Genomic DNA, 72089 nt, shown 5'->3' on the forward strand with positions numbered 1-72089 from the left:
ATGGGAACCGTGGAATGAGATGGGATAAGGAAAAAGTGAAAATGGAAAGTGGATAGGAGAGAGCGTGGAGAGGGAGATACAATAGGGGAGAGAGAGAGAGAAGAAGAATTTAGGAAAGAGGGAGGCGAAATGTGAATGGAAGAGAGTACCCTTTTTTTTTATTTTTTTTATTTTTTTTTTCTATCTCTCCTACTATTTCTCCTTTCTTTCTTGCGCAAATCCCATCTTGGCCGATCCTTGCTTGCAGCCCACTTTCTAGTCAAATGTCTAATTTGAATATGAAATTCCTCCTTTGTCCTTGGTTGCTTCAGTGAAAATTATTCCCATCCTACCCTTGGTCACATGTGAACAGGTGTAGGCCTCATGTCGCTTTTCTCTCTCCTCTAATGGTGAAAAATGCAAAAAGAGGGTAAATGCTTGAGAGGATCTCAACCCTTGATCAAAATTATCTTCCTTGATGCCAAATATAACTCTCCAAAAATTTAGACTTGCCCGGGCTTGCATTTCGGCTCATTTCTGGGCCATTATTCTTTTATGGCCCGAAAACGATAATTGCTCGCATGATGGTCTAAACGAATGCGTACTTGAATTCCATCATGTCCATCTAGCATAAATTTTAGCTCTGAACATAGCCATACAAAAACATTGGGTAACTTTACGTGTAAATTTGGACATGCAGCCCCCGATAGCCCAGAATCACATAAAATGATCGAAAACCTGAAAAGTACAGGAAAGCACCGAAGTAACTCTGTCTAATGTGGTAAAATGCATACTTTATGCCCTAAGATTTCACACATAAATGTGCTCATTAGGTACACAGAAGTTCCAATCATAATTTCATAGAGATTATAACTTTTCAACAGAGGGATAAGTTGTGACTTCCAGAGAAGATAGTTGGAGTTATTCAGCTTGATGGACAGAAAAGTATTCAGAGATGGGAATCCAAGGGCAGCGGTGGGTGAGGCTCGAAGAAGCATGGAAGAAAGAGAGTCCCTGGAATCGTTTTCTGCTCTTGATGCCATGTTAAAGAAGACAAAGGAAGGTGTGGAAGAAAGAAAAGAAGAGAGACAATAGACAAGTAGTTTAACGTGGTTCAGTCAAGAGAGACCTATGTCCACGACTAAGAAGATCTTCATGTTACTTTCTTCTTTGTATGCACATCCTTAAATAAGGATGTTGAGGGATTCTTTACAAGATTAGAATTTCTATTTAAGGAAGTATCCATGTCAAACCTTGCTCCTGATTGGCTGGGATTTTGATTGAAGGACAGGAACCCCTGATCAGGCAACCAAGAACACTGTGGAGTATCACTTCGGTGATTTGGATTGATGAAGAAACCCTGTGTGGATCATCCTACATGCCTGTTAGTAGGTGGATCACTGACCCTTGTGGCTGTACAACTCATAGCATGATGTATGGCCTAGACTCCAGGTAATCTCTCTCCTCTCAACAAATGTGGGACCCACCTCTGGAAAAGTGTGTAAAAATTTCCAAATGGTATGTGGGGATAATGCCCTGACCAAGGGTCAAACCCCTGTGCAAGCCTCACTGAGATTCCGCTTTGCTGCAATCTCTGGGCGATGCAGACAAGGCCCAGAGAGTTCCAAGTGAGAACCGACTGAACACCGGGTCAACCCAGTGAGCTTAGGTTAACCCTAGGACTACCAGAGACAGATTGGAAACTTAACATGACAACTTCTGATTTATGTCTAGGATTTGATCCCGTGCTCGAGGTCTACAATCAGACTGTTGTTGGAACTGAATTTACAACCGAGTACCTAGAACCAAACCCAGGTGAGTGAAATATTATAATATATGTACATGTAACTGAGATGCTATGCCGGCTATATAATTTAAATCATAATTGCTGTGTTAATTAAATTTTGTTCAATTATTCAACATATTACACATTGATTGTCTGTTGATCAACACTATGAATTTTATCTGATGACTGTGATTGTTAGACTAGATGCCGTAGTCAGCTTGGAAATGAGGCCTGTGGTAGCCCGTAGAATGGGATGCGGTTGACACCACCCAACTCATTCGATGCCATATAGACATGGGGTTAGAGTTTCATCACCCGTGCTTCGCACCCTTGCCAATAGGGGTTAAGGTGTTGGATGCCTGTGAGGGTGACCATATGTGTATATGAGAAAAGAAAAGAAATGTGTTTGCATCGGAATGGTGATTATGGGCTATAAGCCAGAAAAGAAAGGAAATGAGAAATATGATGGACTGCCCTATAGGTTAATCATAGAGGGCTAGTCGGGCTGACCTTGGTGAACGAATGCGGGAGCTGACTGGTCCTCTCTGACAACTCAATGGGTGTATCGCGGGAAGGGGTTAGAAGCCTGCACCAGGGATACATGTATTAGGGATTGTAGTAGCACAGACCTGATTTAGTTGTATTGTTAGGTGGCTCATAAATAATCTGGACTTGTATATCATGTAGGATCATGTGAATTATGGTTGCACGTGCATGCATGATGATATGTTTTGCTCACGGGCTCAGTGGAGCTCACACTCTGTTATACAACGTTTTTCTTAGATGATTCTATAGGTGGATGCCGCTATGGCATGGAGGCTCATTACGAGGAGGAGAGCCCTGGTTGTTATGATGATATTGGTGTGGACCTCGACGGAGGTCATGCCGATGATGCATGCATTCTCGGTGGTCAATGATGAAGACCGTTGAGGAGTGCACCTGATGCTTTTTGTCTTGGGGACTCCTTTTTATTTTTGTTAGGAGTTTATCTCCGTTCTGCCTGTGGTTCTTTTGTAGGTTTTCTTACTTTTCTCTTTGGGGTTGAGTTATCTCACCCTGTACATATATGTGTGTATATCTTTATTTCTTTTAGCCTTTGTCAGCTTTGTTTCTGTTGTGGGTTGTATCTAGGTGGGAATGCTTCAGAACACAATATATATGTATATATCACTCTCATTCCCGTATTGCTACGCTTTCTCTTTATTTATAATTGTAGTTTATTCTGTAGCACTCTGATCTTACCTATAGTAATGTGATGAATGTGGACCCATGAATGTAAGCACTGCTTCTAGATCCATGGAATTTGGCGGATTGCCGTTACGCAATTCGGGTCACCTACCTAATCCTCCCAGGGGGTGGTTTGGGGTGTGATAGAGCTTGGTATCAGAGAGTGAGGCTCTTCTTACATTCACGGGGTGCAGATTAGGGATAATAAGATACTAACACTAAAACAAGTAATAACCAAAAGTTACAGGGGAGGTAGATGCAATTATATAAAAAATGCATAATTTCCATTAAATAAAAGATAACTGTGGCTGAGCCACTACAAAAGTTCAGACTGAAAGTACTACTCTCAGATAATTATATAAGTTAAAAAAAAAAAAACTACACATAAACCCACACAAAAGAAGCAAAAAAAAATACATAGGCATAAAAAGAAAAAGATAAGCTAGAACCCCGTAGCATAAACACCAGAGCTAGTCTGGAGAACTACTCCGGTGGGGGTCAATCGCTCGAAGAAGGCTATGTCTAGCTTGAGTCAACACGATAGAATCTGTCCCAGAAGTCCAAGCGCTGCTCAACAGACCCTACCCTGCTCTCCAAGGAAGTGAAGCCCCAATCCATCCTAGTCGCCATATCTGAAAGCTGGGTATCAAGGCTCTAGAAATGTGACATCATCTGTGCCCACTCGGAAGGCCCTGGAACCTAAGAACTGGTGGCACCCATCACCTCATAGGCAGGTAAGTCAGTGAACTGAGTGCCAACACCCTCAAAGTCGCCCTGACCCACACCCTGCTCCTCTCCATGCACACCCTGGATGTCTCCCTCAATGTCACTTAGCTCCTCATCCTGTTCATCTCCACCATGCATCTCACCCCTCTCCTCTCCCTACTACTAATCACCAGGCATCACCATCTCCTCATCCTCCTGAGGATCACCCCCTGGCACCTTCATCTTCAGAATCAAAGTCTTATCAATAGGCCTGGATCTGTCCTGCTCCATGTACTCTCCTGCCAAAGGAACCTCGAAATGCTGGAAGACTAAGGTGAGGAACTTCCCATATGGAAGGTTCCCATCAGCTGGGTTCTGAGCATGGTACAACATAACCTGAAGTAAAAGCTATGGGAGGTTTATGGTCGGACCCCCTCTGCCAGCTCCCAGTAAACAGTATGTGATGTACGCCCTCATCATAGAAATACTACCCCTATTGCCGCCCTTAGGGTAGATGTTGTAGGTTACACACCTACTAATCACTCGGGCATTGGGCTTATAGGAAGCCTCAAATTTGGGAGTGTCCTGTGAACCTGTCAGTGCGCTGAAAACCCCTCTCCTAGTCTCCAAAGAGAACATCTCCGAGATGTCCATCCTGGGCTTGTAGTAAACCCTCTCCCCAGTATTGGGTAAACTCAAAATCTCTGCCAGTGAAGCAGTGGTCAAACGGATATCCACTCCCTTCACCCTACTCAACAATCCAAACTCTTGTGCCCCAGATGGCACCAAGTTGTAGTAAAAGTACTGAACCAAGTTGGGATAACAAGGCTTGGTAGGTGTCAACATAGAAGCCCAACCTAGGGCATTAAACCTAACAAGGAGACTGTATTGGTGAAAGTCCTCCACCTGAACCACCTGGCCATTTACAATTTTTAGAGACCTAAAATTCTTCCAAACCCTAGCATGCTCATGCCGAGAAAAATGGAATCGATCGAACTCAGGTTCCTCCGAAGAGGAGTCATCCCTAGGTGAAAATATAGGTACCGTAGATGAAGATGATGATGAACGATCACTTTCAACTCGGAGTCTCTTCTGTGCCATAGATTTTCTAGCCGTGCGGTGACTTGTAGACATTTTTCTACAAAAAGAGAGGAAAAGAGATAGTTAGGGCAAGAAATTTTAGCAAAACCCTAGCCAAAGTAAGAAGAAAGCAAAAGGAAGAGTTAAAATAGGGAAGCAACCAAAAATCCTTACCTAAGCACGTGTAGATTCGCAAGGAACTCGAGGAAAGGCGAGGATTTGGTGTAGGAATAGTCACACTACCCTCCAAAGACTTTTCCTAGGTGTTTAGAAGAGTTTAGAAGAAGATAGGAGTGAAATGGGCCCCTCTCGGACTCATATACCTGCGCCCCGATTCTCTGGGGGATGGCATTGGACGATGCAGGCAATGCCTAGAGACATCACCCAGTGAATGTATTTTGCTGCTTTTTGTGTTTCAACACATGGGGACTTGGATTTCACCTATATTAGCTTTGTTAAACATAAAAACAAAGATTTTTACTAATGTTTTTGAAAAAAAAAATAATAATAATAATAAGTAAATAAATAATTAATTAAATTAAATAATTAAACAAATACAAAGTTCATAAAAATAAGGGAATACGACTTTTACTTGGGAATCTTGGTAGGGCATATAGGAAATTGAAAATTCTTTGTTACGTGTTTAATATAAGTACCTAAATTATGTAAATATATATATATTTATGGCAATTGGTGTGTGTAGTACCTAATTAGTATGTGCTTGATATTGTGATGTACAAACTGACTGGAGTGTTGCCATGCAAAACCGGACATAGATACGTAGGTATGTTGTAATACATATTTACTACGTGTAGGGAGCATAGATATTACCCCATCCAAAATCCAAGTCAGCCAAGAATAGGATCTTATAGGCTATCTAGTCAATCAAAACACTTAGACGCTAGGGTACCTCAAGCCAACCCAAGTATATTTTATTGATATTTTTATTTTAGTCATTTAAGTTTCAGTAGACATGTACTTAATTCTTTTAATTAAGTATAACCTGATGCTTAGAACCATTTTCTATGACAGGACCTATTCCCTCAGCCAAGGTTGGAGACCCCAGCACCATGATCTATATTAGACAGCTATGAGAGAGACTAAGAAGGATACGATTAGTACTACCCTGAGCCGAGAACCGGTTGGACTTTTATCTAGCCATTGTTGCCATTAGTGGAATGGAAGAGCGAGACTATTTTATGTCCTTAGCTGAAGAAGTAAGAGCTGACATAGAGTACTTGCTTGCGATGGAGTTTGTGACAGGGAGGAAGCTGGAATTACTTGCCTGTTAGACTAGGTAATAAATTAGAAGCCTTCTATTTAAAATTTTGAAATCTCTCATATAGTGTCATGTATAGCATACCATTACATAAAACATTTAAGAAGAGAAACCAAAGATGAAATGAAAGAAAACACTTCATAATGAATAAAGATAACATATCTAACAATCCACCTTACTGGTGCGGCTCATGAAATTCACTGGAACTACGGACTAGGTTTGTACCTATACTAGCTAGCCAATAATTGTTGACCTCGATGAGCGAAATTGGAATATTGAACATGCTCCTCTTTTCAGAGAAGCCACAATGGTCAACACCAGAAGAAGTTCCCGTGGTGATCATAAAGGGAAGCAACCTCATGTTATACCAGAGGTTGAACTGCCTAATGGGACTGAGGCTCAAAATTCGAAAACATCGGCAGCTTCGTCAGAGGCACCAATGGCTGCACGAGCCACTGCTGCAGCACCTCAGCCAAATATGGCAGCCGGCGACGTGACTGCATTCATGACCACAATGATGCGGACCATGCAACAACAACAAGAATTGCTTGGTCAGATGTCTACACAGTTTGCAACCATGATGCATGAACGTGCAGCACCACCACCACCACCCAACCAGCCCGTACTATTTCCACCACCTGTGCCTCAACACTTAGCGGAGAACTCTACCGCTAAGGTTATGGAGAGATTCAAGAAACTCCAACCGCCTGCGTTTTCCAAAATAACTTCTGAGGCAATGCAATCGGAACGGTGGATTAGTGCCCTAGAGAAGGCATTTGAAGTACTTGAGTGCACGGAAGCACAAAAGCTAATATGTGCGGGTTATCAGTTGGAAAATAAAGTCGAAGCTTGGTGGAAAGCTACTAAATCTAATTTGGAAGCTACTCACCCGAACCCCACATGGGAGCAATTTAAAGAAGTTTTCTTCAAGAACTACTTCCTAGGGAGTTTCAGGCATAGGAAAGAAGCTGAATTCATTGCACTGGTGCAAGGAACCAAGTCAGTACTAGATTACCAACAGCGATTTGAAGACTTGTTTCATTTTGCTCCAAAGCACCTGAAAGGGGAAGTTAGTAAGGCAAAGAAATTTGAAAAAGGACTCAAGACTGAGATCGGATCAGTATTGTCAATCATGAACATCCGGGATTATGTTCAGATGGTCGACAAGGCGAAGATGGAAGATAGATTTAAGGAGAACAAGAAAGAGAAAGTTGTGACGTCATCTGTAGGCAAGAGGCCAAACAATTTCCAGACCTATGCCTGGCCAAATAAAGCTTACCGCAGAACCAATTCAAATTCCGTCTCGACTCCGTATCGTAGGCCAAACGTGGGTCAGAACCCTTTCTGCCCCACATTCAATCGACCTATCAACTAGCTATGAATCAAGTGATAGCAGTAGCTTCGCCAGCCTGACCAGCCACAAGTCAAGTGAGCCAAGCCTTAACACCTGCTGTTCCACCCTATAAATGCTATGTGTGCAATAAAGAAGGACACATGGCTAGAGATTGCAACTCGCGTGGGTACGACAGTAACTTGCCAAATCAGTCCTACGCTAGACCTTTCCAGCCACGGGACAATCGATTGCGAGGAAAGGTGTTTGCGATGACGAATGAGGAAGCTAAGGCGAACCCCGATGTATTGACAGGTAAGTTTACTGAGCACTACTAAATTATAGGGAATGACTGGCTTACTTCATGTAACCTAAATTACCTACAAACCCTAGGTACCCTGAATGTCTCAACCATACCTGCACAAGTGTTATTCGACTCGGGCGCAACCCACTCTTTCTTTTCTACCACTTTTGCGAGTAGGATGAAAGATCAATCGAGAGACATCGGGCACGAGTTAGTAGTGAGCACACCGACGGGCAGTGTCATGAGTTTAAAGGAAGTATATGACCCCTGCCAGATTAAGATTTGTGGGAAGAATCTAACCGCACGATTGATAAAGATGGATATAAAGGATTTTGACGTGATACTAGGCATGGATTGGTTATCCGCCTATAGTGCAAATGTCTTGTGTGCGGAGAAGAAGATTGTATTTAAGATGAGTAATGGGACAATCCTCACTTATCAAAGTGAACCAAGAAGAAAACCCAAGAGAATAACTTTATCAGCCCTTCAGGCACGAAGATTGTTAGACGAAGGATGTCAAGGCTTTTTGGCCACTGTGATAGACACGAAGGCAAAGATAAAACCTTTGGAGAAACTTGAAGTCGTCAGAGAATTTCTTGATGTTTTTTCGAAAGATCTGACGCAGTTACCGCCTGACCGCGATATAGAGTTCACGATTGATCTAATTCCTGGTACAGCGCCAGTATCCAAGGTACCATACCGAATGGCACCAATCAAACTAAAGGAGTTGCAAGTTCAACTTCAAGACCTGCTGAAGAAGGGATTTATATGACCTAGCGTATCACCCTGGGGAGCACCCGTGTTGTTTGTTAAGAAGAAAGATGGTAGTATGCGGCTGTGTATCGACTACCGTGGGTTGAATAAGTTGACTATCAAGAATCGATATCCGTTACCCCGCATCGACAACCTATTTGATCAGTTACAAGGAGCAAGACTTTTCTCCAAAATCGATCTTAGGTTGGGATACCATTAATTAAAGATTAAGAGCAGTGATATTCATAAAATAGCATTCCAAACTCGATACAAACATTACGAATTCTTGGTTTTGTCGTTTGGATTAACCAACGCCCCGACATCATTCATGGACATGATGAATAGAGTGTTCCATGACGTGCTGGATAAGTTCGTCATTGTATTTATTGATGACATCCTGGTGTACTCCAAGAATGATGAGGAGCACGCTCGACACCTTACCTTCGTTTGCAGCGATTGTGAGAGCACCAACTTTTCGCCAAGTTCAGTAAATGTGAATTCTGGCTTCACCAAATTGGATTCCTGGGACACATCGTTACTGAAGATGGCATCAAAGTGGATCCAGGAAAGGTGAAAGCGGTTCTCGAGTGGGAAACTCCGAAGAGTGCCACTGAGATTCGAAGTTTCTTAGGATTGGCTGGTTACTACCAACGGTTTATTGAAAATTTCTCACGGATTTTGGCACCCATGACAAAACTTACAAAGAAGGGTGCCAAATTTGAATGGAATGAAGCGTGCGAGAAAAGTTTTCAGGAATTGAGAAACCGATTGGTGACAGCTCCAGTCTTGACCATTCCAGATGGCACCGAAGGAATGGTGGTATACACCGACGCATCCAGAACAGGATTCGGTGGTGTCCTGATGCAAAAAGGTAAAGTAGTCACCTACGCCTCTAGATAATTAAAAGACCACGAGAAGAACTACCCCACTCATGACATAGAGTTGGCGGTGGTAGGTTTTTGCGTTGAAGATATGACGGCATTACCTATATGGTGAAAAGAGTGAAATTTTTAGCGATCATAAAAGTCTGAAGTATTTCTTCACCCAGAAGGAGCTAAACATGAAACAGAGGCGGTGGTTAGAACTGGTAAAAGATTATGACTGTGAAATCCAGCACCACCCTGGTAAGGCCAACGTTGTAGCTGATGCGTTAAGCAAAAAATCTCAGACTGCATCTCTCGCTTCCTTAGTTGTAAGCAAACAGTTATATGAAGAAGCTCGGAAGCTTGATCTGGAACTCATGATCAATGGAACGGCAATGCAATTAGCAGCCATGGATCTACAGCCGTCAACACGAGATGAGATAATTACGAAGCAACCACTGGACCCCGAGCTGGCTAAGATCATATGGGAAGTACAACAAGGTGTCCATAAGGACCCAGATTTTTCTTTGGCCCATGATGGTGCATTGAAGTTTCGAGATAGATTGTGCGTGCCTGATGATTTTGACGTCCAAGACCGAATTCTTAAAGAGGTGCACAACTCACCCTATACAATCCACCCAGAAAGTACGAAGATGTACAAAGATTTGAAGAAGTATTACTGGTGGATGGGAATGAAAGAGACCATAGAGATATACGTGTCCAAGTGCCTCACCTGTCAACAGATAAAAGCAGAGAGACACCGACCGTATGAATTGTTGCAGCCACTACCTATACCTGAATGGAAGTGGGAAATGATCACTATGGATTTCGTGACAAATTTTCCCAACACCAGGAAGGGCATGAATGCGATTTGGGTGATCGTAGATGGACTGACAAAGGCATCTCACTTCATACCAATCAAGATAAGTTACCATATGGAGAAGCTTGCCCAATAATACATAGCGAATATAGTCCGCTTACACGGTGTGCCTGTCAGTAATGTGTCTGACAGAGATCCTCGATTTACCTCAAGGTTTTGGAGAAGTTTACAAAAGGCATTGGGAACTCAACTGAATCTTAGTACAGCTTTCCATCCGCAGATGGATGGACAGTCGGAAAGAACTATCCAATCACTAGAAGATATGCTCCGAGCCTGTGTTTTGGAAATGAATGATAGTTGGGATGCTTACATACTTCTGGTGGAATTTTCCTACAACAATAGGTATCACTCCACCATAGGCATGGCACCGTTCGAAGCTCTGTATGGACGGAAATGTCGAACTCCATTATATTGGGATGAAGTTGGCGAACGAAAGTATCTCAGGCCTGAGATGATACAGACAACCTGCGACAAGGTGGATGTCATAAGAGAGAAGATCAGGGCAACCCAGTCAAGACAGAAAAGTTATGCGGATAGTCAAAGGAAGGATATTGAATTTGAAGTCGGAGAAAAGGTGTTCCTTCGAGTATCTCCAACTAAAGGATAGCTACGTTTTAACAAGAAAGGCAAGTTGAGCCCAAGATTCATCGTCCTTATGAAATACTCAACAAAGTGGGACCCGTAGCATATCGATTGGGACTACCACCATCTTTGTCAGACGTCCATGATGTTTTCCATATGTCAATGCTGAGGAAATACATTAATAACCCGACACATGTACTATCAACTGAACCTGAATAGTTGGATGTGGAAATGACCTACGAAGAACAACCTACAGAGATATTGGACAAAAAGGAGCATAACCTCCACAACCACACTGTCGCCTTTGTAAAAGTTTGATGGGGAAAGAACCTGGTGGAAGAAGCTTAATGGGAACATGAAGAAGAAATGAAAAAGAAGTATCCTCAACTCTTTGAAATGCGAGGTAAGCAAATTTCGAGGACAAAATTTTTGTAAGGTGGGGAGAAATGTCAAACCCTGCTCCTGACTGGCTGGGATTTTGATTGAAGGACAGGAACCCCTGATTAGGAAACCAAGAACACTGTGGAGTATCACTCTGGTGATTTGGATTGATGAAGAAACCTTGTGTGGATCATCCTACATGCCTATCAGTAGGTGGATTACTGACCCTTGTGGCTGTACAGCTCACAGCATGATGTATGGCTTGGATTCCAGGTAATCTCTCTCCTCTCAAAAAATGTGGGACCCACCTCTAGAAAAGTGTGTAAAAATCTCCAAATGGTATGTGGGGATAATGCCCTAACCAAGGGTTAAACCCCTGTGCAAGCCCCACTGAGATTTAGCTTTGCTGCAATCTCTGGGCTATGGCACTGGGCGATGCAGACAAGGCCCAGAGAGTTCCAAGTGAGAACCAACTGAACATCGGGTCAAACCAGTGAGCTTAGGTTAACCCTAGGACTACCAGAGACAGATTGGAAACTTAACATGACAACTTCTGATTTATATTAGGATTTGATCCTGTGCTCGAGGTCTACAATTAGACTGTTGTTGGAACTGAATTTGTGACTGAGTACCTAGAACCAAACCCAGGTGAGTGAAATATTATCATATATGTACATGTAACTAAGATGCTATACCGGCTATATAATTTAAATCATAATTGCTGTGTTAATTAAATTTTGTTCAATTATTCAACATATTACACATTGATTGTCTGTTGATCAACACTATGAATTTTATCTAATGACTGTGATTGTTAGACTAGATGCCGTAGTCGGCTTGGAAATGAGGCCTGTGGTAGCCCATAGAATGGGATACGGTTGACACCACCTGGCTCATATGATGCCATATAGACATGGGGTTAGAGTTTCATCACCCGTGCTACGCACCCTTGCCAATAGGGGTTAAGGTGTTGGATGCCTGTGAGGGTGACCATATGTGCATATGAGAAAAGAAAAGAAATGTGTTTGCACCGGAATGGTGATTATGGGCTATAAGCCAGAAAAGAAAGGAAATGAGAAATGTGATGGATTTCCCTACAGGTTAATCACAGAGGGCTAGTCGGGCTGACCTTGGTGAATAAATGCGGGAGCTGACTGGTCCTCTCCGATAACTCAATGGGTGTATCGTGGGAAGGGGTTAGAAGCCTGCACCAGGGATACATGTATTGGGGATTGTAGTAGCACAGACCTGACTTAGTTGCATTGTTAGGTGGCTAATAAATAATCTAGACTTGCATATCATGTAGGATCATGTGAATTATGGTTGCACGTGCATGCATGATGATATGTTTTTCTCATGGGCTCAGTGGGGCTCACACTCTATTATACAATGTTTTTCTTAGATGATTCTGTAGGTGGATGCCGTTGTGGCATGGAGGCTCATTACGAGGAGGAGAGCCCTTGTTGTTATGATGATATTGGTGTGGACCCCGATGGAGGTCGTGCCGATGATGCATGCATTCTCGGTGGTCATTGATGAAGACCGTTGAGGAGTGCACCTGATGCTTTTTGTCTTGGGGACTCCTTTTTGTTTTTGTTAGGAGTTTATCCCTGTTCGGCCTGTGATTCTGTTGTAGGTTTTCTTACTTTTCTCTTTGGGGTTGAGTTATCTCACCCTGTACATATATGTATGTATATCTTTCTTTCTTTTAGCTTTTGTCAGCTTTGTTTTTGTTGTGGGTTGTATCTGGGTGGGAATGCTTCAGAACACAATATATATGTATATATCACTCTCATTCCCGTATTGCTACGCTTTCTCTTTATTTATAATTGTAGTTTATTCTGCAGCACTCTGATCTTACCTGTAGTAATGTGATGAATGTGGACCCATGAATGTAAGCACTGCTTCTAGATCCGTGGGATTTGGCGGATTGCCGTTACGTAATTTGGGTCACCTACTAATCCTCCCAGGGGGTGGTTTAGGGTGTGACAATCCATGCTGTTATTCCTTTGATTGATATCCTCGCTGTGGTTTATAGGATAATTGCCTTGATTGATATTCCAGCTTGGTTGATTGAATTCTTTCCCATCTTGAGGAGATATGGTGATCTTATTGACCATCTGGTTACTACCAGAAGATGGCGTGGAATCTACATCCCTTACACCCCAGAAAGTTTCCATTTTCTTTACCATACCAAAGGAAAGACTGGTTATGTGGCCATTGAAATAGACATGTCCAAAGCTTATGATCGGATTGAATGGAATCTCATAACTTCCTTGTTTAGATTCTTGGGGTTTGGGGAGAAATGGGGAAACGTCATTCTGTCTCTTATTTCTTCTGCCTCGTTTTCTATCATACTAGATGGAAGTCCATTCAATTTTTTTTCAGGCCACTAGGAGTATTCGTCAAGGTTCTCCTCTAAGCCCTTATTTATTTATTGTTGCTATGGAGGGTTTTTCCAGACTGTGTTTGGCTTAGAGAGAGTTGAACCTGTTTCAAGGTGTTAAGGTATCGAGATCAGCCCTTGAAATTTTGCATCTTTTATTTGTTGACGACATCTTTATTTTTCTGTCAGGCGACTCATGAGGACTTGATTACCATCAAGGTAATATTAGATCTTTTTTCTGACTTGTCAGGACAAGAAATAAATTTTTCCAAAAGTGGGATTCACTTTAGCCGGAATGTTCCTCCCACAGAAAGGATATCTCTGGCTTCTCTTATTGGCATCAAAGAAATGAAGAAAGACTCGATTTATCTAGGTACTAATTTGTTCCATTACAAGTCCAAAGTTAAGGAATTAATTGGAGTGACTCTACGAATCTAGAGGAAACTATCACTTTGGAAATCTAGCTTTTTATCTTATACAGGACATAATATCTTAATCTAGCCAATTTGGCTTCTACTCCTACATATTTGATGAATTGCTTTTTGTTTCCTGTGCAAGTTTGTCAAAGTATTGATTCCATTTGTCTCAAATTTTGGTTGGGGAACTCGGGAAAGAAAAAGAAAATTTCTTCTCTAATTGCTTGAAATAAAATGTGTGTTCCTAAATCCAGAGGAGGGTTAGGGTTCCGTAAGGCAGAACATCATAATAAAGCTCTGCTCATGAAATTAGGTTGGAGACTAATCACAAGTACTTCATCCATTTGGCCTCAAGTTTTGTTGCGTCAGAAATCCTGCTGGAGCGAGCTCTGCCTGCAAGATAAGAATTAACAGAGAGGACTGGGCATTGCCGGTGATCTCACTCCGAAGCTTAAGTTAGATCTCTGAGCAGCAGTCAATTCAAAGAGAATTCAGATAGCTTGATTTAGCGTTACCTCCCTTACTTAAGGTGGTTGAGAGGTAGAGTCGTGCCCAAATAGGTAAGCTGGAATCTTGGAGTGGAGTGAGACCTTTGCGGAGTGAATCGTGGGATAGTGCTTATCCATTACTTTCCCACGCGCCGGATTAGGCGCGATGTGGGCGAGAATCTCGGACCATGTTGGTCCGTGCCAAACTTAGCATTGTTTATGTAAGTTATGGAGGTCGTTCCTCATATGCCTGGCTGTGGCCAGGCTATTGTTGTTTATAGGCGAGAGCTCTGTGCCCTAGCAGCGTGGGCTGGGGTGTGACCTGGCGCCCAGCTCAGTACGTTGTTCACAACTTGGTCTTTCGTACGAGCCACAGAGCTCGCTAGCTCATGCTTGGCTTGGTGCTCTCTATCCTGGGCTCGCGACCTCGCTGGCTCGTTCTCATCGCACCTGGTCCTTTGTCCCATCACGAGCCCCCCACTCCCCTGGACGTTGGCGTCTCGGGTAGTTAAATCGATCAAATTCCTTGGCATCTATTCTCGCACGCATAAGCCTGGTATATTGATGGTTGGGCATGACTTGATGTTCCAGCCATTGGCGGACACGTGGCCAAAGCCATAAAGACACCTAAATTGGAGCACTCGTCATTTCAGCTTGGCGATGTTTGAGGTTCCACCCTTGTATGGCCGCATGTCCATAGGCATTATGAGGCCTAGGCTAGACCTACCGTCTCTCGATCCCTATTTTTCTGATTCGCCCAATATGGTTTGGCCACATGGTTTGTGCATTTATTACATCTCGGGCAGGTCCAACGTCGGCTGTTCTCGGCCCTACGATGGACTTGCCTCCTGACCATTGGATTTGAGGGCGTTTCTTCTTCTCCCTTTCATGTATAAATTGGGGCTTCGTCCCCACTGTAGCCTTTTATTGACACTCTGCGAATTTGAGTTTCTTGCTCTCTGCTTCCTCTTGTTGTTGCTTCCTGCCATTGCATTTTGCTCCGATGATTGCCATTTTCTTCAGCAACTCTCAAGCTTCTTCACTCAAACTCTGCCCTGCTCAAGCCACATTTTCCTTTGCATAACTTCTGCTACTTCGCTGCTAGTAAGTTCCTATCATAATGTCTTCTTCTTCATCTCCGGCCGAGCCCGATAGGGTTTTCAGCGAAGTTGCTGGAATTAGTGGGGGTTCTGACCCTGAGGTGATCTCTGAGAGGACCCAAGAGGAACGATCTGCACTCTTTAGGTCCAAAAAGTTTGCTACCCAGGCCGGCCGCTTGGCCCAGGCCTCCTCTGCCCAATCTAGTGGGGGTATGCGGGCCTCAGTTGAGGGCCTAGTTGAGCGCACCACTAACGGCGGTGGCGCTCCCGACGTGGAGGAGGAGGAAGAGGTCTTGGTGAGACCCACCTATGTGGCTGCCTTTGAGAGTACCATGACTGAGCATTCCCTGGCTGCTTTGAGGGCCGAGTATGGGTTCCCTCCAAAGGTAGAGACGTGGGTGCCAACTAAAGCGGAGAGAGTGAACACCCCTCAGCCAGGCACCGTGTGCCTATATAAGGTCGCGTTCCAGTGCGGCATCCGGTTCCCTATCCATTAGTTCATGATGGATGTGCTCCACCATTATACCATCGCCCCCGGCTAGTTGGGGGTGAACTCCTGGAAGCAGCTCTTCGGCTTCTACCTATTCTTCGCCCAGCTCGGCCATAAGGCTCCGTGGGCGCTTTTTATTTATTTTTTCCAATTGAAGAAGACCACCAACGAGTGGTTCTACGTGGCTCTGCGTGGCACTAAGGAGCCTTAAAAGTCGGTAGAGTTCATAAGCCATATGCCACAGTCTACGAAGAAGTGGAAGGATCACTTCTTCTTTGCGCGCATTAAGGGCGACCCCTTCAAAGCTGAATGGGAGTGGGTGCAGCTAAAGGACGCGAACAAGGTCCCCATGCTAAGCTCATATGACCAGCGGTCTCTTGAACTCATCGTGCAAGGCACGGCCGTTGACGTGCACGAGCTGATAGATGAGGCTCTGTTGGTTAGGCAAGGGCTAAGCTCAGCAGTCCCTTCCCCTGTAGATTTATTTTTTCCTTTTGCTGTATGATCGCGAGCTGCTTCTGACTTGTCTCTGTTTTCTTTTCAGTGGACTACGAGCTAGACTTGGACAAGTTTCGCGAGGAGGCAGAGGTCGAGAGGCAGCAGGTCTTGGAGAAGCAATCCAAGAGGCAGACCCGCTCTCTGCCAGGCGTCTCCATTAGGGATTCAAGGACCTCTGCCAATGGGAAGGAGAAGCAGGAGCTCCCCCCAAAGGGTAAGGAGAAGATGGAGAAGGAGGAGAAGGGCAAGGGCAAGGGCAAGGTGGAGAGAACCACCAAGTCCCTGCCACCAAAGATCCCCGACAAGAGGTCACACGATGAGGTAGTGGACCTTAATTCACCTCCGAAGAAGGCAGCGCTGGGGGTAGAGTCCTTGAGAAGGCCCCCCAGGACACCGAGAAAGCCCCTAGGACTCTACGAAGGGGGGAACCACCAAGGGCAAGAAGGGCTTACCCCCTCCAAAGGGGAAGAAGCGCCTCCAGTTCCAGTGGGAGGTCTACGAGGGCAAGTCAGCCTTTAACTTCCCCCAGGTGGCCAAGGAGTTGATGGACTACGGCCCCCCTCGGGAAGTGGCCGCCGTTTGTGCCCAATCCGACGACGAACTCATGGATTCATTCGCCTTGGACTTTGCTAGGGTGAGCCTCGAACTTGGCCCCTTCCCTTACCCTTTATGCTAGGCATTTCTGACGTCGCTTTGTTCCTTGTAGGTTACCCGTGGGGCGAGCAAGCTCTGACGGAGAGTGGCAAGCCTGGCTGTGACTTGCAAGGAGGAGAAGAGGAAGAGGAAGGTCGCAGAGGATCAAGTAATAAACACTACGACCCAAATCTCCACGCTGGAAACTGTGGCCAAGGATCATTAGGAGATGATCAAGTCTCTCACTGATCGGGTGGAGCAGCTGGAGAAGCAACTGGCGTAGGAGAAGAGAGAGACTGAGCTGGAGAAGAGAAAGACCAACTTCATCCAGGAGGACCTGGTCAACTTGCAAGCGCGACAGCCCAAGGTGATCGAGGAGGCTGTCAAGAAAGCCCTAGAGGCCTTCATGGTTTCGTAGGAGCTGAGGGATCACTTCAAGGAGCAAGCTCATAAGGGCTACAGGGGCGGCGTGAATGACACTGTGAAGCATGCCCTCCAGAAGACCCCGGGTTATGACTTCTCAGGCTTCAAGTACTACATCCCCCCTATTCCTGCGACTCCCGTGGTGCCAGCGGCCTCCGAAGGCCCTACTGTCGAGGGTGACCTTCCTACTCCAGTACCTCCTCTTGTGCCTGTCGCAACCCCTATTGGAGAGACCACTTCCTCTGATCCTCCCCCTGTGGACCAAACCTCGCACGATCCTCCTCTTGCAGACTCAACCTTGGCCATTGCGGCCTCTGCCACAGACCCACCAGCCAAGAATTGAAGATTTTATAGTTCTTTCTTCTTTTTTTTTTTGGCAATGTAAATAGCATCTCTTTATCAATGAAAGGAAATTTTCCCAAGTATTGAAGCTCATTTCTTTTTAATTAGCCTTGAGCACGCTCTTTCTTTTGTATTTGCTAAAGTCGCGATCTCGCTGCCTTATCAGTCTTTTGTGCTAATCTCACTAGTTAGTCTTTCGTGCTGACTTGCAGAGGTCAGTCTTTCATGCTAACTCAACGAGCTAGACTTTCATGCTGGCCTGTAGAGGTCAGTCTTTTATGCTAGCGCAACGAGCTAGACTTTCGTGCTGGCCTGTAGAGGTCAGTCTTTCGCTCTAGTTCAACGAGCTAGACTTTCATGCTAGCTCAACGAGCTAGACTTTCGTGCTGACCTATAGAGGCCAGTCTTTCATACTAGCTTAATGAGCTAGACTTTAAGAACGACCATTTTAGGTCAACATGAAACTGTGAGCACAAACCGTAGATAAAATTATGACCGCGATTTGATATTTTATTGATTCACGAGCAACTTTTACAACGACTTCAATGACTTTACTGGTAAAATTTTTTTAGATTCTCTGAATTCTAGGGTTGTGGTATCTTGTTGCCCCCTGGGGTCTTCAAGTGATAAGTGCCTGGCCTGATTTGCTTGGAGACCACATATGGTCCTTTCCAGTTTGCGTTCTATTTACCTTGGTGTTGAGGTTGGGAGGTGCTTACTTTGAGCAGTACTAGGTCACCAGCCCTGAACGTTCTGTCCTTCACTTTGGAATTGTAATAGCGAGCCATTCTTTGTTGGTATGCTACATTCCTCATCAGCGCGTCCTCTCTAACTTCATCAAGAAAGTTCAAGTTGGCCCTCAGCCCATCTTGATAGGTTCTCTCATTGAAATTGAGGGTCCTGAGCGAGCCTGCTACCACTTCCACTAGGGTTAGGGCTTCTATTCCGTAGGCTAGCCAAAATGGGCTCTCCCCTGTGGGCGTTCGAACCGTGGTTTGATATGACCATAAGACATTAGGAAGTTCGTCCACCCGCCTTGCTTTTGCCTCTATCAGTCTTCTCTTTATCCCTACTAGCAAGGTACGATTGGTGACTTCTGCTTGGCCATTTGCTTATGGATAAGCAACTGAGGTTGTTCTGAGCTCTATGTCGTATTGGGCACAGAATGCCCTAAACTGAGGGTTGTTGAATTGCATCCCGTTGTCTGTCACCAGTATCTTTGGTAGCCCAAACTGGTAGATGACCTTATCCCTGAAGAATTTTTCCACTCACTGCCTCGTTCATATTGGATTGCTTCCTTCTGCATATTAGGCCAGTAGAACCCTGCTCTTAGCACTTTGTAGGCTAGGTGGCGGCCCCCATGTGATTGTCACATATGCCCCGGTGAACTTCGGTCAGGGCATTTAGAGCATGTGTGGGGGTCAAACACTTTAACAACGGGCCAGACACTGATCTTTTGTACAGTTCCCCCTCCACCATCGTATATCGAACTATGCAACCTCGAACCTTATGCGCTTCGATCTTATCTTCGGCCAGGACGTCATCCCTTAAATAGGCGATGAGAGGATCCATCTAGCTGGGCTCGACCTCGACTGGCATGACCTCTCAAACTTGGTGGGAAGGCTCAGACAGCTGTTCAATGTATACTGACCTATCCAACTGTGCCAGTACTTCTGTTGTCAGGCGCGAGAGTGCGTCTGCCTTCTCGTTCCGATTCTGGGGCACCCTTCTCATCTTGAACGCATCAAATGATTTCACCAACTTCTTGGCGGCTTCAAGGTAGGCGGCCATGCAGTCATCTTTGGCTTTGTAGTGCCCGTTGACTTGATTCATGACTAATTGGGAGTCAGCTCGCACTGTAAACCTCTTAACTTGAATGGCGTTTGCCGTTCTCAGCCCTGCTATCAGAGCTTTGTACTCTGCTTCGTTGTTTGAGGCTGGGAATTTAAAGCGCAGTGCAAACTGAATTTTGAAGCCTTCTAGGCTCGTTAGAATGAAGCCTGCCCCTCAAACTTCTGAATTGCTCAACCCATCCATGAACATGGTCCAGGATGGCTCTGGGCAGGTCTCTACTTCCATCTGGTCCTCTTGCTCTGACGCGTTCTCGTTCTATGTACACTCGACCACAAAATCCACCAAAGTTTGGCCCTTTATGGTCGTCCTGGGTCTATACTCGATCTGATACTCACTCAGCTCTACCGTCCATGTGATCGATCTTCCAGACACATCTGGCTTATGAAGCACTTTCTTCAGTGGTTGATCAGTCATGACCACTATGGGGTAGGCCTGAAAGTACGACCTTAGTTTCCTAGCCGCCTTGAGGAGGGCAAACGTGAGCTTCTCGATTTGGGGATAGCGAGTTTTTGCATCCAGTAGCATGTGACTGATGTAGTATATTGGTTTCCGCACCCCATCTTCTTCTCTCACCAGGGTCATGCTCACTACTACAAGTGAGGTGGCTAAGTATAGTAGTTGTTCCCTCTCAGGGACTGGATGCATCAACAGGGGTGGATTGGTGAGCTACGCCTTCAGATCTTCAAAGGCCCTTTAGCATTCTTTTGTGCACACAAAGCCTTTGATGTCCTTCAAGTTCTTTAAAGTTTTGAAGAACAGCAAGCACTTATCCCCAGATCGAGACACGAATCGGGCTAGCGCTGCGATCCTTCTGTTCAGCCTCTACACCTCGCGAACAGTCCGGGCGGGCTCATCTCTTGGATAGCCTTGATTTTGACTGGGTTGGCCTCAATCCCTCTCTGGGACACCATATAACCGAGGAAGTTTCCAGAGCTAACTCCAAAGGCATACTTATCTGGATTCAGTCTCATCTGGTGAACTCGTAGTACCTGGAAGGCCTCTTCCAGGTCAGCTAGATGGTCTTGTGCCCTTATGCTTTTCACTAGCATGTCATCGATGTATACTTTCATATTTCTATCGATCTGGGCCCTGAACAGCTTGTTCACCATTCGCTGATAGGTCGCCCCTACATTCTTCAGGCCGAAGGGCATGACTAGATAACAGAAGTTCTCTTGGTCTGAGTGAAACGCTGTGTATGACTCATGTCCTTCTTTCATCAGGATCTGGTTGTATCCTGAGTACGCGTCCATGAAGCTCAGTCTTTCATGCCCCGTTGTTGCGTCTATCAGGAGGTCAATTCATAGCAGTGGGTACTCGTCCTTGGGGCACACCTTGTTGAGGTCGGTGTAATCTACACACATCCTCCACTTCCCATTTGGATTGGAGACCATCACCACATTCGCGAGCCATGTTGGGAATTGCTCCTCTCTGATGAAGCCAAATGCCTTTAATTTTTCAATTTCCCCTTTCATCGCAGCCTGTCGTTCTGGGGTGAACGTCCTCCTTTTTTGTTGCACTGGCTTTCTTGTTGGGTCCACGTGCAGGGCTTGCTCCGTGATGTGACGTGGTATGCCTGGCATGTCTACTGCTGACTAGGCAAACACATCCTTATTCCTCTAAAGGAACGAGGTGAGCTCTTTGGCTTCCTCTATCTTCAACAGGGACCCGATCTTCACTATTTCTGTAGGGTCCTGGTCGTCTAGCGTGACCTCCATGAGCTCTTCGACTGGCTCCCCACACTGATAGCGTTTGTCGCCCTCGTAGTTATCCGCGACCTCCCCAATGTAGGTAGTTCCCCTACAGTTGCCCTTGATCTACTTCAGGAAAGCAGCATGACATTCATGGGCTTTCTTCTGCTCTGTCCGGCACTCCCCTATGCCATTAGGGATGGAGAACTTGACCTTCAGGTGCCTAGTGGAGACTACTGCTCCTAGCTCGTTCAAGCTGGGCCTGCCCAGGATTACATTGTAGGCAGTCACGACCTGAACTACCATGAAGCTTACCTTGATTATTTTTTGACGTGGGGCGATCCCCATTGTCATCAGGAGCTCTACTGACCCCTCGATTGGGGTTGGTGCACCTGAGAACCCATATAAGGGTGCAGACTCAAGCTTCAACGTGCTTGGCTCGAACTCGAACTGTAGATAGGCATCATAGGACAGTATGTCCACTGACGCCCCTGTGTCCACCAGGATCCTGTGGACGGGTTGATTGGCTATCACTGCTTGAACCACGACAGCATCGTCGTGTGGCCAGCTTGGCCCTTCCATGTCCTCATCAGAGAACGTGATCACAGGCTCAGTTCGTGCCTTCTTTTTAGGCATCTCAACTACGGCCACGAACCGTGCCTTCGACTTGGCTTTGTGCGATGACTCCTACCATGGTCCCCCCAGGATGGTGAGGATGGTAGGTGCTGTGGAGGTCCTCCTAACCTCTCTGCGATCATCGCGTCGGTCATTGCGGCGATCTCGATCATCTCCTCTTCTATTTCTGTCTTCCCTCCTGTGGTCATTCCTCGCATGTTCATGACCTCTGGAGTTATCTTTTCCATCTTCCTTGACATAGCGCCTCAGATCCTCAGATGGCCTTTCTGGATCACATCTTCAATCTCTTTCTTCAACTATCTACAGTCCTCGGTGTCATGACCGACATCCTTGTGGAACTTACAGTACTTATTCTTGTTTCTCTCCTCAGGCCTAGAGAACATCGACCTGGGCCATTGCAGCAGGCCTCGATCATACACCTCCATCAGGATTTTAGTCCTGGTGGTGTTGAGTGGGGTGTAGTCTGGGCTCTGGTCTCGGTCTGACCTCGCCCTCTTGGCATCTTTCTTCTTCTCGTCCTTTTCGCTCGTCCTTTTCTTCTCTGGGACCTTTGTGTCCACCGCCTTTCTCGCCTTCATGATGTCAAACATATTGGCATACTGGTAGCAGCGATCCAGTAGCTGTGGCATGGTGGTCACCGGGTCCAGGGCGAGCGACTTCACCAGGTTGTGGTTGGTGACCCCATTATGCAAGGCATTGAAGGCCATTGCATCGTCCAGGTCCTTGATCTCCAAGCTCTCCGCATTGAAGCAGGTGATGTAATCCCTGATGGACTTATCGGGTGGTTGCTTGACAACCAACAGGTTGGTAGCAATCTTCTTTTGCTTCACGTTGCTCTAGAAGCGGCTCACGAACGCCTTGGCCAACTCAGTGAAGCTTTTGATCGAGTTGGGCTTCAGCTTCACGAACCACAGTGTTGCTGGCCCCTTAAGAGAGGTGGGGAGTGAGTAGCACGACACCACATCAGACCCGCCGTAGACTATCATCATGGCATTGAAGTAACTGATATGGTCATTGGGGTCGCCCTTCCCATCATACACCTCAAAGGTGGGAGGTTTGAAGCCCCTGGGGAGCTCAGCCCTCATGATCTCAGCCGTGAAGGGATGCTGACCGGGTCTGAAGCTCTCCTAGGGGATACTACCCTTTTTTAGGGCCTCGATCTTGGTATTCATCTCCCTGAGCTTACAGTCAAGCTCGCTTTCCACGATCTAGTTGGTAGCGGGGTCTGTGCGGGCACGACGCACGTTCAGCTAGTCCCACAGGTTATGTTGGGGCGACCTCTACTGGTCAACCTGCTCAGTATGTGTATACGACGCCATAGAGTGACTTCTATCGGTTCTTCCACTCGACCTCCTGCTAGTGGACCCGAATTGTACAGTTACGCGTGATCAAGCATTTCTTGTGGGCAAATCCCCGGTTTGAATGACCCCAGGTGGGGGCAAAGTCCTCCTGGAGGGGTGTGAGGATCCAGCCCTGCTCTTGGTTGCTCTCACATCATCTCGGGTAGGCCTGGGGTTCTCCTGCGCAGCCCTGGGAGGCACCAGAACTGCTGCTGGGGGCAAGAGTAGTACTGGAGGAAGACCAGCGGCTGCGGCGGCTGCCAGGTTGGCTACTCTTAAGGTTTGCAACTCCTTGACTACATCCCTAAGAAACTCGTTCTGTTGAAGGACTTGTTGCTACAGGTTTTGGATCTGGCCCACGTTGGCCAGCGCATTAGGATCTAACACCGTGGGGGTGAATCCCTGAGGCAATGGTGGTGGAGGTGGCAGTGCCTTAGCACTTCGACTGGACTAGCCCTGATCCTGAGCTTTGTCTTGACCAGCCATCTCGGTGGCTAATGGTTGTGATCCAGCCGTGACCCCTGCCGCCGGTAACTGGGATCCGGTCGGTGTCATGTTTGTTCATCGGAGGGTTTGCTTCCTGATTTACCCTCCACCACGAGTGTTCTTCGTCACCCGTCATGTGACTGGGTTTTCCATGGCTGCAGGTGCTTCGGTGTGAGGAGGAATGATGTTTTGCTCTCCGGCCATCGTCTACAACTAGCCTATTGGTTGAGGGTTTTGAATGAGGCTCTATTACTGTCGTTCCCACAGACGGCGCCAAACTGTTGCTTCAGAAATCCTGCTGGAGCGAGCTCTGCCTGCAGGACAAGAATTAGCAGAGAGGACCGGGCATTGCCGGTGATCTCACTCTGATGCTTAAGTTAGATCTCTGAGCAACAGTCAATTCAAAGAGAATTCAGATAGCTTGGTTTAGCGTTACCTCCCTTACTTAAGGTGGTTGAGAGGTAGAGTCATGCCCAAATAGGTAAGTTGGAATCTCGGAGTGGATTGAGACCTTTGCGGACTGAATCGTGGGATAGTGCTTATCCGTTACTTTCCCACACGCCGGATTAGGCGCGACGTGGGCGAGAATCTCAGACCATATTGGTCCGTGCCAAACTTGGCGTTGTTTATGTAAGTTATGGAGGTCGTTCCTCATATGCCTGGCTGTGGCCAGGCTGTTGTCGTTTATAGGCGAGCGGGCTGCTCCCTAGCAGCGCGGGCTGGGGTGCACCTGGAGCCCAGCTCAATATGTTGTTCACAGCTTGGTCTTTCGCATGAGCCATGGAGCTCGCTAGCTCGCGCTAGGTGTGGTGCTCTCTATCCTAGGCTCACGACCTCGCTGGCTCTTTCTCGTCGCACCTGGTCCTTTGTCCCATCAAGTTTTAAAAGCAAAGTACTTCCCAAAACTTTCTTTCTTTGATCCCAAAACCCGCAATAGGAAAGGATCTTGGGTTTGGAACAGTATTTCTCGTATTATTTAATACCTGGAAAAAAATTGTGCTCAGAAGAATGGGTAATGGTAAATCTTCTTTTTTCTGGACTGATTGTTGGATCCCATCTCGTTCTGGATGCCTTCTAAATTCAACTATTGTTCCTATCTCTCTTCCTGATAGAATGAATACCATTGATTGTTTCTTGACAGAGTCTGGATGGAATACTTCTTTTCTACAGAATGTTTTACCATTGAATATCTATTCTCAAATCCTTAAGCTTAATGTGTCTAGCACTGTGGATAGATGGTGGTGCAGTTTGGCCAAAGATGGCAATTTTAGCACTAAATACGCTGCTAGATCTCTTAATTCTATCTCTACCAATAATAATTTTTTTTTTCCTCTTGGTGGAATTTCTTTTGGAAGCTTAAGATTAACCCCAAGTTTAAAATTTTCTTCTGCCGTGTTCTAAATGCAGGACTTTCAGTCAAGGCTACTATTTCCAAATACCTCCAGATCGATCCCTCCTGTGCTTTTTGTGGAAATTATGCCCAATCCTATTGGCATTTATTCCTATCTTGCGATTGGGTCCAACACATTTGGGTAGCTGGACCTCTGGGGCTGAGAACTGAAAATCTAGCCCATTCCTCCTTCAGAGATCTCTGCCTCCACTTTCTCTTTTCTCAGAAGTTAGATAAAAAATCTTCTTGTTGGTTCTTTGAAGTTTTTATTATTACTTGTTATTTTATTTGGGCTATCAAGAACAAAACTATTATTGGATCAAAAAAACCTGATCCTTTTTGGGTGGTGAATCAAGTCAATCGTTGGTTAGTTAATTTAAACATATTCCCCCCCCCCCAAATTTTGTCCCATACTATATATCCTAGTAGTGAGAAGGACATTACAATTTCCACCATCCCTTCCTTACTAAATTGCAAATTTCCTGTTTTAATCTCTGCAGGATACCAAACTCCAGGAGTAGATTTAGCAAGTTGGTCGTATATTTTTTTGCTAGATGGAAGGTTTATTTTGTTTGCTGCAGGTTATATGAAGTCTTCTACCTATATGGAAACTGAATTGTTCAACATTAGAACCGGGCTCGACCATGCTTCTAGTATGGGGTTGAAGATTAAAGAAGTATGGTGTTCAAATCAACATATCACCAATGTTCTTCCATCTCCAACTTCCTCTCCTTGGCCTTGGCATCTTCTTAAAGACCTATTATATATACATAACCTAGCTTAGAATATCTCCTTTGATGAAAAAGAAGATAACTTTTGTATGTCAATAGCTCTAAACTTAGCTAGATATGCTCAAGCTAAGAACACTGTACATATTTCGTTTATATAATTCCACTTTGTCTTTTACCATAAAAAAAAAAATTCCTACGGTATCTATAGGAAACCCATACTCATGGACTTTTTATTACTTGTTCCCCTATATCAGCATCATAAGCATTAACCGATGCTGACTGGGCAAGTGGCTCTGATGATAGGAAGTCCACAGGTGGTTACACCATCTTTTTGGGCCCAAATCTTATTTCTTTGGTTGTCAACAAGAAAAAGTGGTTGCTCATTCCTCAACTGAGTCTGAGTATAAGGCTCTTGCAGACGCCTTTGGCGAGTTGATTTGGCTGTAAGCCTTATTCAGGGAATTTGGTGTAATACTCCCATCGCCTCCTATACTTTGGTGTGACAATCTTGGTGCTACATATCTGTCTGCTAACCTTGTATTTCATGCGCGCACCAAACACGTGAAAATGGATATCTACGTTGTCCGGGATAGTGTGGTCAAACGTCAAATACACATGTAGTTCATTTCCACAAAGGATCAAATAATGGACATATTGACCAAGGTGCTTTCTACGACATGATTCATGTTCATGAGGGACAAGTTGTAGATCCGCTCACATGGCCCTTCTACTTGAGGGGGTGTATTGACCGAATATAGAGTTTCCATATATAATGGAACTCAATATTCGGATTATCTTCAACTGCTAGAGTTTTTTTTTTCATTCTCATGTAATCTTTCCATAATAGCCGACTAGGGCATCTTGTAATGACTTGTATAAATCCTCTCTTTGAGGATCAATTGACACACATAAAATAACATCAACTCTGACAGAGTGGTACAATGAGTTTCCTGATCTTAACAAGTCAGACATAATCAAGCTTTTGCATTGCAGCTCTGCACTCAAATATGTATTGCATGGTGACTATGAGTATTTCATGATGGTGTTAAACCAATCGATTGAAGGACTTTGATCCATTTCTATTGATTGAAACAGGTTGCCATAATAATGAATTGAATCACTGGAGACAATATTACGCTAAGAAATCTAATTGAGATAACGATTTTAGACCTACTTCAAGATCTTCTAAGATGAAAGTTCGAAGATCATCCTCATCAGATGAATCAAAATCAAGCCTAAAATCTAAATTCTCTTTGGCATTGACTAGCATCAAATCTACCAACCCTCCATTCATCTTCTGCCGTTGCATCACTGTCGTTTCTATTTCAATCAATTCAGCAACAACTTCTAAGGTACATTCTGGGTCCAATTTGAATCCAAATAGTGAGCTAGACACTGGTTGATTGTTCATCTTGAGATGTAGGATCTGAGCTAGTTCTTCACAGCTGAAGTCATGGAAAGAGAAGAATTTAGTGACCCTTCTATATAATCCTTCATTTGAGGAGATCAAACCTTTCATTGGTTTTGTATAGCCAGCAAATATAGTGACAATCTTTCCACTATCCATTACAGACATGATCTCCTCTAAGGCCTCCAATCCGAAGTCTTTAGTTCGTTGACAAGGAACAGGTATTAGCCGATATGCTTCATCAACGAAAAGAATTCCTCCCTCTGCTTCTCTAATCTGATATTGATACATTATCATCTTAGTTCAATCTTGGAAAGAAGTTTCCAAATGGAATTACAGGAATTTAGGGAAAAAAAAGCCTTTCTTTCTCACATACCACTTTCTTTGTCTTTGGACCTGTCTGTCCAATGTACTCCCCAACCAAATCAGTCCTTTGTACTTCCTTTACCTTGTCTGTAGGTAAAATTCCCAGCGTATGGAAAAGTTTTCCAAGTATTCGAGCTACCTTTGTTTTACCTGATGAACAAAATAAACAATAAATTTTTTTGTATTAGCAATTAATTAAAATAATTATCGAAATCACTTGATTAGCCAAGGTAGGCCGAGAGATTTCGGTTGTTCTATCCTTGATTTTTTGTTTTTGTGCTTCGGAAATTGGTTTTCCCTGTTGATGGCAATGTCGAAGGTGGGGATTTCCTTTTGCGCTTTCAGGGGCTCGAGCTTGGCCTTTGTTTTTATCTCTTGTAATTTGTTTCATTTTCTTCTGTTAATATACATGATCTTTTAGCGGGAAAAAAAACCCTTGATTAGCCAGAGTTGGCTTTTCTATCTTTTGCTGTTCTTGTTGTTAATTTTATGATCACTAATTAGCTTGAGTATGGGTTTCTAGTTCGTAAATAGAAGTTGGTTTCAGATTTCTAGTGTGGCTTCTATATTCCTAGAGGGTCCATTTGGATAGAAGTGAAGTAAATACAGCTTTTCCACAATTTTTATTTTCTATCAGATCCCCTCCCCTACAACCCATTTCTTCCAAACAAATACTATATTCTGAACAAACTAAATTATTTGTCTTTCGTCTAGATCGCTAATTCATATTTTTGTCCAACTATAAAAAAATTAAAAAAAGTAAAACAAACTATTAATAGAAACTAGACATATAAAAATTCAGAGTTAAACAAGATTTAAAAAGAGCTTACGTTCTCAAAAGGTTAAATCTTTAGTGTTATTCATAATCTTTTAACTAACAAAAAAATAAAATTAGTGAAAAATAACTAATAAGGTTTTGATTCATAAAGATCTAGATTCCAAAAGAAAAACTTATGCTGCAATTAAACATCTAATGCTGTCAATTCCAGTCGTTTCCTAAGAACATGGTAAATTAAATTTTGATCCATGAAAATATTGAAATTAGAGGATACATCCCATTAATTTAACAAACAACACTAGCAACATGTTACTTCAAAATTATTATGGGTTCTTTGATCACTTAAACTATCTTGAATTTTGTGCTTTTAAGTAGGGATAAGTTTTCTTGTTTCTTAGTGATACAAAATGCTAACCTCAATGTAATTAACATAGTATATTACAATCACTTTATACCTCATTTATTTAAAAATAATGAAAATTAAAAATTAAATTCAAATAAAAAAAATTTGTAGAAACATTCAAAACCTCTTCATAGTAATTTATACATGGGGCTATCATATGATGCGGGTTACACATGAAATGAAAGTTTTATAAGATAGCGAACATTTAAATTATGCTCCTACAAAAATGAAAGGCTGAAACTAAGGCAGCGTTTGGTATGCATTCTAGATCGATTTCACGTTCTCGGATAATAAAAATAATTGTTTTTATTGTCCGAGAATGCATACCAAACACAGCTTAAGTGTAAAATCAAAAGAAAATTATCTTAATCATTGCATATGAATTTTGATTAATAAATAAATATTGAAATGTATATGTTGCATTATGATTTTAGAAACCCTAATTGTCTCACCACAAAGTTGTTCTAAGAGGGGGGTGGGGGGGGGGGGCGATAAGGATAACTAATAAGAGTTTTTTGTGCATAAATGAGTTCATAGGGATGTGGTGTGCATTGAGAAGCAAAATCTTAAACATAAATACAATGCTCTCAATTACCAGTTCCAGGATTGCCAAGAAATGCCATATGAGGTGCCTTTGGTGTAGAAACTTGGATACCAAGGGCCCTGCGCTTCTTATCCAAAACCATTCCCTTCATCCATTTCCGTAGTTGTACTTTTAGTTCATGCAACCCCACAATTTTAGATAATTCATTTTCAAGTTCATCCATCTTAGCTTTCATCTCACTACATAGTTCATTGGCTTTTCTTTTCCTTTGTTTCCCAAGATGGTTATGGAGTATCTCACTTAAATACTTTCTTTCTGGGCCTTCTGAAAGATGATTTAATGGAGATCTTCCATCCTGAAAATTATTTCAGTAACTCTCAGCACATACTGGTTTAATTTGAATTCAAATTGTCTGTAATGTAAATGCGAAATATTAAGCAAGAAACATACATTATCTTCGACATTACAATCAGCATTGTAGTCGAGCAATGTTCTCACAATTAAGCAATCTCCAGCCTTTTGTGAGTACAATACAGCAAGGTGCAAGGGAGTCACTCCTTTCTGCATCAATGTTTTAAGAGAAAGAGTTATAGAATGCATACCAAAACTGAATAGTATATAACAGTGAGAAAGAGAAGGAGAAAGAAGCAAACATTGTCTTTAGCTGCAACTGAAGCACCATGCAATAGAAGAAATCGTGCCACTTCATTACAACCATTCTTTGCAGCTGTGTGCAAGGGAGTTTCACCATCCTGAAAAAAAAAAGATCCCAAGATCAAATTATGAGATCAGTCTATTAGAACTAGTGATTGGCTTATCCACTTGAGATTAGTTCGGTCCTTTTACTATTTTTTCTTCTATAAACTGGTTCAATTTCTTGTTCAATATTTTGAGTAAGTTAATAGGAGGATGATATGATTCAGTTATGTTTATGTAGTTCAATATTTTCGATCTTCAGTTCCTTTGAAGAGAATATAAGTACATCCATTAAACCTGTTAATAGGAACCGGATCTCGGACCTGGTTCAGGGTGCCCACCCGGGACAGCAGCCCGCTACTCGCGAGGAAAAGAGAGGGAGGGGCCGGTCACTTTAAGTGACCGACTCTGACTCCCCCTCTACTTCTTCCCACTCTGATTATGACTCTGAAAACCCTAAGGCCCTATCACTTGAGTCTCTAATTCTCTCCTCTCACTCTTGCTCTCCAAGTCTTGGTGTTCTCTATGGGATTCCATCTTTTCCCAAGGATTAGTGGTTTGAAGTTCTTTGTGGAGAAGCCTTGCTAAGATCATTCATGTTAGTGGTGCCAGTAATCAAAAGCTTGGTTCTTGATCTCTTCTGTTGCATTCTTATAACCGTTCAGGTAAGGTCCGAACTGTATCTTTCGGATTATTAATTTGCTTACAAAACCCAAAGCCGTACTTTGAATATTCCTTCTCTCTAAGAAACCCAAGTTGAAACCTAGTCCAAAAGTTGGAAATTCTAAAAGAAATGGGAAATAATTCGTGCTAAAATAACTCAAGGTCTTCAGCTCTGTTAGGTACTTGACCGATACGCCAAAAGCTCCGAAGCTGATGGAACGTGTTAAATCAAGCCCTTTAACCTATGACATACTAGGCTGGCCTAATCTAGTGCCCATACACTAGAGTGGGCCTCATTAGACACATAACAGACCATCACGCTTCTACAACCATCATCCTCAGCGGCTCTCACTCTAGGCAGCTTTTACTCTGGCGGTAGGTAGCTCTTTCCAAGTGGCTCCACTCTGCTCCAGGGTTTTTGCCTGGCAGCAGGTAGTCCTTTCTTGATGGCTTTCACTCTACTCCAGGTAGCCCTCTCCTAGGTAGTCCATGACTCGAACCCATGACGTGGTGCCCAACTCTGATACCAAATGTTAGGTACTTGATCGATACGCCAAAAACTCTGAAGCTGATGGAATGCGTTAAATCAAGCCCTTTAACTTATTCCATACTAGGCTGGCCCAATCTAGTGCCCACACACTAGAGTGGGCCCCATTAGGCACGTAACAAACTCCTACACATTTGGTAATTTTCATTCAAGTATTGTTCAAGTTTTTTAGTGTCACATTGTTTTTGACATATCAAAGCAATTATTCCCACCCCCCTCTCCAAATGATTCATTCTCTAACAATCCAATCCTAAAAAGACGGCACAAGTTTTCAAGCTTTAATATTATCCAAGGATTAATGAATCTGAAGATTGAGCACAATGGACATGAATAGCAATATCGAAGGTATGTATGGTATTGACCGATATAAGAAATTTCCCGCATAATGGGTTCCATTTTGTTCTTGAACTGGTTGCAAATCGCTAGCTCACAGTTCAGTTTATTAACACTATCGATCAGTTGGCCGATGCATTGACCAAGGCCCTACCTACGGCATGGTTCCAATTTATGTGCGACAAGCTAAAGGTCCGCCCAGCAGGTCCTTCATCTTGAGGGGATGTATTGACCGACATAAGAGATTTCCCACATAATGGAAACTCTTTATTCGGTATCCCTCATTAGTTCCACATTCCAAATAGACTTCTATTTATTAGTGGCATGTGATATGAAATATCTCTTTCTATTTGTAACTACCTTGCTAGGGCTGTAATATTCTCTAAGTATATAATCTCCACTTGGAGAACAATCTAAATCAAGGAAATTCAATTATTCAACATATGGTAATCACTTTCTGTTTGTTTTCTTTTAATTTTTCTCTCTTGGAATGATTGAAGGAAAAAAACAATGATTGAAGAAAATATGTTAAGGCTATGCAAACTTGGGGATTATTGAAGAGGTACTACTATGATTTTGAATAACTTAACATCTAACTTTTCATTGTTTGCTGTTATTTTATTACCACATATGTGAGGTAAATAACCAATGCTTCAAAACCTTTTACATCCTACACAAGTGACATATCCCATTCCAAGGAGAAATAATATCAGAAAAATGGAAAAGAAAAACTGCAACCCCAGATGAAATCTCAGACTTATAAACACAGACAAACCTCTACTTCAGACCATGAAATCAGCTTAGGACCAAACTCAATTTGCTGTAACTCTGAATCCATGAAACCCAAAACTTAAGTTGGGTCAGTCTGCCTCTAGCCAGACAGGTCAGTCCAATTTAAACAGAAAGCCATTAAAATGTAACATCAATGCATAAGAAGAAAAACAAAGAACAAGCCACCAATCTCATATGTAATTGTGCATTTCAACAGAAGGGGAAACCCAATCAAATAAAATAGATTGTCAATCACTTTCTTTGTTACTTCATCCATCACTAATATAAACTTAACATGTATATATAAGATACTAAATATGGAGAGAGAGAGAGAGAGAGAGATTACTACGTTATTTATATCGTTGACAATATCAGGATTTTCTTCAAGCTTCTTTTTAAGGCCAACGAGATTTCTAGGCCTGAGGCCAAGTATGTTTGTCGGTTCAGGTGATTGATCGGTGGGCTCTGGCAACTCTTCTTTGGATTTCGAGGTCTCTTTCCTTCTTCTTCTTGGCATCTTTCTCTTCTTTCTTCTCTCTCTTTGTAATTCACAATTGGGAGGTATAGATTAGATACAGAAACTTCATCCGTTTAGAGTTCTCATTGAGTAGGATTGGTTGCAGACGGCGTTTAACAGTTTTAAGTTCTAATTAACCTATCTTATGTTCCTTCGCGTAAGGGGAAAAGTCCTTCTTAACCGTTCAGTTAAGGTGGGACATGGATGCTAAGTTGATTCCAATCTAACGTTTCAGGTACGTCCCCCATCTAAGGAAAACTCATAAATGAATTGGGTCTATAATAAGTTTCCAAATATAGTGTTTCACTATGTTTCTGTAATGCATAAAAAGTAAACCAGATTTTAGGGAAAAAATCTCTCTCCATACCGTGACGATTGTGCTTTTGAGTTTTGCCATGTGGATAAGTGGTGTGACAACTCTGAGCATCATGTCTAAGGAATTGTGTGGATTATCTAGGGGTATCAAAAAAACCCGGCCATCCTGACCCGGCCCTAACAGCCCTAAGCCCGGACAGGATTGGGTCGGGACTGGGATAAGAAAGGATCGGGTTGGGTTTCACAATTGCTAGGCCCTGGCAGGGCGGGGCCAGGCTTGGGTTGAGGCCTCGGCCCTGGCAGGGACAACCTGACCCTGTATTAATATATTATATAATACATCATAAAGTGGGCTGGGGCTTTGTTAAGTGGTCTTTGATATACATTAATATATATCAAGTGGGCTGAGGTTTTGTTAAGTAGTTGTGATGCCATGATGGGCTTTGTTAATTTTACTATTCAATGGGCCATCAGGGCCAATCAGTGTGGAGCTGGGCTTGGGTTTAGGTAGAGGCTCCTAGGGTTGGGCTAGGGTTAAGGCCCAGCACGGCCCTTTGACACCCATATTCTGTGTATCTCCAATAGATTTCTCAACAAACAACCTATTTCATAGTTTTTTTTTTTTTTTTTGGCTAAAGGATCATTTGAATTAAAGGAAGAAAAAAAAAAAAAAAAAAAAAGAATGAAAAATTACAAGCTGAAATTAGCCAAAAAAAAACCAACAAATAAGCAAGCAAACCCCCTTCCTCTAATTCTATTGTTGATAGTTTGTCTTTAAATCCATCTGTTGATGTCATTTGTGTGGATAATTTGTTTGTTCCTTTTTATAACAATCCCGTTCTAATTTGCACAGGAGTTGCTAACTCATCCCTAGCCACCTCTGTGTGGGATTTTTGCATTTTGGTAGAAGGAATGTTGGTAGCTGCAGGTTTTGTGGAGACAGGAAATGGGGTGGAGAAGGAACTTGCTGGAATTTTGGAAGTAATTGGCCAAGTAAAGAAGTTAGACTTATCATTGTAAGAAGTCAGCACCTGCAAAATCTCTCTCTTTCTTCCAACTTCTTCTAAAGAATTCTGGGCATGGACCCTCTTTCTCTGTTATTACACTATTCGGATGATCTTCTATCTCTAAATGTTAAGACTGATCCTAGTAACTCTCTTGTGATTCTTATGCAACATTTAGCTTATAATGTGATGGTTGGGAAATGTTTTTTTTTTTTGTTGTTGTTGTTGTTGTATAAGGATACTGATGTAATCTCTTTCTAATGAATATATTTACTTTTTCTCATTAAAAGGAAAAAAAAAAAAAGACAAGCCCTACAAGCCACACACCTATTAATGTCATGAGTCGAGCCTTGCGCCTGTACCAAAGAGCCAAATCAATAAAGGAATATCGGCACAAGAGAATAATAAGCTTCTGCAAATCTAGACCGTAGATAAGTTGCAAAGTTACCACAAGAGAATGATAATAAGCTGATTTAGAGTGGTCATGGCATAGTAAAGGAACATTAGCACAAGAGAATGATTTCTGCAAATCTAGACCGTAGATAAGTTGCAAGAATGATAAGCTTATTCAGAGCGGTCATGGCATAGTTCGCACCTAGACGCTATCTGAACAGCCCCCCCCCCCCCCCAATTAAAATATTCTCATCGAAAGGAAGCCTACCATGGAGCATCCTCCAGCCTAAGATTGCGAATCTAAGAAGAAGGTTATTGCTCCAAATTACCAAGTGCCAAGGTACCTTAGGGTTTGAGGTCTTATATCCTCCCAAACAGTCTTGATAGAAAAGATCCTTGAAGGGGATAAGCTTCAGGAACATTTGTCTGCCAAGACATCAAATGGAATCTGAATCTCCCTGGCTTGATTGAAAACGATGTTTCAGAAAAAGATGAAACAACTGGAAAACTACTTTGCCTCACTGATAAAATCCGCAACCTAAGCTTCCATATTGTGAAAGATATTCTGATCCAACTCCTAGAGTTCCTCAATAGAGAAGTCAACCATCCACCTATCTTTCCAGAAACTAATAGATTTCCCATTGCCGATAGTCCCTCTTGTTAGGATTTTCTGTGGGCTTAATTAATTATGCCATACCTATTAGTGTGGGTCCACAGGCATAAACCCTGCTTGAGAATAGTTTTAAGGATATTAAGGGTATACTAGTCTTTTCCATTGTGGGTGTGGATTGGATTAGGATTTTATATTTATTATAACTACTTGGTCAGGGTCCCTGCAGCCTCTTAGTCTCATTCTCTATTCTTCCCACAAGAAAGAGAGCCAAAGTGGGAGGAGAAGCTTGTAGAAGATCCATATCGAGGGACATCAGTTATTGTTTGAGGTCGAATTGAGCTTTGGAGCTTTTTCTTGTTATTTTTCTTCGTCAACATACGTGGGTGACAGGTACACTTTATTTTTCCGTTCTTTTATTCAATCGTGTTCTAGATCTCTGTATGGAGACGGATTCGGGTTTGACAAAACCTAAGGTTGTTTTCTAACAAGTGGTATCAGAGCCATCCATGCAGACGTAGAATCGATTTATGTTTGTGTGAGCACTTGAATTGATTTTTAATGATGAAGAACGATTTTTTCCAAATTTTTTCGGGCGAACCCGTACTTGTTTTGGCCACTGCTGGAATTTTTCACTGGTGAAACCGAAAAATTTTTATACGGGGTGATAAGGCTCGGCGAGATGATCATTTTGATGGGTGGATCACCGTCAGTGGCTGCCAGACTCATTGCCACGCGCCAACCAAAGCGGCTGGTGAGATCCACTCTCTGGCTAGTTTATTTAAAAAAATTCTTTTAATTATGACGTCGTAGGGCTAACATCATCGTGATGCCAACACGGTGCTTGCGGGTCACGTTTGACCCGGTCAGAGATGGACCCGACCCGGGTCAAAGATACCCGACCTGGTCCCCGAGACCAGGTCAAAGATTCGCTAACCCGGTCAAAGGCAACCGACCCATCCCGAGACCCATTTTCTTAACCCGAGAACCCGGTTAGGTGAACCGGTGACCCGGTTCTGTTTGGTTTGTTCGTCTCGGTTCGGCTTGAGTTGGTTCGGTTCTCTCTTAAAAAAAAAAAGACATAAAAACCAAAGGCCCGTGTGGGTTCATTTAGATGAATTTTAAGGTGCGGTTTTTTCTAGGGTGTCTGTTTTTTCGTGCTCTTCATTTTGATATGCAATTTGGCATATGTTGAAAAATCAGAGACCAAGTTTTTGATGGTTTTTACATTTTTCTACAATCTTGAATGCATGTTATAATGGGCGTGGAGCATCGGATTGAGCTCCAGTTTAGACTGTTGTGTCTAGTTTTCTGAGATCTGTTTTGGGTACCTTGTTTGGGTACTATTGACACCTTCAAAGATATAGTTTTATGGTTTTGTTTGTATGGACTTGGTTTTCTCAAATTTTATTTTAATTACGATAGGTGGTGGGTGTCCCGATTTTGGGGTTTGAAATACTTAAATGTATCAAAGTGACTTTAATGTCAAAGTTAATTTTGTGCATAAGTTTTTGGAATCCCTAATTTGGTTACAAAAGTTAGGATTGCAAAGTGTCATGAAGGGATTAGGCGGGACCCACCAAAGTGGCATGCCTAGTCTTTATTGTGATGTTTGTAATTCAAGGATCTATAATTGTTTTTGCAGCAAGGTAGAGAATGATCACCCAAAGGTGACATTGTCAAGGTTTAGAAGTTTTTATGCACAAGAAATGGAGAAGCATGGCTTAGGGATTTTCTTATCACCCAAAGGTGGAGGAGATTTTCGAACGTCATTGCCTTCTAACAGTAGTTGTACTAAGAGGACCAGTGCATTTTTTTACCCAAAGGTTGGAAAATGTAGTACGATCGAAACTCTTGTTTACTAGTTCTAATTGCTGGCATGGTTCAGTAGGTGTGGGTATATCACACCAAAGTGTTGGTGACATTTGTCCATAGGTGATGTCACCTAAGTTAAGGAAATACATATTGGAAAGGACAGTAATCTTGGGATCTCTTCTGCCCAAAGGTGATAAAATTTCCAAGAGTTGTTGTTCCTTTTGCAGTAAATGCAAGTGAATAAGAGAACCAGTGCATCCCTAGCCCAAAGGATAGGGGTGTAGTAACGGTTGCAATTCTTATTCGGTTTTATTTGTATGTACACTGATTATGTGATTGACTGGCTTGTTTATTCATGTCTAATATCTTGTTAATTGTTTCGTCTTTCATGCATGATGTCATATTTGAGAATATTTTCTACTGTTCTTACTCGTATTAGAATAACTATAAAGGAAAAGAAGTTGTGGACCTATAAGAGAATTTAGGGTCAATGTCCAAACTTGATATGTTTAGAAACACTTTAGGAGATAAGATCAGGATAAGAAAATGGGGACATGGGAGAAGGTAGTTTTGTTCACTCATAATGAAACTAAAGGTTTGGTGGTACTGGGCCACACAGAAATTCAGGCAGTTGTTTCAAAAGAATGGTACAGTTTACTTGACGGTTTGTTATTTGTTTTAGTTAATCAGTGAGAGCTATTGCTTGTTTTGGTTAATCAGTAGGAGCATGCATGTTTTATTATGCTTAACTGTTATGTTGCATGCTTAGTTTGTGAAGCATGAAAATTGTGAATATACTTGTTTATGTTTGTTTTGTTGAGCATAGATATTTATGAGTATGCATGGTTTGCTTGATTTAGCAGTTGTATGCATATGTTTGTTGATATGTAAGTGTTTCAAGGCGGCAATGCCAAGGTTTCATGGTGGTAACAATTAAAGGCGGTATTTAGCCAAAGTTAGGCGGTAAGCCAAAGTTAGATGTTAACAAGGTTGTGGCGGTTTGCCCAATGTCGATTAACATCAAAGAAAGGACCTGTTAAGGACATGACAACAAGGTTGTGATCACATGGTGGTTGTCATGGATTTATTTCCCAATGCGATTCTAGTTGACAGATGTACTTGTATTTGTGATTGACAGAAAGTTGTGCACCGTATGTTGAGGTGTGTCTTCTGCTATTGCCCGATATGAGTCAATTTGTTGACTAAATCAAGGTTTCAAAACTATTATTTGCGGTGTGACTCACTGGCCAAGCCAGTAGGGAAGTGAGTATAATTTATGTAGCCCAAGTGGGAGATTGTTAGGATTTTCTGTGGACTTAATTAATTATGCCATACTTATTGGTGTGGGTCCACAGGCATAAACCCTACTTGAAAATAGTTTTAAGGATATTAGGGGTATACTAGTCTTTTTCATTGTGGGGGTGGATTAGATTAGGGTTTTGTATTTATTATAAATACATGGTCAGGATCCTTGCAGCCTCTTAGTCTCATTCTCTATTCTTCCCACGAGAAAGAGAGCCAAAGTGGGAGGAGAAGGTTGTGAAAGATCCAGACTGAGGGACATCAGTTATTGTTCGAGGTCGAATCAAGCTTTGGAGCTTTTCCTTGTTATTGTTCTTTGTCAACATACGTGGGTGACAGGTACACTTTATTTTTTCGTTCTTTTATTCAATCGTGTTCTAGATCTCTGTATGGAGACGGATTCGGGTTTGACAAAACCCAAGGTTGTTTTCTAACACATCTCTCCTTTTGTGAAATAAAATCCTCCATTCTCTTTATCCCTGGCCAAACCAAGGAAGCTTTATAACATTGAGAAACCCGTCCATTCTTACACAATATGTCTCACTTTGAAAATTCTACTTTAGGAGGAGTCTTCATGCTTATTATTCCAAGCCAACTTACACAACAAAATTTTTTTCACATCCCCAAGTCGATGAGTGCCAAGGCCCCCTTCCTTTTTAGGCTTATACACATCATCCCATTTGACAACCACCATTATTTTGAGTTTACATCCCTAGACCAAATAAAAATTTTCATCCACCTCTCCATTAATTTAATGAGCGACAATGACCACCAATACACTGAGAAATTGTGTAAAAGAATACCAGAGATCACTAATTTCACCAACTTCACACGTCTTACCATGGATAATCGTTTGCCCTTACAACCCATCTATCTGCTTTTAATGTTATCCACCATGGTAAGAAGAGGCTCCTTCACATGACCTTTGAAGATCTAAACCCCCAAATATCCAGTCAAAAAACGGCAATACGGTATTCCCAACACCTCTGAAATCCATTGTTTCCTTGAAAGAGGAATATATTGTTGAAAATGTGTGTCCAACAAACTCGAATTTGATTAATAAATAATTTATTTCTTTTATCCATGATGTTATTTAATGGGCTTATAAGTTTGTTTCATAGGTATTCACCTAAAACTATTCTCGGCTAGTGATATCTATATGGTCGTTACATTGTATGTCACTAGAAATGTTGATTTTAGGATATAAATGTAATAATACATCATATAGGTGTATAGGAAAAAATCTAGTATGAATCTCACATGTGTTACTACCTATAGTATAAGGACAAGATTCGTATACTGATCACTTGTTGACCTTTGACCTAAGAGATCCTTATCATTACAATGTTACATCACGAGTTTGGGTACTGTAGACGCTACATTTTTGCCATCCTCGGCAATGATGATAACAGGACGCAGATGATTGATGTTAAACCTACCCCTGACCGGCTGGGAATTTGAATGAAGAACAGGAAACCTTGGCCAATCATCCAAGCACTCTGTGGAGCATCACACCAGTAGCTGATCCAATAGGAATGATCTCCTACATACCTGCCAGAAGGTGGATTGTAGTTCCATGCCACTATACTGCACAGTGCATAATGTACAACTTGGACTCCAGGTACTCTCTCTCCTCTCCATAAATGTGGGGCCTACACGTGGAAATATGTGTATTTGACCCTGGGTGAGGTGTAGGTGTAAGGCCTAAGCCTGGGCCAAACCCCTGTGCAAGCACAGTGAGTTATAGCTTTGCTGTATTCTCTGGGTGATGCACTGGGCAATGCACACATCACCTAGTGAATCGCCCAGAGTGGTAAAATTGAATATTTTAAACAGTAGAAGTGTGGGGACCACCCATACAGACAATGGACACCCTCCAGAGATAGATGGGAGTCTTGGGCACCACAAATTACCCTTCAACCCCTGTGGACCCCACCAGAGTGACTAGAATGGCCCAGAATCAGTTCCAAAAATGCATTCTGAGAGTGGGACCAGGCTGCCAAACAGACCCCAATTATAGCTGGTCTATAAATAGAGGGGTCTCAGCCTAAAAATAAGGCCTTAGCACTGTTCAAACCGTGGGAAGGGAGAGAAGAGAGAAAAGAAAGAAAAGAGAAGGAGAGGAAGAAGAAAGGAAGGAGAAGAAGAGGAAGGAGGAAGGAGAACTTGGGTAGGCCATCCAACCCAGCTCCACCAGTATATTCAGTCCATTCACAGTTATAAGTTTATACCTATATGCTGCCTCTACTGGTTCTCTGTCTATTCCCTTGGATCTCAAAGTTTTAAAGGTGAAACTGGTCATGGACAGCCTAGATTACCTGGGGCCTACCATGTACTGCCTCAGATCTAACATGCAAACATATTGCATGGAAGATCTGAGCTTTTTCTTATGAATTTACTATTGTTTCCTACTTGGGACTGAAATCTGTCCCTGTGCCAGACTGCACTGCCCTGTTGCACCTAGAACAGGCAGTCTGGGCTTGGATCTGTGCATGCAAGCTAGTCCTTGCCTGGATCTTGGTAGGGACAGCCTGTTGCCATGAATTGGCATGTAAATATGTCCTTGCATGTAGCCCAAACCTTGGCTTTATGCTGGGCTACTGTTCTCTATATTGACTGGACAGCTCCTGGCTGCCAAATGGTGGGCCCAGGTCATGATCCATGTGGACCACTGAAAACCACTCCTCATGGGGTCCATAACAACCCTACATGCAAGATGGGTTGACCTAGGCACTGCCCATGGTGAAAAATGCAGGTTTTTGAGCCTGTTCACGTTGCAAACAGGCTCTGGGTGATGCACTGGGCGATGCACACATCACCTAGTGAATCGCCCAGAGAATAGAAAAGGGGCTGATTGCTGTCCAGACTTTGGGGGCTTCCACCAGTGGACCATGAACAGTGTAAGGAGGTGGTAAATGACCAAAATACCCCTCCTCACATCTGTCCACTATTATTTACACTTTAGGTACCTAAGTGGGCCCCACAGGGCTTGGCAACCCTGCCAGAGATGGTCTAGCAACACTGCTGACCTAAGGACTGTATTGTGGGACTGTCGGGACCATGTAATATGTATTGCATTGGTAAAATACCATACTTGACCCTAAACCACATTCTCCAAATGATGCATCGGGACATGGACCCAAAGCCCAATGCAAGACCCAGAAAATTCCAAGTGATACTATACTAAGCACCGAGTCAGACCAGTGAGCCTAGACCAACAGTAAGACATCCAAAAACTATTTGAATATTGATGAATACATTTATGTGTGAAATCTTAGGGCATAAAGTATACATTTTACCACATTGGACAGAGTTACTCGGTGCTTTCTTGTGCTTTTCAGATTTTAGGTGAATTCTTGTAAAAATGGAGGAGATGATGCTAAGAAAATGTTTTTAAGCTATTTAGAGGTGTTAATGGCATGGATACGTAGCCCATCGAGTCAGCTTCGCAACGGTTCAAACGGTACTTGATTCCGAGTTGAAACGAAGAAGTTATGGCCGTTTCCGTAACGACGCGCAAAGATGGTCCATAGGGGTTTATTTATAATTATTAACAGTCGGACGGAGATAAAGTGAAGCGGAAGTTCGGATTTCAGGGGCCTTAATGCAATTATCAAAAGTTACTTTACTATACCCGAAAGATTTCATTTGGAAGGCTCTGGACAGTCCAACTTCAACTTGAGATATCTTGGGCTCCCCAACTCCGAATTGGACGAAATTTGGGTCTATTTTGGGTGATTTTTCGCAAGGAACACAATGGTGAGGCCTATATAAGCACCCCATGCTCCACGTTTTTTGAAGGACTGAATAGGTATTTTATTTATTTTTAAAGGAATCCTAGTCATCACCCTTACTCTCTCTCTCCTCCAACTTCTCAAGGGCACTTCTGGAATTCTACTTGGGATAGATTTATATTTTCTCATCTATGGAAGGTTGAAAAATCAAAAATGCTTTGATTTTATTACTTGGAGAAGATATCTACAAAGAAAAGGAAGCACTTGTTAGAATTGGAAGTTTATTTTTCTAGAAATAGAAGGTCTATGTAAACAATCTTCTCTTCTTCTTTTTTCTATTTTTTTTTTCTTTTTTCTTAGGATTCAAGGCATTGTAAAAGAGGAAAGAGAAGAGAATATTCTTTTTTCTTAGGGAATATTTCTCCTACACTTCCATCTTCTCTCTTCTCCTCTCTTCCACCTTTAAATACCCCCTACCTCTCTTGTAAAAATTGCTCATTCACTTAGTGAAATTTCTTCTCTTCTTTTCCTTCTAATTTGTGATTTTTGGCTTTTCTAAGTTCTAGTTTGCTTTTATGATTTTTAGTTAATGGTTATAATAGGTTTAGTTTATGCTTTAATTTCAATTTAAGTCTTCAATTGGGTTGTAATTTCTTAATTCTAGTTTAGGTTTTAAGCCTTCTAGTCTAAGTTTTTAAGTTGATGTCAAGACTTGAAGATTTAGAAGAGGAGGCCATGGTAAGTTTATGCAAGTATTCAAGCTTTTCAATTACATTCATGCAAGCACATCCAGGTTTTACTATCTAAACTCTCAATCTCATTCTCCATCTCCTCTATCTCTCTCCATCTTCTTCTTCTTCCCCCTCTATTTCTTTTATTTTAATTTTATATGGTTGTGGTTTATGGATGTATTTTTATTCCCTTATTTCTTTTTATGTGGTTAGTATGTGTGGCTGTATTTTTATTCCTTTCAATTCGCTTTAACTTGATAGGTTAGATGCTCATGTGTTAGGACGCCGATTTAATCCCTTAATTTTGTTAGATGCTTATGAGTTAGGATGCATTGATTTTCGTTTGTTTAATTAGTTTAATTTAACACTTTAATTTGGTTCACTTTGCATTACTTTTAAGTTAGTTAAATAGAGTGGCGTATATCTCCTCGTGTTTGACCCGTAGCTACGATTGACCCGTACGCTTGCGGTTTTATTTTAACTTAAACAAGTTTTTGGCGCCGTTGCCGGGGAGATTATTGTCCATTTTATTTATCTAATTTTTAAGTAGTTCAAAGTGTTTTAGTATATTATTTTCTCTTCTTTTTTTTTTTAAAAAAAAAAAAAATCAATTTTTGAAAACCTCTTCTTGTTTCTCTTCTATTTCAAATAGTGTGCGCCCAATCTAAAGTCCTTCATATGCTTCAACCCTCCATCTTTTGGTGTCCCTCATAGGATTAAGGTACCTATGACGCTACATCTTGACTTGGTTGGGTGGATTGACATGTGACTTATCTTTGGAGGTGACCACTCTTGATAACAGGAAAGTGACATAGTGAGAATGTTAGAAACATAAACGTATAGTAGACCTCCATTTTACATCAGAATTCATATTGGAGTCGCACGTAGGTGGCTATAGAAGACTATACGGGTTCCCTTGCTGTCAACCTATATGGCATCCTTACAGCTTTTGAACCATTGTTTCGCTTTTTGAGGGATAGAGATGCACTATCTACCTTGGGCTCCCTCTTGTTTCTAGTTTTTTTTTTTTGAGTGTTTTATTTTTTTTTAATTTTTCTAAAGGAGACCTCATATCTGTTTAGGTGGCTAAGGTGTGGACTTGTGATTCAAGTAATCGTCTTATTAGAAGACCACCTTCTCTACCACCTTTGACCATGGGTGACCAATAATCCAAGACTCTTAAGGATAGGTTTTACCCCACCAGGGCTGCACAACCCTCATGCATTAGTCTGCCTGTTGTTACAGGGAATAACTATGAACTCAAGACCAACTTCATCAGCATGCTACCCCATTTCCATGGGATGGCAAATGAGGATGCATATCTCTTCCTTAGGGAATTTGAGGAGGTCTGTGTTCTAATTAAGGTCCAGAATTTGACTGATGATGCAGTTAGGCTTAGGTTTATACCCTTTGCCTTGAAAGACCAGGCCAAGAAGTGACTCTATGGACTGCCAACAAACTCCATTAATACATGGGATGAGTTCACCATTGTCTTTTTGAGAAAATTCTTCCCTCTTCACAAGATCAATAAGCTTAAAAGTGACATCCTCCAGTTCAGGCAGAAATCACATGAGTCCTTTTCTAAATTCATGGAAAGATTCAAGGACCTCCTCTTAGAATGCCCTCATCATGGTTTTGACTTATGGCAGCTATGTCAAATTATTTATGAGGGTATTGATTATCAGACCAAGCAACTTGTAGAGTCTATGTGTCCAACAGGCTTTACTTCTTTTCTGAGGAGAATGATACATGGACATTCTTAACCAACTTGGCTGATAAGACTAGTGAATGGGAATCTTCCCAAGAGGCTGAAAGGACCACTAAGGGGTATCTCATTGAGGGTATGCCAGCCAAGGAGGCCAAACTTGACAGCCTCATAAAACGGTTGGAGTCCATAGTTCCTAAAGAGTCTATACCAGTTAATCCGGTCAATCAGGTCAACCATGTGTCGGTATGCAATTGGTGCCAAACCCCTGGACACCTTTATGAGGAATGCCCCAACACCTTGGTGGGCAATTCCAGCACTGAGAATGTAAGTGCTCTCTACCAAAATAACCCATATAGCAATACTTACAATCCAGGATGGAGAAATCACCCCAATTTCTCATGGAATCAAGGGAACCAAGCAGGTCCATCCAACTTTAACCATCAAGGCCAGGTTAGTGCCCAAAGGACCAACTATGCACCATAAAGCCAAGGAATGTCTCCTAACCCCTTTCCCCCTCGTCCTCATCCAGGACCTTCTATTAATTTTGCTAGGCCTCCTCTTCTTGCACCTTATCAGTAACCCCCAGGGTTTACCAATATAGGAGAGGCAACAAGACTGAATGAGATGGACAACAAGATAGCTCTTCTCATGACAAGCCACAATAATATGGAAAAACAACTCACCCAGCTTGTCAGAATCCTGCATGAGAGGGAAATAGGGAAGTTACCTAGCCAGCCTGAGCCAAATCCTAGGCATCAGGTTCATATTCAGCAAGGTACCTAAGCTCCTCCAACCAATGTTGCACAAGGCCAACAGCACCAAGGGCCCTCTAGACAGGTAAATATTGTTTATGCTTTAAGGAGTGGCCGTGAGTATCAACAGGTTAGTGTACCTCAGTCTTTACCATCTCATACTCCTGTTGACTCTCCCCCTTCTGAAGAGGCCATTGAAGTGCCTACTGTTCCAGGTTCGTCTGATGAACCTAAAGATATACCAGATGATTTGGTTGAGGAAACCAAAGAGGATTCTTTTGAGGAAGTTAAAAAGACCAACCCTGAAAGAATTTATACCCCACCTGCCCCTTTCCCAAACAGGTTGGTTAGCAAGAAGTCTCCTTCTGTAGAGAAGATATTGGATGTGTTCAAACAGGTTCAGGTGAATATCCCCTTGTTGGATGCTATTGCCCAGATCCCCGCTTATGCTAAAGTCCTCAAAGACTTATGCACCCAAAAGCGGACCACCAATGTGCCCAAAAAGGCATTCTTGGCTGCTAACATTAGTTCTCTAATCTCATAGCCAGTAGCAGCCAAGCATAAGGATCCTGGAAGCCCCACCATCTCTTGCACTATAGGCCATACCACTATTGATCATGATTTATTGGACCTTGGTACAAGTGTGAACCTTTTACCCTTTCATGTCTACCAACAACTGGGATTGGGAGAACTGAAACCGATCAAAATTACTCTTCAACTTGCAGATCAGTCGGTTAAAGTTCCTAAGGGAATGATTGAGGATGTCCTGTTGAAAGTTGGGGAATTTATTTTTCCTGTGGATTTTATTGTTTTAGATACCCAACCCACTGCCAACTTCAAGGACCAAATCCCAATTATATTGGGTAGACCATTCCTAGCTATCAGTAATGTTTTAATCAATTGCAGGAATGGTCTCATGAAATTATCTTTTGGCAATACTTCTATTGACTTCAATGTGTTTAGGTTGGGCAAGCAGCCTGACATGGATGAAGAGGTGCAAATACTTCAAGGATTTTCTGATGATATTGATACATTCTTTGAGATTGATTTTGATTCGGGATTTCAAGAATGTATGCAAGAATTGGAGGGTGTTGATGATACTCCCTTATCTGAGGTCTGGAGCATCCAACCACCTTTGGAGTCCCTTGGACCCCTATCCACTTCCATTCCCAAATCCTTTATTATTGAGCCCCCCACATTAGAGTTGAAGGCATTGCCCTCCAACCTCAAGTATGCCTTCTTAGGACATGATCATACTCTTTCTGTTATTATTGCTTCTGATTTGACTTCTATTCAGGAAGAAGAGTTGATTAAGCTTCTAAAGGACCATAAGAAAGCCATAGGTTGGACCATGTCTGACATCAAAGGTATTAGCCCCTCCATTGTCCAACATCATATACATCTGATGGAGAGTTCCAAACCTTCTAGGGAACCCCAAAGGAGGGCTAATCCTGTGATGAAAGAGGCAATCAAGAAAGAGATCCTAAAATACTTGGATCATGGCATCATTTATCCTATTTCTGATAGCCAATGGGTGAGTCCTGTACAGGTTGTGCCTAAGAAAGGAGGAGTCACTGTAGTTGAGAATGCCAATAATGAGTTGATTCCAACCCGTATCCAAACGGGATGGAGAGTGTGCATTGACTATAGAAAATTGAATGCGGCAACTTGGAAGGACCACTTCCCCTTGCTTTTTATTAATCAGATGTTAGAGAGACTAGCCAGCCATGAATATTATTGTTTTCTTGATAGTTATGCAGGCTATAACCAAATCCCTATTGCTCTAGAGGACCAACACAAAACCACTGCCCTTATGGAACCTTTGCTTACTGGCGTATGCCTTTTGGGCTTTGTAATGCCCCTGCTACATTCCAAAGGTGCATGATGAGTATCTTTTCTGATATGGTAGAGCACTTCCTAGAGGTGTTTATGGATGATTTCTCTATTCACGGCTCTACCTTTTCTCATTGCTTGCATCATCTCTCTTTGGTTCTTAAAAGATGCATAGAAAAGAACTTGGTCCTGAATTGGGAGAAGTGCCATTTCATGGTGAAGCAAGGCATAGTTCTTGGTCACATTGTGTCCAAAGAAGGGATAAAGGTTGATAGATCTAAGGTGAACCTTATAGCCAATTTACCACCACCCAAGAGTGTGAAGGACATTAGATCTTTTCTTGGCCATGCAGGTTTTTATAGAAGATTCATCAAGGATTTTGGCCAGATAGCTAGACCTCTCACCTTTCTTTTGGCAAAGGACTGCCCATTTGATTTCTCTTCTGAGTGTCATGATAGTTTTGAGCAATTGAAAAGAGCGTTGACTTCAGCCCCCATTATTCAAGCTCTAATTTGGACAGTTTCATTTGAGCTTATGTGTGATACCTCTGATTTTGCTATAGGGGCTGTTCTTGGGCAAAGAATCAACAAATTGCCCCATGTGATTTATTATGCAAGTAGGACTTTAATGATGCACAGCTTAATTATACCACTACTGAGAAAGAATTTTTAGCTGTTGTGTTTGCTTTAGAGAAGTTTAGGCCCTACTTGGTTGGATCACATGTGATTGTTTATACTGACCATGCAGCTATCAAATATCTTGTGCAGAAGAAAGATGCCAAGGCTCACCTCATTAGGTGGGTCCTTTTGTTACAAGAATTTGATCTTGAAATTAGGGATAAGAAAGGGTGTGAAAATTTAGTTGCAGACCATCTATCCCGGCTGCCTAATTCCTTGACTGTTGATTCTCCAGTCAATGAGAATTTTCCTAATGAGTATCTGATGGCAGTGTCTAGTGAACCTTGGTTTGCTGACATTGTTAATTATCTAGTTACGGGTGTGACACCTGCACATTGGTCCACCCAAGATAAGAATCGTTTCTTTTCACAAGTTAAGTATTTCTTTTGGGATGATGCTTATCTTTTTAAGACTTGTCCGGATCAGGTAATCCGGAGATGTGTCCCTGATCATGAGCAATAATCTATTTTATCTTTTTGCCATGATCAGGCTTGTGGAGGCCATTTTGAGCCTAATAAAACTGCGGCCAAGGTTTTACAGTGTGGATTTTATTGGCCTAGTCTGTTTAAAGATGCTTTTACTTATTGCAAGGCATGTTCTTCATGCCAATCCTTAGGGTGTCTTACTAGGAGAAATATGATGCCCTTCAACCCAATTCTAGTGGTTAAGGTGTTTGATGTATGGGGTATTGATTTCATGGGGCCTTTCCCTAACTCTTTTGGTAACCTGTACATAATACTTGCTGTGGACTATGTGTCCAAATGGATTGAGGCAATTGCTTGTAAGACCAATGACCACAAGGTGGTTGTAAAATTTCTGAAGGAGAACATCTTCTCCCATTTTGGTACTCCCCGGGCTATCATTAGTGATCAGGGCAAGCATTTTTGTAATCGGCCTTTTGAGGCCCTCATGAGAAAGTATGGTGTCGTCCATAAGTTGGCCACACCCTACCATCCCCAGACCAGTGGCCAGGTTGAGGTTTTAAATAGGCAGATCAAGCAAATTCTTGAGAAAATCATCAACCCAAACTGCAAGGATTGGTCTAACCGGTTGGTAGATGCGTTGTGGGCCCATAGGACAGCCTTCAAGACCGATCTTGGTCAATCTCTGTATCGTCTGGTGTATGGAAAGGCATGTCACTTACCTGTAGAGATTGAGCACAAGTCCTTTTGGGCTATCAAGAAGCTTAACTTTGACCTACCCACTGCAGGTGCCCATAGGAAACTCCAACTATCTGAGTTGGAAGAGCTTAGGAATGAGGCATATGAGAATGTCGAGATTTACAAGGAAAAAACCAAGGCTTTCCATGATAGGCACATTTTGAGAAAATCTTTTGAGGTAGGCCAAAAAGTTTTGTTATACAATTCTCGTTTGCACATCTTTCCAGGTAAGCTACACTCTAGATGGGATGGCCCCTATATTGTTCAAAAAGCTTATCCTCATGGGGCTGTTGAAGTCCTCAATCTAAGTACAGGAGTTACTTTCAAGGTCAATGGTCAAAGATTGAAGCCGTACATAGAGATGCCTACTCCAGTTGAAGAAGAGGTCATGGATCTCCATGAGCCTCTTTACCTTCACCCCTGATATCCTAGTATGTATCCCCTCCCTTGTCCTTGTTCTTTCTTTTCTGCATGCATTGAGGACACTACATGAATTAAGTGTGGGGGTGTGTGTTGGACTTTAATTGTGAATTTTTTGAATTTTGATTATGGCAATAGTTTTTTGTTATATGCATAAGTCTCTTCGATTTGCAAAGCGAGAGTGAGAGGGAATTAGGTGCCCTCCTAGCATGCGAAATAATAAAAAAATCCCTTTTCGAGGATGGTAGTTGGTTTGTATCCGGTGATGGGGATTGAGTTTGAAAATATGAGTGCTACTTCATGTGATGGTTAGATTCCTCTATGTGTTTATAGACCCCTTTGATCTTTTGGCTAGTAGTTGAGACCAATTTGTTTGTGGCAAGGCATGAAAGTGAAAGTGAATGAAAAAAAAAAAAAAAAAAAAAGAGAGAGAGAAACAGAAAGAAAAGTGGAATTCCTTGGGACTAGACAGGGCACTGTGCCTCATAAAGCAGGGTGACTTGATTGAAATTCCTTGGAAGGAAACTCAAAAAAAAAAAAAAACTCTTGCATCAATGTCTCAATGTCTTATGGATACATGCAAAAAGTAAAGCTACCAAGTATTTGGGTGTCTGGTGTATGCTCCACCATGTCATTCAGAGAACAGTAGTAGAGTAGAAAAAGAGTTTGTTGCTGAGAAAAAAAAAAAAAAAAAAAAAAAAAAGCTTTTGCCTTAATGCCTGGAAAAGAAAGTATGGTAAAAAATACTCAATGCCTAAGTCTTTGGTTCCATCAGTACTATGAGTGGTTTACTTGAAGGTGAGTAGTGTTCAGAAAATATGAGGAGATCCCTTGACCTTGATGCATGCTTGTTACTTGAATTGATGTGGGGTGATAAAATTCAAGTGTGGGGGAACCTTTGGCTCCTTAATCTTTAGTTGAGTATTTTTTTGAGATTGTGTGCCCTATCTTACTTATGCCATGAGAAAAATTTACGTCATTCTTTTTGATTTATTGAATTTTGGGTGTATATTCACTGTAAACACCCACGAGACACAACTCGTCCACTAGGGGTAACCTAGGGGTTGAAAGGCTTGTTGCACATGCTAAGTGCAACTGTGATTCCTATGAAAGTGAGTTAGGATTTTTTTTGCATTCTAGGTTAGTTTATCTTTTGCTTTACTTGAGGACAAGTAACGTTCAAGTGTGGGGGAATCTGATGAACACATTTATGTGTGAAATCTTAGGGCATAAAGCATACATTTTACCACATTGGACAGAGTTACTCGGTGCTTTCTTGTGCTTTTCAGATTTTAGGTGAATTCTTGTGAAAATGGAGGAGATGATGCTAAGAAAATGTTTTTAAGCTATTTAGAGGTGTTAATGGCATGGATACGTAGCCCATCGAGTCAGATTCACAACAGTTCAAACGACACTTGATTCCGAGTTGAAACGAAGAAGTTATGGCCGTTTCCGTAACGACGTGAGAAGATGGTCTATAGGGGTTTATTTATAATTATTAACAGTCGGACGGAGACAAAGTGAAGCGGAAGTTCGGATTTCAGGGGCCTTAATGCAATTATCAGAAGTTACTTTACTGTACCCGACAGATTCCATTTGGAAGGCTCTGGACAGTCCAACTTCAACTTGAGATATCTTGGGCTCCCCAACTCCGAATTGGACGAAATTTGGGTCTATTTTGGGTGATTTTTCACAAGAAACACAATGGTGAGGCCTATATAAGCACCCCATGTTCCACGTTTTTTGAAGGACAGAATGGGTATTTTATTTATTCTTAAAGGAATCCTAGTCATCACCCTTACTCTCTCTCTCGTCCAACTTCTCAAGGGCACTTCTGGATTTCTACTTGGGATAGATTTATATTTTCTCATCTATGGAGGGTTGAAAAATCAAAGATGCTTTGATTTTATTGCTTGGAGAAGATATCTACAAAGAAAAGGAAGCACTTGTTAGAATTGGAAGTTTATTTTTCTAGAAATAGAAGGTCTATGTAAACAATCTTCTCTTCTTCTTTTTTCTTAGGATTCAAGGCATTGTAAAAGAGGAAAGAGAAGAGAATATTCTCTTTTCTTAGGAAATATTTCTCCTACACTTCCATCTTCTCTCTTCTCCTCTCTTCCACCTATAAATACCCCCTACCTCTCTTGTAAAAATTGCTCATTCACTTAGTGAAATTTCTTCTCTTCTTCTCCTTCTAATTTGTGATTTTTGGCTTTTCTAAGTTCTAGTTTGCTTTTATGATTTTTAGTTAATGGTTATAATAGGTGTAGTTTATGCTTTAATTTCAATTTAAGTCTTCAATAGGGATGTAATTTCTTAATTCTAGTTTAGGTTTTAAGCCTTCTAGTCTAAGTTTTTAAGTTGATGACAAGACTTGAAGATTTAGAAGAGGCGGCCATGGTAAGTTTATGCAAGTATTCAAGCTTTTCAATTACATTCATGCAAGCACATCCAGGTTTTACTATCTAAACTCTCAATCTCATTCTCCATCTCCTCTATCTCTCTCTATCTTCTTCTTCTTCCCCCTCTATTTCTTTTATTTTAATTTTATATGGTTGTGGTTTATGGATGCATTTTTATTCCCTTATTTCTTTTTATGTGGTTAGTATGTGTGGCTGCATTTTTATTCCTTTCAATTCGCTTTAGTTTGATAGGTTAGATGCTCATGTGTTAGGACGCCGATTTAATCCCTTAATTTTGTTAGATGCTTATGAGTTAGGATGCATTGATTTTCGTTTGTTTAATTAGTTTAATTTAACACTTTAATTTGGTTCACTTTGCATTACTTTTAAGTTAGTTAAATAGAGTGGCGTATATCTCCTCGTGTTTGACCCGTAGCTACGATTGACCCGTACGCTTGGGGTTTTATTTTAACTTAAACAAATATAAAATAACAAATTTCTGGTTTAATACTTTGGGATTTAATCCCGCGCTGGAGGTGCATTGCCAGGCTCCAGCCGAAACTGAAATAGCAACTGAACTTGTAGAACCAGACCAAGGTGAGTGGAACGTCATCGTGTATGTAGATGTAACATAAATAATATGATGAATTTAATTTTATAATATTAATACTGTGATACATATTTAATTCATAAATCTTATAAATTCAATACAACTCTGTATTGATTGCTGGAAATTGTGTTTGAATACTCTATACTGGTTGTGAATGCTAGACTATATGCCATAGCCGGTTTGGAAATGAGGCCTGTGGTAGCCCGTAGAATGGGATACGGTTGAGACCGCCTGACTCATATGATGCCATATAGACATGGGGTTAGAGTTTCATCACCCGTGCTATGCACCCTTGCCAACAGGGGTTAAGGTGTTGGATGCCTGTGGGAGTGACCATATATATATGAGAAAAGAAAAGAAATATGTTTGCACCAGAATGGTGATTATGGACTATATGCCGGGCTATAAGCTAGAAAAGAAAAGAAAAGAGAACAAGGAATGGATGCCTCACACGTTAATCTCAGAGGGCTAGTCGGGCTGACCTTGGTGAACGAATGCGAGAGTTGACTGGTCCTCTCTGACAACTCAATGGGTGTATCGCGGGAAGGGGTTGAAAGCCCGCACTAGGGATACATGTATTAGAGATTGTAGTAGCACTAACCTGCCTTAGTTGTGATGTTAGGTGGCTAATAAATAATTGGACTGCATTTTCATGTAGGATGCATATGATTGTGGTTGCATATGCATCCATGATGATATGTTTCATTCATGGGCTCAGTGGGGCTACACTGTATATATACACTAGTGGCTAATAAATAATTGACTGCATTTTCATGTAGGATGCATATGATGTGGTTGCATATGCATCCATGATGATATGTTCATTCATGGGCTCGGGGCTCACACTGTATATATATTTTTCTATTAGATGATTCGCAGGTCGATGTCACTGTGGCGGGGAGTCTTATAACCCGGAGGAGAGCCATGGTGGTTATGATGATATTGGTATGGACCCCGATGGAGGTCGTACTGTTGATGCGAATATTCTCAGTGGTTTCTGATGATGACCCGTTAAGGGTGCAGTTGATGCTTTTTATCTTGGGGACTCTTTTTTGTTTTTGATAGGAGTTTATCCTCGTTTCTGCTTTTAGTTTTCTTCTTTCTTTTTGGGGCTTGAGTTACCTCGTCCTGTGTATATTTTTCTTTTCCTTCAGTTGATGTATATATTAGACTTTACTGTTCTGTGCGAGTGAGAGAGGGAATGATTCAACTTACTATTGTATATAACATCATTTCCTGTACTGTTATGCTTCCCTTAACCTTTACTGCAAATATAGTTTTCTGCAGCACTCTGAGTTTTACATGTTGTATTATGATGGATGTGTGTCTGTGAATGGATTAACTGCTTCTAGATCCGTGGGATTTGGCAGATTGCCGTTATGTAATTCGGGTCACCTACCTAATCCTCCCAGGGGTGGTTTAGGGTGTGACAATTGAAGTCTCTTAAAGAATCCCCAAGCCTCAAAATATGTTCAAAAACCCCAAAATACCCCTTAGCCAGAGAGATTCAGCTGCAAAGCTTGGGCCAGGCTTCTACGGCACCACGAAAAGAGGAAATATCTTTCAGCGGAGCCGCGAATCAAATACAGGTATTACTAAGCTGCTGGTGCTGAGGATCACCCCAAAACACCTATAATTAGGGGTCACTTCCTTCATTTGGAAAATCCACTTTTTCTCGGGAAGTGCACCCCAAAGCCCAGATTTGCCAGTTCCAATATCTAGAGCCCTATTTCACTAGTCTCAAGGTTTCTCCCAATTTTGAAACTCGTAGCCCTGTTACCCTATCCGCGGTCCGGATCATTCGGGTCTGCCTACCCAACTCATTCCCATAGTTCTTAACCCAGAACTTGTTAGGATCGAAGCGCTTGTCAATCCCCAAAAAGACGCATTGTGAAGGAAGGTGCAACTTTAATATCATAATCCTTGTGAATCATATACCACAATGGCAATGGAATCTCCTTCTCTTTCTCTTGATGACAACAAAATCTATTAGGTCGTTGCTGCTTGCTGCTCCTACTAGATGACGACAAGAGAAGCTCTCTCTGTGCTAGATTTTATCTTATTTTTTATCCAAGGTCAAGTAATCTCTTTGGCTTCAAAATCCAACTCTGCAAGCAATTTTCTTTTTATTTGAAATTACTTGTGATGCTAATTATATGTTCTTCAGATTTGGCTTCTTGATCCTCATTCCTCACTGAATGGATGCTCGTTTAGAAACAAATGTTGTAGCCCCGATTAAAAATCGGTTAACCGACCGACCGAATTAAATGTGTTCATGCTTGCCATATGCAGGCCCGATCCCATATATGGTCGATCATGGTGCAGTTGTTATAAACGATGTGACCCGATCAGGCCCAATCGAAACAGACCGTGACCGACCAGTTGACATTCCTACATTATACCCCTAACCAAACTTTCTTCCATGATACCTGTAAATCTCATGTTACATCGTTATTCTGTCCGAAGATCAAGCATTTGTCTTCCAGATCTCCCAAGATGCCATTATTCTGTCCGATAATCGAGCATTTTGCACCTAGATTCCTTGTGATACCGTTACTATGCCTGAAGTCCAAGTAGCAAAAGCCTTGTTTATAAGAGTTATTCTACCAACAGAAGAGGGGCAAGTCTGTCATTTATCTCCATCTGAGCTAGGGGACATCTTGGTCCTTACACTGCATGCGTTTTCATCGCTTTGATTGGTTTCGCGTACAAGTATAGATTTCTACTTTTCTTTTCATTTCAGTCACAGTGTAGATTTTAAAATTATTCTGTTTAGTGTACATAACACTAACACATTTAATCTTCTTTCCCAAATGATTGGTGTATCGTAATTTAGCCATACATGTTGATATAGGATATATTGTTGGAGAATATTCAAAACCAAGCATCTAGTAGAAAGACTGGTTTAACTGGGCAAGGTGGGTGCTAATACCTTCTCATCCTCGTAACTTGCCTATTTACCCTGAATCTCTAACTAGACCATATGGAATCATGTAGCTCTTTCTAGTCCCGAGGGATTGGGCTACCACTTGTTGGGTCCTAGGCCCCAACCCTAGGTGGCAAATTCTATTTTTAATTTATATATGACTCCATCCCCCTTCTTCCCCATAATGAATGAATGAGCCATCAATGAGCAATGAAGAAAGGGTTGCAAGAAAAGACTACCCCCTCTTTGGGAAGGGAGGAACCCATCAGTTTCCTCCTGGGGTCCGATCGTGGTATCCATTGTTAAACCCGTGCCAAAAAATACGGGCTAATTTGAATTTTTGTTGAAGGTCTGGAGCCAGAGGTCAAAGCTATCAGTACATTGTGGTGCATTGATCCCATGGTTGAATTTAATGAGGTAGCCTCGTTGGTGAGAACTTACATACCATCAAGAAGGAAAACACCAACTCCTTGTAACTATACAGTTCACCATCAAAAGTACAACCTAAGGTAGGTACCATCCCTTGATTTCTAGAGCCCTTGTCACACCCCAAACCACCCCCTGGGAGGATTAGGTAGGTGACCCGAATTGCATAACGACAATCCGTCAAATCCCATGGATCTAGAAGTAGTTAATACACCCACGAACACACATCCATAACATTACCACAAGTAAAATCAAAGTGCTACAGATAATCTACAATTATAAAGGAAGAAAGAGAAAGCGTAGTGATACGGGAAATGATTGTGATATATATACATAAGTAAAGTTGTTCATCTCCCTCATACAACCCACAAACTGAACAGTAAGATCTGACATATACATAAGCAAAAATAAAAGTAAATATGTACAGGGCGAGATAACCCAACCCCAAAAAAAGAAAGAAAGGAAGAAGCAAAAACAAGAAACAAGACGGGGATAAACTCCTAACAAAAATAAAAAGGAGTCCCTAAGATAAAAACCATCAAGAGCACCCTTCACGGGTCTTCATCAATAACCATTGAGAACGCTCGCATCATCAGCATGACCTCTATCGGGGTCCATACCAATATCATCATAACCACATTCATAGAGAGGATTCATGGAGAGGAGAGAGAATACCTGGTGTCCAAGCAGTACATTATGTTGTGGGCAATGCAACTGCAAGGATTAGCAATCCATCTTCTGACAGGTATGTGGGAGGACATCCTCGAGGGTTCTCCATTAAATTCAATCACTGGAGTGATACTCCACAGTGTGCTTGGATGCCATGTCAGGGGTTTCTGTCCTTCAATAAAAAATTCTAGCCAATCAGGGGCAGGTTTGACATTTCTCCCCACCTTACAAAAATTTCATCCTCGAAATTTGCTTACCTTGTAGCTCGAAGAGTTGGGGATACTTTTCTTTCATTTCTTCTTCACATTCCCACGAAGCCTCTTCTATGGGATTGTTTCCCCATCGAACCTTTACAAAGGCGACCATACGGTTATGGAGATTGTGTTTTTTTCTGTCCAATATCTCCGTAGGTTGTTCTTTATAGGTCATACCCATGTCCAACTGTTCAAGTTTAGTTGATAGTACATGTGTCCGGTTGTTCTTTATAAGCAATCTGATGTACTTTCTTAGCATTGACACATGGAAAACATCGTGGATGCCCTGTAAAGTTGGTGGTAATGCCAGCCGGTATGCTACGGGTCCCACTCTATTGAGGATTTCATAGGGACCAATGAATCTTGGGTTCAGATTGCCCTTCTTATTGAAATGTAGCAATCCCTTCGTTGGGGACATTCGGAGGAATACCTTCTCTCCGACTCTAAATTCAATATTCTTCCTCCGATGGTCAGCATAACTCTTCTATTTTGATTGGGCCGTTTTGATCTTCTCTCTAATGATATCTACCTTCTCATAGGTCGCCTGTATCATTTCTGGCCCAAGATATTTCCGTTCTCCAATGTCATCCCAATATAATGGGGTCTGGCACTTCCGACCATAGAGAGCTTCAAACGGTGCCATGCCAATGGTGGAGTGGTCTATTATTGTATGTAAATTCCACCAAAGGTATGTGGGCATCCCAGCTGCCGCTCATTTCCAAGGCACAGGCTCTGAGCATGTCCTCCAGAGTCTGGATTGTTCTTTTGGACTGTCCGTCCGTCTGCAGGTGGAAAGCCGTACTAAGATTTAGTTAGGATCCCAGTGCCTTCTGGAAACTTCTCCAAAACCTTGAGGTAAATCAAGGATCCCTATCAGATACAATACTGATAGGCACGCCATATAAGCGGACCATATTTTCAATGTATAGTTGGGCAAGCTTCTCCATTGAATAGTTTATCCTGATGGGGATGAAGTGAGCTGCTTTCGTCAATTTGTCTACAATCACCCAGATTGCATTCATCCCTTTCCTGGTGTTGGGTAGATTTGTTACAAAATCCATAGTAATCCTTTCCCACTTCCATTCAGGTATAGGGAGCGGCTGCAACAATCCATACGATCGATGTCTCTCTACCTTTATTTGTTGGCAGGTGAGGCATTCAGACACATATATTGCTATGGTCTCTTTCATCCCAACCCACCAATAGTACTTCTTCAGATCCTTGTACATCTTCGTGCTTCCAGGGTGGATTGAATAGGGTGAGCTGTGTGCCTCTTTAAGGATTCGGCCTTGTACATCAAAATCATCTAGCACGCACAATCTGTTTCGAAACTTCAATGCCCCATCATGGCCCAATGAAAATTTTGAGTCCTTATGGACTCCTTGCTGCACTTCCCAGATTATCTTGGCCAACTCGGGGTCCAGTGGTTGCTTTGCAATTATCTCTTCTCGTATCGACGGCTGTAAATCCATAGCTGCTAATTGTATAGCAGTTCCTTCGATCACGAGTTCTAGATCAAACTTTCAAGCTTCTTCTAACGACTGCTCGCTTACAACCAAGGAAGCGAGGGATGCAGTCTGTGATTTCCTACTTAACGCATCCGCTACAACATTGGCCTTGCCAGGGTGGTACTGGATCTCGCAATCATAATCTTTCAGTAATTCTAAACACCGTCTTTATCTCATATTCAGCTCCTTCTGAGTGAAGAAATACTTCAGACTTTTGTGGTCGCTGAAAATTTTACTCTTTTCATCGTAAAGGTAGTGTCGCCATATCTTCAACGCGAAGACTACCACTGCCAACTCTAAGTCATAAGTGGGGTAGTTCTTTTCGTGTTCCTTCAGTTGTCTTGAGGTATAGGTGACCACTTTACCTCTCTACGTTAAGACGCCACCGAATCCCGTTCTGGATGCATCGGTGTATACCACCATTCCTCCCGTGCCATCCGAAATGGTCAAAAGTAGAGCCGTCACCAACCAGATCCTTAACTCTTGGAAGCTCTTCTCGCATGCCTCATTCCATTCAAACTTTACGCCCTTCTTTGTTAGCTTCGTCATGGGCGCCGAGATGCGCAAGAAATTTTTGATAAACCGGTAGTAATATCCGGCCAATCCCAAGAAACTTTGGATCTCAGTGGCATTCTAATGCCGTCCTTAATGACGATGTGCCCCAGGAATCCAATTTGGTGAAGCCAAAATTCACACTTGCTGAACTTAGCATATAACTGGTGTTCCTGCAACCGTTGCAATATGAAAGTAAGGTATCGAGCGTGCTCTTCTTCACTCTTGGAGTACACCAGAATATCATCAATAAACACGATGACAAATTTATCCAACACTTCATGGAATACTCCATTCATCATATTCATGAATGCTGCCGGGGCGTTAGTTAACCCGAACGATAAGACTAGGAATTCATAATGTTCGTATCGAGTTCTAAATGCCATCTTGTGAATATCACCACTCTTGATCTTTAATTGGTGGTATCCGGACCTAAGATCAATCTTGGAGAAGACCCTCGCTCCCTGTAGCTGATCAAATAGGTCGTCAATGCTCGGCAATAGGTATTGATTCTTGATGGTCAGCTTATTTAGCTCACGGTAGTCGATACACAGTCGCATACTACCATCCTTCTTCTTTACAAATAGCACGGGTGCTCCCTAGGGAGACATGCTAGGTCGTATAAAACCTTTCTTCAGTAGGTCTTGTAATTGTACCTATAACTCCTTCAATTCGATAGGTGCCATTCGATATGGTGCCTTGGATACCGGTGCTGCACCAGGAATTAGATCAATCACGAACTCTATCTCACGATCAGGCAGTAGCTAGGTCAGATCTTCCAAAAAAACATCAAGAAATTCTCTGACGATGTCGAGTTCCTCCAAGGGCTTTATCTTTACCTCGGTGTCCATCACGGTGGCCAAAAAGCCTTGACATCCTTCATCCAGCAACTTTCGTGCCTGGAGGGCGGATAAGGTTATCCTTCTGGGTTTCTTCTTTGGTTCACTTTGATAGGTGAAAACTGACCCGTCTTCCAACTTGAATATTATCTTCTTCTCCGCACACATGACGTTTGCTCCATAGGCGGATAGCCAATCCATGCCTAATATCACGTCAAAGTCCTTCATATCGAGCTTTATTAGCCGTGCGGTCAAGTTTCTCCCACAAATTTCTACCTGACAGGGGTTGTAGACTTCCTTCAAGCTCATGACACTACCCATCGGTGTACTGACTACTAAATCATGCCCGATGTCTCTCGATTGATCTTCCATCCTACTAGCAAAGGTGGTGGAAACGAAAGAGTGGGATGCGCCTGAGTCGAATAACACTCATGCAGGAATGTTTGAGACACTCAGGGTACCTAGGGTTTGTATATAGTTTAGGTTACACATATACACTGGTTATTCCCTATAACTTAGTAGTGTTTAGTGGGCTTACCTGTCATTACATCGAGGTTTGCCTCAGCTTCTTCGTTTGTTAACATGAACACCTTTCCTCGCTTCCGATTGTCCCATGGCTGAAAAGGTCTAGCGTAGGACTGATTTGGCGAGTTATTGCTGTATCCACGCTGCCTGCATTCCTTGGCCATGTGCCCTTCTTTATTGCACATGTAACATTTGTAGGGTGGAACAGCTGGTGTTGAGGCTTGGCTCACTTAGCTTGTAGCTGGTCGGGCTGGCGAAGCTGCTGTTGTCGCTTTACTCGTAGCCGGTTGAGCAGGTCGGTTGAAAGTGGGACGGAAAGGGTTCTGACCCATATTTGGCATATGGTACTGAGTCGGATTGGGGCTTGAACTGGTTCCTCGAAAAACCTTATTTGGCCAACCAAAAGTCTGGAAATTACTCGGCCTCTTGCCCAACCAAGGTGATGTCATAGCCTTCTCTTTTTCTTTTTCCTACAATCTGTCCTCCATAATCTTCACCTTGTCAATCATCTGAGCATAATCCCGGATATCCATAATTGATAGAACGGATCCAATCTCGGGTTTAAGTCCTTTCTCAAACTTCTTCGTCTTACTAACTTTCCCTTTCAGGTGCTCTGGAGCGAAATGGAACAGATCTTTGAATCGTTGCTGATAGTCCAGCACCGACTTGGTTCCTTGTACCAGTGTAGAGAACTCAGCTTCCTTTCTGTCCCTAAACCTCTCTGGGAAGTAGTTCTTGAAGAAGACTTCTTTAAATTGCTCCCACGTGGGATTCGGATAAGCGGCTTCCAGATTTGGCTTAGTAGCCTTCCACCAGGCTTCAACCTCATTCTGTAGCTGATAACCCGCACATATCAGCTTTTGTGCATCCGAACACTCGAGCACATCAAATGCCTTCTCTAAGGCGCTAATCCACCATTCTGGCTACATCGCCTCCGAGTTCAACTTGGAGAACACGGGTGGCTGTAGTTTCTTGAATCTCCCCATTACCTTGGCAGTAGAGTTTTTCGTTAAGTGTTGAGGTACAGGTGGTGGAAAGAGTACGGGCCGGTTGGGTGGTGGGGGTGGTGCTGCGTGCTCTTGCATCATGGCCGCAAATTGTGTAGACATTTGGCCCAGCAATTCTTATTGTTGCTGCATAGTCCGCATCATAGTAGTCATGAAAGCATTCACCTCACCGGCTGCTATACCCGGCTAAGGTGCCACAGCAGTGGCTTGAGCAGCCATTGGTGCCCTCAGCGGAATAGCCGATGCTTCAGAATTTTGGGCTTGGGTTTCATTTGGTAGCTCAACCTTTGGAATAATGCGAGGGCATCTTCCTCGACCACCACCTCGAGTACTTCTTGTGTTGACCATGATTGCTTTTCTGGAAAAAATCAACTCATACAATAATCCAACACTTCCTATCGAGGTCAACAAACAAATCCTAGTTAACACATGTACATACCTATTCCACAGTTCTAGTGAATTCATAGTCATCCCAGCAAGATGTGTTTTATTTGCGTATTTATGTTGTTCTTGTTTCTTTTTATTTGTTTTGTGTCATGTTATGCATGATGTTCACTTGGACTTTAAGTTTTTAAATAACAACCTTCCTAATTATGTACCTGTGCCTAACAGGCAAGTAGTTCCAGTCTCTTCCCAATCATAAATTTTAACACGTGCAGGTGTTCTATGTCGCTCCTAACTTCGTCAGCTAAAGATAGGTAAATAACTCGATCCTCCGGTCCACTATTAGCTGCAAGTCCCAATAAGAAAACCAACCGGTTCTTGGCACGGGGCAATATCTCTTGTATCCTGATCAGTCTTCTCCTCAGTTGTCTAATATACCGCATATTGCTGGGGTCTCCAGGCCTGAATAATGTAGTAAGGTCCTGCCATGAAGAGGTTCTAAGCATCAAGTCACTATGGATACTTAATTAAAAGAATTAAGTGCATGGCTATAGGAATTGAAGTATTCATGAGTAGGAGAAATAAATGGGTTGGCTCGAGGTATCTTAGCACCTACGGGGTTCAACTTTGATTGGAAAACCTATCGGATCCTATTCTTGGTTGAACTAAATTATGGGTATGGTGGGGTATACGCTCCCTAAAATCCCATAAATACATAATACAACATACCTACCTATCTATGTTCGAGTTGCACATCATTCCACCACGGTTCATACACACATGGCAATAGGCACATAATATTTAGTATTTAAATACACCCTATTTATTTATAGATATAGGCATATTTATTTGATCTCAATCATCTAAGTACGGAGAGAAAGTCCTAACATCCCTGTGCATTCTATTCTACCTTGTCTACCCACATGTATCGTTTTAGCTATCCATAAGTGTGTCATTAATTTAAAATTTTATTATTATTATATTATTTCCTTTATATTCACATATTTGTATAATTAGTGTTTTTTTATATTTATTATGCCATTTCTAGGCAAAACTCACAAACCCACAAGTTTTTATGCAAAAACAGCAAAGTTCCATTCTCTGGGCATTGGACACATCACCCAGTGCTATCGCCCAAAGAATCGGGGCCCAGTTTATAACAGTCCGAGACCAGCCCTTTTCATTTTATTTGATCTCTACAGCATCCTAAACATCTAGGGCAGAGCTCCAAAGCCTAGTGTGACTTCATCCAATCCAAATCCACCCATTTTCACGGGTCCCCTGCGATCCTATGCGATCTAGGGTAAGATTCTTTAACCTTTTCTCTAGTTTTGGATCATTTTCCATGGTTTTCGATTTTATCTTGGGTTTTACCGATTTTTCTAGCCCTAACTTCTTCTATTCCTTCCCTTTTTGCAGCACCATGTCCACTAGACATAGTACGGCGAGGAAATCCGTAGCACGCAAGAGGCTGCGGTCCGATTCCGAGCATTCCTCGCCCTCATCTGTGCCACCCACCTCATCGAGAGAGGATTCTTCTTCTGAGGAGCCGGATTTTGACCGGTTCTTATTTTCTAGGTATGAACACTCCAAGGATTGGGACAAATTTAGGTCCAAAAGCATAGTGAATGGGAGGGTGGTACAGGTGGATGACTTCCACCCGTACAACTTGTACTCTAGGTTCAATATCTTAGGTTGGGCATCCATGTTGTCGCCCACTGAGCCATGTTACCCCAACTTGGTTTGGTACTACTATTGTAACCTAGTGCCATCTGGGGCACAGGAGTTTGGGTTGGAGAGCAGAGTAAAGGGAGTGGATATTAGACTTACCACTGCTACCTTAGCAGGGATCCTTGGGCTGCCTAACACAGGCGAGAGATGCTACTACAAGCCCAGGATAGACATCTCAGATATATTTTCCTTGGAGACCAGGAGGAGGGTCTTCAAGGCACTGATAGGTTTGGAGAGGACTCCTAAGTCCGAGGCTGCCTATAAGCCTAGTGCCCGAATCATTAGTAGGTGTGTTTCGTATAACATCTACCCGAAGGGCGGGAATAGAGGTAGCATTTCTATGTTGAGAGCCTACATCACTTACTGCCTGTTGGGAGCGGGCCAGGGGGGTCCAGTCATCAACCTCCCGTATCTTCTTCTACAGGCCATGTTGTATCACGCCCAGAACCCTTCTGATGGGAACCTTCTATATGGGAAGTTCCTAACCTTGGTGTTTCGACACTTTGATGTTCCCTTGGATGGTGAGTATATGGATAGGGATAGGTCTAGGCCCATCAATAAGACCTCAATTCTAAAGATGAAGGTACCAGGGGAGCCAGAAGGTGATCCAGAGGAGGGAGATCAGATGGAGCAGGGAGAGGAGCAGGGAGACTTAAAGGGGACTGGTGCACAGTTCACTGACTTGCCCCCATATGAGGCAACCGGTGCCACCAGTTCACAGGTGCTAGAGTCCTACGGGAGGTCTCAGATGATGTCACAGCTCCAGGGCCTCCGCACCCACCTCACCGACATGTCTACCAGGATGGATCGGGGCTTCTCGTCCCTGGAGAGTAGAGTGGGATCAGTAGAGTGACGCTTGGACTTCTGGGATACATATTATTGCGTCGACTCACGACAAACCCAGCCTCCACCGGGTGATTTATCTCCACCAGAGTAGCTCTCTAGCTCGAGCTTCTTTCTGTGTAGCCTGACTTGACTTGATGTAGTTCTGACTTTTGTCTTTTTTTTTTTCTTTTTTTTTTTTTTGTCAGCCTATGTAAATTGAAAGTAGTACTTTCAATCAAACTTCATGTAGTGGCTCGCCCACAGTTATCTTTATATCAATGTAATTATGCACTGTCTTTTAATTACATTTACCTCCCCTGTAACTTTTACTTTGTAGCATGTTTTATTATTGGTAGCTTATTATTCCTATTCTGCAACCCGAGAATGTAGAAAGAGCCTCACGTTCTGATACCAAGCTCTGTCATACCCCAAACCACCCCCTGGGAGGATTAGGTAGGTGACCCGAATTGCATAACGGCAATCCACTAAATCCCATGGACCTAGAAGCAGTTAATAAACCCACGAACACACATCCATAACATTACCACAAGTAAAATCAGAGTGCTGCAGATAATCTATAATTATAAAGGAAGAAAGAGAAAGCGTAGCGATACGGGAAAGGATTGTGATATATATACATAAGTAAAGTTGTTCATCTCCCCCATACAACCCACAAACCGAATAGTAAGATCTGACATATACATAAGCGGAAATAAAAGTAAATATGTATAGGGCGAGATAACCCAACCCCAAAAAAAAAAGAAAGGAAGAAGATAAAACAAGAAACAAGAATGGGGATAAACTCCTAACAAAAACAAAAAAGGAGTCCCTAAGCCAAAAAGCATCAAGAGCACCCTTCACGGGTCTTCATCAATAACCACTGAGAATGGTCACATCATCGGCACGACCTTCGTCGGGGTCCATACCACTATCATCATAACCACAAGGGCTCTCCTCCGCGTAATGAACCTTCACGCCACAGCGGCATCCACTTGTAAAATCATCTAATAGAAAAACATATATAACAAAGTGTGAGCCCCACTGAGCCCATGAGTAAAACATATCATCATGCATGCATATGCAACCACATTCCACATGATCCTACATGTTATGCAAGTCCAGTTATTTATTAACCACCTATTAATACAACTAAGGCAGGTTAGTGCTACTACAATCCCCAATACATGTATCCCCGGTGCGGGCTTGAAACCCCTTCCCGTAATACACCCATTGAGTTGTCGGAGAGGACCAGCCAGCTTCAGCGTACATACCCTTGATCCACCGGACCAGCCCTCTGTGATTAAACCTGTGAGGTAATAGACTCAATATCATAATTCAACCTTTCGGTGCTTCCAGGCATGTAGCTCGAGGATCAACTTTGTTTGGCTTATAGCCATAATTCACCTATTGGTGCTTCCCAAGCATGTTGCTCGAGGCTTCCAGGCATATTTGCCCGAGGCATCCCAGCATATTACTGAGGCTTCCCGGCATATTCGCCCGAGGTATTACGGTAGTCCTCATAGTCATCCAACACCTTAACCTCTGTTGGCAAGGGTGCGTAGCACGGGTGATGAATCTCTAGCTCCATGTCTATATGGCATCGTATGAGTCAGGTGGTGTCAATCGTATCCCATTCTACGGGCTACCACAGGCCTCATTTCTAAGCCGGCTACGGCATCTAGTCTATCATTCACAATCATCATGATATATTCAAACAGAGTTGATCAACAGCCACACGATGTGTAATAATTATGAAATTTAATTTGATTAAGTAACACAGCATTATAATTATAGAATCAATTGTCGGAATATTAATAATAATGTTACATGTACATACATGATAACATTTCACTCACCCGGGTCTGATTCTACGAGATCACCTGTTGTTTCAGTTTCGGTTGTGGCCTGGCAGTATACCTCGAGCGCGGGATCAAACCGTAAATATAAATAAAAAATATGTCACTTAATATTTCAAACTATTTTTGGATGTCATAGGGTTGATTTAGGCTCACTGGTTTGACTCGGTGTACAGTTGGTCATCACTTAGTATTCTCTGGGCCTTGCATTGGGCTTTAGGTCCAAGTCCCGGTGCATCATCCGGAGAATATGGTCTAGGGGCAGAATGGTAATCTACCATGGGAATACATGATTCTAGGTCACAACAGTCTTACAACACTGTCCCTAAGTCAGCAGTGCTGTAGGACCAACACATGCAGGGTTTCCAAGTCCTGCGGGGCCCACTTGGGTACCCGAGGTACAAATATATATGAACAGATGTGAGGAGGGGTATTTTGGTCATTTACCACCTCCTTACATTGTGTATAGTACCATAGTGGAAGCCCCCAAAATAGATCTGCAAAATTACCCTCTTTAATTCTCTGGGCGATGTCTCTGGGTGATGTGTGCATTACCCAGTGCATTACCCAAAGCCTGTTTAGAATGTGAACATGCTCTAATTCCAAGGTTTTTTCATCTTGAGCAGTGCCTTGATCAATCCCTCATGCATGTTAGGTCATTATGGACCTCATGGGTTGTAGTTTGCACTGGTCCACTTGGATTTTGACCTGGGCCCACCTCTTGGCTGCCAGGAGCTGGCCAGACAGCCTAATGAATAGTAACTCAGCAGGGATACAGCTGCAGACCATGGATTTGGCTGCATGCAAGGGCTGTCCCACGTATGTTAGGGTAATCCAGGGCTGCTGCAACATATGGCTAGGCTGGATGCAGCCAGTGTACACAAATCTGAGCCCAGACTGCCTGTTATTGGTGTAACAGTGCAGTGTAGTCTGGCACATGCATGGATTTCAGTCTCAGGTATACAACAACAACCAAAACAACATTAAAAAGCTTAGATCCTCCATGCATCATGTTTGCATGTTGGATCTGAGGTGGTTCAAGGCAGCCCCCAGCTGTTCTGGGCTGCCAATGGCCAGATATACATAAAAAATACAGAGAGCTAAGGAGAAAAATAGTAACAGCTGCAAGGTAGCAGACATAGGTATAACTTTATATCTGAGAATAGCTGAGAATGGCTGTTGGAGCTGATCTAATGCACAAGTAAGCTCTATCCTTTCTCTCTTTCCTTCCTTCTTCTCTCTTTCCTTCTCTTCCTCTCTTTTCTCTCCACGATTTCAGCAGGAATTTAGAGTTCTAAATGAGCTAAGGGTCCCCCTATTTATAGGCCAACCCTCTACTAAGGCATGTTTGCCTGCTTAGGACCCTTTTAAGAAGGCATTTTCAAACTGATTTTCAGTCATTCTAGGCACTCAGGTGGGGTCCATAGGGGTCCAAGGGTATGAGGTGGTTTCCCAGACTCCCTTCAACCTATGGAGGGTGTCCATGGCCTGTATAGGTGGTCCCCACACATCTACAGATTAAAATACTGCATTTTCCCACTTTGGGCGATGTCTCTGGGTGATGTGTGCATCGCCCAGTGCATTGCCCAGAGAATACAGCAAGGCTGTTTCACCTTGGGCTTGCACAGGGGTTTGACCCAGAGTTGAGGCCTTGCACCTACATGTCACTCAGGGCCTTTTGTACCTATTTTTAGGTGTGGGACCCACATTCATGGAGAGGAGAGAGAATATCTGGTATCCAAGCAGTACATTATGCTGTGGGCAGTGCAACTACAAGGATCAATAATCCATCTTCTGACAGGTATGTAGGAGGACATCCTCAGGGGTTCTCCATTAAATTCAACCATTGGAGTGATACTCCATAGTGTGCTTGGATGCCATGTCAAGGGTTCCTGTCCTTCAATAAAAAATTCTAGCCAGTCAGGGGCAGGTTTGACAGCCCTACCCGAGTACATGATACATTAGGCCATTGAAACATTTAGGGAAGGATAATAGGCGAAGACATTAACAACGGGGTGATTCAGCACTGTTTCATTAAGGAAGAAAGAAGAATAAAAGAGAGGCCCAGGCACCTACACTTAGCTTGAGTGTGAGAAGCCAAGCTTGGAATCCTATCAAATTGCTCCCAATTTCTAAGGTAAAGACCCTAACCTATTTAAATTCTTTCTCCCAATCTATTCTTAAACATAGGGTTGGTTGGCAATCTAGAATTAAAGATAAGAAGTTAATACTTGTAAGTACAGTGGTCCTCGGGACGAGGGTTCCTCAGCCCTTATGGTATATGGCGACATAGGGTTTTAGGAGATGTATGTGTGTGTATATGGATATGGATAATATTGTCAGTGTATAATATTGATAAATAGGGGGATTGGGATCATGCATTAAAATATGCTAATATAATGTGAAGTCGCCACCTAGGGTTAGGGCTTAGGACCCATTAAGTGTAGCCCTACCCGTTGTGAGCGAAATCGGGCTACGTGACTCCGTATGGTCCGACCAACGGTTCGGGTAAGGGGTCAGGTTACGAGTGTGGGAAGGTGTTAGGCACCCACCTCGCCCGGCCGAAGCTGGTCTCTCTGTATTAGATGCTACATAAGGACGAATGTTCTCTCTCTTTTATTACGGGGATGGGGGATATTATGAATTACATTCAGATGCTACGAATTGAACTAAAACAGAATAAACTACATTACATATATGAGAAATACAGACTAAAATGATGAAATATGAAAGGACTACATTGAATCAACAAAAATGCAGTAATTATACCTGTATGGTTGTATTCCCCTGGCTCAGGGGAGATAGACGTATGGACTGACGCCGATTCTTTCTCGGCAGAGTACCGGCTCTTTCAAGTGATTTGGAGAGGAGTAAATAGATAGAATAATGTCTATAATAAAGGGGTTTTGATGGTTATCCGTGCACAGACGGGATAACAACTCCAAGGAGCAAAAGAGCTCTATACTCAGAGGGACAATCGAAGGATCTGTCCGCCACAAGAAAACTTCAAGCACTCACACTCTCATGAGAGAAGGAGGAGAAATGAGGGTGAAAAAGGGAGGAAAATAGGCTAGGAATCACTTAGGGAGGGTCTCTCCACCCAAAATTCCTTGGGAAATGTGGGAGAGGACCCTCCTATTTATAGGGAGGGACCCCCTCTCTCTCTCTTGGCCAGATAAGTCCTCCACGGCATCGTGGGGGACTTTTCCACGGCGTCATGGGTGACGTCAGTAGGATGATGTCACACCCTCTCATGGCACCATGGAAATCCAGTACACATCCCCATGGTTCCGTAGGAAGGCGCCCACGGCACCGTGGGAAGGAGTCCATGGCGTCGTGGGGGCGCAGTGCCATTTTTCCTTGTTTTTGGGCCCAAAATGGGCTATTTTGTGATCAGCATGGTTCTTGGTCTTATGGGTCAAGTATCTTGGGTCTAGAAAGAGAGAGTGTGCATCGTCCATTGTCCATATCCCGTTGTCATCATCGCCAATTAGGGGGGTGACAAAAATCAGTGTCTACAATACCCATCATGCTTTCATATGTTATATCTTGTTTTTGGTTAATTATAAACCCAATTCCTTTGCATGCATGCTTAAACCCAACCATAGGACCTAATCCTAGTTTTAGGTTAAACTAATGATGACCCTCATCACCTAGAATGTTTTAGTTAAAGCATTTTTAGATCAAACATCAACTTGCATATTTGATTTGATGATGAGAACTTAATTCCATACATGTATGTTAAATCTCAACACAAATATCAATTCTGCTACTCTGGCAGATTGACCCCCGCTTAGTTAAAATAATATAACTCCATAATTCAAACTTCATTTTCTTTGATTCTAATTTTTTTATAAACTAAACTCATAGAGATGCATTTCCTTAGAAGGAACCATTGTCCAATTATGTCTATAAGTGAGCTGAAATTTCACTTCAAGTTGCTGTCCAAAATCGAATCCTTCTATTGGACAGATTGACCTTTGTTTAATAAGAATATTATAACTCCATCATCTAAACCTCATTTCCATTGATTCCAATTTTGTTAGAAACTAGACTCATAGGGCTATATTTTCTTAGCAGGAACCATTGTCCAATTATGCCTTTAAGTGAACTGAAATTTCATTTCAACCCAAGAAAAAATAGTAAAATAGCATTCTTTGGATGATGCACTAGACGATTGGCCCAAAGCTCCAGTGATGCCAAAACCTGTATTTTCCTAGTCCAAGCTTGTGGGAACTGAATCTACTACTTGAAAACACTTCCAATATGTACCTTGGAATTTTAAGAACCATTCCTCATCTTGGAATCCATGTGGGCCCCACATATATAGCCAAACTGGCAAGAATCACTTTAAAAATGCATTTTCTTATGGAGCTGCCTAGCCAAACAGGCCCTAGTTCCATAAAAACTATAAATTGGGGCCCCAGCTTTGAAATTTAGACCTCTATTGTTCCTAACAACAGAGAAGAAAAGAGAAAGTAAGAAAGAGAGAATAAAGGAAGAAGAAGGGAAGGGAAGGTGAGCTTGCGGCTTGAGCAGCCTTGGCCGAATTCTTCCATAACCTAAGGTAAGCACACCAAGCCTAAACCACTCACATAATCATGACCCCATTTCTATTCTTTGATTTTGGACTCAAGAACCATAGCCATATAGCTTGTCTCTATAGGAATCTCTATGGAATCACCACCTGGAGCTCCAGGATTGCTTGGATCATCCATGCATGCCTAGTTTTAGGAAATTTATATGATTCTACACTATTTCAGCTTACTAATATATGCATCTTGAATTCTAGCCATGCATGCAGCTAGATTTCATGCCTGATCATGCATGCAGCCCATAGATGATGAGCTAGGAGCATGGATCTCTGCATGCATGTGGTGTTTTGCATACTAGGGCTTAGGATCTTGGCTATAATGCATGTGCATGTCTGCTGTTATGTGTATTATGGTAGTTTGTGAGGCAATATGTTTAATCTCAGCCTTGCATACTTGAATTGTTTGATGTTTGAACCCAAACCCATCAACCACTTGGCAAACCCTATTTAAGAATCACCAAAACCATTGCATTAGCTAAACTATAAGCTATACTACTCCCTGATATCGACCCAAATTGAAGATGGGATGAATCCAGTAGCCAAAACCAAGTCCTGAGCAAGGAAACCCATGTCCAATAGGGACTGGATGATGCACTGGACGTTTGGTCCAAACATCCAGTGAATCGTCCAGTGTTGTTATACTTGGTCAAAACTGATCTCAGCCTATTTGACCATCACCCGCAAGCCTAGGACAATGTAGGGGGCATGAAAATCACTTTAAAAGCCTATCCTAACCATCCTTGCTGATATCCATACCTTGAGTGTATCAGTGGACCCAAAAGGGGTCAGAAACCAACACTGTAACCTAAGCTAAAGCTGAGAAAGAAACCTTGCTACTGCTTTCCATAATTGTTGAGCAATGAATAAGCAAACCTAGGCCAATCCTAGAACTCTGAGACCCTTTTGAAGCAATGTTTGACATGTTCTAATGGTCCAGTTAACATTGGTTATAACCCCGAACATGAGGTGCATTGTCAGATACCGACTGGGACCGAGCCGACTGAAGAACAAGCAGGATTTGCACAAGGTGAGTGAAATTACACTATGGGTGTAGGTATAACATGACTGATGAGTCATGACAACAACAACAACAACAACAATATTTACTATTTTATTTATTTAAATTACTTATATTCCTATTAGATTTCTGATTCATATCTGATGACTATTGGAAATGAATTCTAATATTATACATGTGAAAATGCTGGATTAGATGTCGTAGCCAGCTTTGAAATGAGGCCTGTGGTAGCCCATAGAACGGGATACGGTTGATACCACCGGACTCATATTATGTCATATAGAATGCATATGGCTAGGGTATCATCACTCATGCTACGAACCCTTGCCAACAGGGGTTTAGGTGTTGGATATCACAAAAGTGTGAGGCCAATGTCCTGAAGGGCATTGCTCGGTCAGTTGGCTCATTAGGACAGGTGATGTCTGTTGGCCAA

The 72089-nt window shown here is 42.4% G+C and overlaps 1 protein-coding gene and 1 non-coding gene across 2 annotated transcripts; both read right to left on the reverse strand.

Moving 5' to 3' along the window:
• Window positions 1-27159: 27159 nt before the first annotated feature.
• On the reverse strand, window positions 27160-33184 carry LOC122662603 (stage V sporulation protein K-like). The gene is made up of 6 exons (XM_043858282.1): window positions 32909-33184; window positions 30203-30301; window positions 30000-30110; window positions 29601-29904; window positions 27835-27974; window positions 27160-27734 (listed from the first exon to the last, which is right to left on the reverse strand). Exons 1-6 carry the CDS (start codon window positions 33074-33076, stop codon window positions 27183-27185), a joined length of 1374 nt encoding a protein of 457 aa, XP_043714217.1. The 5' UTR covers window positions 33077-33184; the 3' UTR covers window positions 27160-27182.
• An 11325-nt stretch (window positions 33185-44509) lies between these two features.
• LOC122663519 lies at window positions 44510-44616 on the reverse strand. The gene has a single exon (XR_006333183.1). It is a non-coding gene; the product is annotated as a small nucleolar RNA R71 (small nucleolar RNA).
• Between the last annotated feature and the right edge of the window lie 27473 nt (window positions 44617-72089).

The sequence above is a fragment of the Telopea speciosissima genome, chromosome 5 (assembly GCF_018873765.1).
Source record: "Telopea speciosissima isolate NSW1024214 ecotype Mountain lineage chromosome 5, Tspe_v1, whole genome shotgun sequence".
In the NCBI taxonomy this organism is placed as follows: domain Eukaryota; kingdom Viridiplantae; phylum Streptophyta; class Magnoliopsida; order Proteales; family Proteaceae; genus Telopea; species Telopea speciosissima.

Excerpts from the sequence above, each read along its gene's own strand:
- LOC122662603 (XM_043858282.1), bottom strand. The coding sequence starts at position 33,076 with ATGCCAAGAAGAAGAAGGAAAGAGACCTCGAAATCCAAAGAAGAGTTG. Across the intron at positions 29,905-29,999 it reads ATTGTAATGTCGAAGATAAT|GATGGAAGATCTCCATTAAA; the intron begins GTATGTTTCTTG and ends AATAATTTTCAG. Across the intron at positions 27,735-27,834 it reads GTCCAAAGACAAAGAAAGTG|ATTAGAGAAGCAGAGGGAGG; the intron begins GTATGTGAGAAA and ends TATCAATATCAG.